General features: G+C 50.9%; 1 protein-coding gene across 1 annotated transcript; it reads left to right on the top strand.

The window, feature by feature from the left end:
* Positions 1–28,614: 28,614 nt before the first annotated feature.
* COTL1 (coactosin like F-actin binding protein 1) lies at positions 28,615–68,091 on the top strand. Its single transcript, XM_032324223.1, has 4 exons — positions 28,615–28,866; positions 29,122–29,204; positions 52,290–52,447; positions 66,805–68,091. Exons 1-4 carry the CDS (start codon positions 28,790–28,792, stop codon positions 66,913–66,915), a joined length of 429 nt encoding a protein of 142 aa, XP_032180114.1. The 5' UTR covers positions 28,615–28,789; the 3' UTR covers positions 66,916–68,091.
* Positions 68,092–69,283: the final 1,192 nt, after the last annotated feature.

Raw genomic sequence — 69,283 nt, 5'->3', positions numbered from 1 at the left:
ATGCCAGGGATAGAAAGAAGACATATTCAGGAATTTTAGGGAGGGAGGCAAGCAAGTAAATGAGCAATTATCATATCATGGTCAGTCTCTTGGGGATATATTTGGGGGCTGTGGGTGGCAAGTACTCTTTGTAATAGCATAGTGAAAGAGTCCCTCTCGCTATATATACATATTATATACAAAGTAAATAGAAGCATAGATATGACACAAGTAGTTACAATATCTGTATGTTTCTCCATGGAGTTACAATATCTGTATGTTTCTTCACATGTGTATGGATATTCATCTATCTGAGAGCTTTAACTGCAGTATGTTATCTGAGACCCTATCATTTGGCATTAGCGTCTGTCCACCAGCTGTTGGATCCTTTATGAATGAGAAGGTACACAATATGATGGGACGTCTGAAATAAGGGCCAGAGACAAGCTCCAGAATCCATTCCTGATCTTGGCCTGAAAAGCATGCAGAGGTGGCTAACCTGACTTCGTCCTGTTTTCCCCAGCACTTAGCACACCACCTTTTCACCTCTTTTTTCTTTAATATTTTCCTTCACGTTATGAAAGAAGTGCATGCTTACCTTGGGAAAGACAGAAACGTCCAAAAGGAAAAATAAACCACTCACTTCTGCACCATCCAAAATAATCATTGTTAATATTGTGGCATTTTCAGATTTTTCTCTTACGTAATTTCTTTATGAAAATAATCCCACTACATACAACTTACTATGTGCTGTGCATGGCTCTAAGCTCCCTGCCCTTATAACAGGTACTGTTACTTTCCCTGTTTATGGATGGGGAAGATGACGCTCAGAGATGTGAAATCCCTTGCCCAAGGTCACAGAACTTGTAGGGAGCAGAGCGGGGTTTGAACCCAGATAGTCGGGCCCCACATTCTGCAGGTTGAAACTAACCTTGCCCTCTGCACCATCATGCCTCTGGGCCACGGTAAAGGTGAGGTGCACTCCTTGCACGGAAGTTGGAAACACAGACACCCACGAAAGGGAAAAAAAGCGCCCACCCAAGGAGAACAGCTGTCAGTACTTAGGTGTAAATCAGCCCAGTATGTTCCCCAGGCATATATTCCCCACGCAGCTATGCAAATGAAGTCATATGGCACAGGCCCTTTGCTAACTGCCTTTTTTCCTCTTTTGCAAATATCATGAGTTTTTCTCATGCCAGTAAGTTCTCTCCTGCGATATGCTTCCGACAGTGGCATCGAGCCCTCCACCTTCATCGTGTGCGGGACCCTCCCTCACCGTGGGCATCTGGCCGCTTTCACTGTTAGAAACAACACGGGTGAACATTCTTACACACACGCCCATGTGCACGTCTCTAATGATAACACCGAGTTGCTGGGCCAGAGAAGTACGTACTAATAAGACTCTAATCTAATCAACAAAGCTGTCCTAGTGGCCACCCCCTGACATGTCTGAGATTCGTGCATTAGGTGGAACCGCGGCCAGTTACCTTGTTTGCAGAGTCCGGGGCAAAATGAAAATGCAGGGCCCTTTATCAGAAAGCAGGAAAAAGCTACTCCCTTTCTTTGCCATCTCTCTTGATCTGTCCTGGTGATTTTTATTAACTGTATTGTGCCGTGTGCCTTGCGGGGGGGCGGTGTACTTGTGGGGCACATACCGACCCCCACAGCACCTGGGGCCATGTAATTTGGTGGGCAGGGCCCAGAGACTTGGCTCTAAGTCTTCCTGCACCTGTGCCCAGGTCCCCACTGCGTGACAGGGACGGAAACCTCTGAACCAAGCCCACCAGCACATGCTCCATTGTCCCACTCAGCCTCACTTACACAATCCAAACCCCCAAAACAGAATTATTAAGAATTTCAAGACAACCATCTCAGAGCGTTAAACCCCAAGCATGGGGCCTGAGTGTGGAGCTGTGACACGGCTGGCCAGATGGAGCAGGTGAGACTGTCACCAAAGAGGGACAGGCAAGACTCATGTCACTCATGTCACTCTTCTCCATACTTCAAAACCACATCACAGCAGAGGGTCCCTGGTAAAGAACAGGTCATCTGGATTCACAGAAGGTCGAAAAAAGGGCAGGGGAGGGGCACAGGCAAGCGAGGCCCAGGTGAATGGCGGGTAACGCACAGACCCTGTGCCCCACTCCCTCAGTGGCCTGCATCGTCCTCGGGGTAGCCTTCAGGGTCCGTGCTCCTGTTCTCCCCACTTTACAGATGAGGAAGCAGAGGCCCTGAAGGACTGCATAGCACATCCAGTACCATGCAGATGGCAAGTGCAGGAAGCAGGACAAAGCCCCCGTGCCATTGTGGGTCCGTGCCCAGAGTTAACCAGAGTGTTAGAAGTTTTGCTGAAAGGGCTGCCAGCTGCTTTCTTTTCGGGCTCCTGAGTTGGCGCTGACCTTCTGGTTGCCAGGAGGTCACCACCCGTAAGAAGGGGAGGCAGGGAAAGGCATCAGTGAGCTGCCAGCTAGGCTCCCCAAGAGCAGCTGGGTTTGGCAGGGGCGGATGGAGAGAAGGCTCAGCTCAGCCAGCCCCGCACCCCTGCAGGGAGTTTGCAGGCTCCCCAGCCTCCTGGAGGAGGAGGGAGGGCAGAGGAGGTGGGTCTGTTCTCTCAACAGTCTGTTCTCACCAAGGGTTTGTCCTTGGCCCAGCTTCCCTCCCAAAGGCTGAGTAATCTAGAAAAATCGCAGCCCGGCATCAAGGAGCAGGCCCCGGGGCCAACCAGGATCCCGAAGTCAAGCAGAATTCTTGGCCCGCTTGCTCTCGGAAGTCTGTAACTGTTCAGACCTGAGGACAAGAAGCAACAGATGCTTCTGGAGGATGAGGCCAGCAAATGGGTAGAGCCCAGCAAGAGCCCGGCCCCAGCCTCTGGGTCCTCAAATCCTCATCTCAGATTAAAGAAAAAAATGCCCCCCTCCAAGGGGCACTTCCTCCTTCCCTCTCATCCCCAGCGTTTTTCTCTGCCGGCTCTCCCTGGGTCTGAGCCCTGGCCAGACCCCTGCTCCCCAGCTGCGAACTGGACCAGCTACTTAGCTTCAGCGTGCCTCAGTTTCCCCATCTCCAAATGGGGTCGCACGTGCTTCCCACACTCTGAGACGGAGTTAAATGACGTCGTGTATGACCAGCACTTCCCGCGGGGCCCACCGTCTATTTCTGCCTGCATCTGAGCCTTTGCTAAGGGAGGCTGACCCCCCTCTGGGGAGCTGCTCTTGGCCCAAGCCCCTGCTTCCTGTCAAAATAGAAATTGTCGGGAAGTGGACACATCCTATTCGTCAAAGACACCTTAGTAGTGTTCATCAGCTTTGAGCACTTTCTCCAGATCCTGCTGTGACTAGAGGGAAGGAAACATACCATCCCCCGGACAGAGGTAGGGACAAAGCGGCAGGGGAAGCAGGTGCCACAGATAAGATGTCCAGGAAGCTTCCTGCAGTCACAGTTTCACTCGGAGCCGACTATGTCTCGGCTTTTGCCACTTACCACAGAGGTCCCTAACTCAGCTAGCGCAGTCCAACTCCTCCGTGGCACACCAGATGCCCCACGTGCTTCCCCTTCTGCCATCGGTTAACATGAAATGCTCGGGATTTCAGGTTTGCTAACCTGGTTTGGGTCCAAGGCCAGCAGGTAGCCCTGATGGCACTGTATCCTCCTTCGGAATCTTTACACTTCCCCTGTGCAAAATTAGACAACACAGACAAAAGCCTTCCCAGAATTGTTGCAGCCGGAGGAGCACAAACGCAGCTGCTGGGATGTCCGCTCGTCGGTTACACCCCTGCCCTCCCTGGTGGAACCATCACTGGAAACGTCCCAGTGCATTCACGCGCATCTGCGGAGTTCCTGGGCCACGCTCTGAGTCCCGCACCGGGGATCCATCTGGGGAGGCAAGCCAGCCTTCCGGCTCTAGAACTGCGTTGTGCCCAGACGGCCACAGACAGCCCCACATGGCCGTTTCAATTACAATTAGCTAAGATCACATAAAATTAAAAATTCAGTTTCTTAGGAGCCACATTTCAAGTGTGCCACAGAGCCTCGCGCTAGTGGCTGTTGTAATGGACGGGGGAGGTTACAGGATATTTCCATTATCTCAGAAAGTTCCAAAAGAGATGCCGTCCTACCTGCACGACTTACTAGCTTACCAGCACTTGCTAGCTGTGTGACTTTGGGCGAGTTACTGGCTACTCTGGGCCTCTGTCTCCTCAGCTGTAAAACGAGTTAATCCACTCAACAGCAAATGCTTAATTGAGTGCCTGCTGGGTACTCTGCCAATGGCTGGGGATACAGCACTAAACAACCCAGATAAATAAAATCACCGCCCTCATGGAACTGACCTTTATTTTTTTTTTTAAGATTTTATTTATTTTGTTTTTTGTCAGAGAGAAAGAAAAAGAGAGAGCAATTTTAGGGGAGCGGCAGGTAGAGGAAGAAGCAGGCTCCTCACGGAGCGGGGAGCCCGACACAGGACTTGGTCCCAGACCCCCAAGATCATGACCTGAGCCTAAGGCAGATACTTCCCCAACTGAGCCACCCAGGCACCCCTGACCTTTTTTTTTTTTTTTTTTTTTTTTTTGAGAGAGAGAAAGAGAGAGAAAAAGAGAGAGTGGGGGAGGGGCAGAAGGAGAAAGAAATCTCAAGCAGTCTCCTCGCCCAGCAGCAGAGCCTGGTACAGATGTGGGACTCAATCTCATGACCCCAAGATCATGACCCGAGCAGAAACCCAGAGCTGGATGCGCAACAGACCCAGCCTCCCAGGTGCCCCATGGAACTGATCTTCTAAAGAAGGGGCAAAAACAGCACTTATCTCAGAGTTGGTTTGCAGATCAAATGAAAAGCACTTTACATCATTTCTGGCACATTCTAAGTGCTTAATAGATGGGTAGCTGCTATTATTGCCAGTAATCTGCCCAGCTCCCTTCTCCCACAGCCCTGCTAACTGGGACGATGAACACAGAGCATACAGGCTTCCACTTCTCATCCTATACCGATGGCAGACATCGCTAATCTATCACAGCACACTTTCCACTGGAACAGAGCATCTGGTAGCACTCTCAGACACAGTCTCTCAGAACTCACATCGTCCTGTTCAAAATCACCTCTTCACTCTTCTACAAGCTGTCTGGCTTCCCACAGTCCTGGATGCAGGGACCCCTTAGGTCCCGTGGAAGCTCGGACTCCAGGCCCAGGCCCAGGCCTGACCCTACTTGGGAGAAAGAGCAAGTGGCTGGTCATTACCTTGTCAGCTGAGCAGCTGGTCTTGCTCTGACCTCCTGCCAGCAACGGGCTTCTTGCTTTGCTGCCTCCTGGAGTGGGGTCTGGCCTTGTTCACACAGGGCTGCTGGGGTCTCGAATCCTCTTCCTCTTTTTTTCTTCGAGAAAAGTGGATTATTTCTAGTCAGAGCAGATCAGTCCTGGCCAAAAACGTCTGAGTGAAGCCCAGCCTGGATCCGAAGTGGGAGAGACAGACACGTGAGCATGCAGTTGCAGTATGGATGAGATAAGGGGAGGGCGGACGTGGCCCCATATTGTGGGGACCCAGGGGAGGGAGGAACGCTCAGTCCCTGGGAGTCTGCCTCATTGGGTGGGGGTGGGGCGGGGGGGGAAGCACATCATGGACTGCAGCCTCCAGCCCGACCCCCTGGGCATCCTGTCCCCATCGCTCTGTCCTCCACTGCACAGACTGACCCAGATGGCCCTGTGTGATGCAGCAGGGCTGTCCTCTCTCTGGATCTTACGTCGGTTTGGTCTTGCTGATCCATTCAATCATTTATTCAGCACAGCGTGTAGTAATGATACCAAGTGTAAACCTTGGAGTTCAAGTCTCGTGTCTACCATTTACCAGCTGTGTGACCTTGAGTGAATTACTAAGACTCTCTGTGCCTTGCTGTTCTCCTCTGAAAAATGGGATTTCCAACAGAGCCTGCCAAGAAGGGTCTGGGTCTCAGGGAGGATTTAACGAATTATTGCATGCCGAGAGCTTAGCACAGTGCCTGGGGCGCTGTAGTAAGTACGCGATTCAGGCTCACTGCTATTGTCAGTTACATGCACATCTCAGGGTCCAGAGATTTTCCTTTTTTACTCTGTTGGCATGGTATGTTTCATGAACTCATTTCTTTTTTTTTCAAGTACTAAACTGGTGTAAAGCTTACCTGCTCATGACCCCTACCGATTGGGGGCTGACATCTAAGCTATTTGCAAGGATAAGCAGGGGACCTGTAGGCAGGTGCAGAAGGAAGGGGAGCCCACGCAGAGGAAACAGCGGGTGTACAAAAGGCTGAGGGATGAGGCAGCGGTTGAGTCCAGGAAGAACTCCACATGGCTGGAACAATGGGCCCCTGAAGGGAACGGTAGGAAATGGGGTGTCCGTGAACACAGAAACCCGTTAGCACCGAGCTGGGTGTCTGGCAATGGGTGATTGAGGCAGCTTTATTTTAAATTCTACAAGTGCACCATAAACGTTGAGAAGGAAAAGCTCATGTATCGTATATACATATACGTGTGTGTGTGTGTGTGTGTGTGTAATTTTGTTTGAGTCGCACTTTGTATATATTTGTTGTCTGTGTCAAGTTTTAGCAGCTTTGAGGCTCCCTTTTCCTCCAAGCTGCAATCCCCAAGTAGAAGATGCTGCCTTCCCCCCACCCCACCCACAGATCCTGCCCCATGTGAGTACTGAGGCTCCTCCCCTTCACCTGAGTCCAGGTCCCAAGCTCTGCCTCTTAGACGCCTGACCTAAGACGCCGCAGAGGACAAGTCAATGAGGGAGCAGGGCTGTAGGTGACAACTGTTGTTTTGTCTCTCTTGCAAAGTGATAGCCTCGCCCCTACGCATCTTTCCCCCCTTAGCCTGGGTTTCCCAAGAGGCTGAGATTCAAGTTCAAGTAGCTGACTTGGAAAGTGCAGAAATAGTGATTGGGAGGAGGAAGCAAGACAGCGGAGGGAAGCGGTCCCGGCGGCACAAGCAAAGTCAGCCACTTTCGAGGGTGGCTGGAGCTTTATACACCGGGACTCTCCGAAATCGTGGCGAACACAGCCCGGAGAGCTTTCCTGCCCAAGGGGTGGGGCAGACCGGGGACTGACACCACATTCCTGGCGTGCATTGGCTGACAGCTGCTCACAGGGCGCATCAGCCCACACTTCCAGCCTGCTGGGCAGGAGGACAGAACATCCCCTGTCCATCTAAGGCAAAGCCCTCCGACCCAGGACTGCAGATACTGAGGCCTGAGCAACACGATTGGAACACCACTAGCATCGGCTGCACCTTCCTTTAAGGAAACTGTTCCTGCTCACAATCCTTTCCAGGCGCTTCTGTTGAAGTTGCCAGTCTGAGAGACCCACCCCCAGGCGTGGGCATATAACCCATATTTAGCCAATCAGAGTGCCGATTCCTTGACCCCCGTGATTGGCTGAAAGGGTGGGCGTGCCGTCCAAGCAGAGCCAATCAGAATTGTTCCCTAGTATTTTTATACAGTTGCCAGGAGCGAGGAGTCCTCTCTCTTCTTTGTTGCTAACTGCGGAGGATGTAAGCTCAGAGTTCTTTGCAGGAGATGGTTACGCTGTGCCAGTACATTCCTTTTCCTTTCTCTTCTCCAAGCTATTGGCTTAAAGTCAGTGTGATTTCTGGTTCTCTCACTTGCAACAATTGAGTCTTAGCTAGTATGGAGTCCATTCTTATTTTAATCCCTCAGACTCACAAGTGGCAGCATTTCGGGAATAAAGACATATTTGTTGACGGGGAATCTTGGATTATGAGTCTGTGTACTCAAGGCCAGGCCGTTCCCATGTGATTGGTTCCCGGAAGGCTGAGCTCAACTGGAAAGCGTTGTATTTTTCTCTTCCAAGTTATGTAATACATGTGATTCCAGGAAGTAAGAATGCAGGATGGGGTGTGGGACAGGGAATCAGAGGGATGTACCCTCAAGTTCACCAACGCAGGGGTGACTGCCATGGTTGATCCCATGGAACCTCTGAGGAGCCCTGTAATGTGTCTAAGAACTGTCCACCCAGGAAACAATAGGGGGACACGTTTGTGTGTGGGTTCCCGCACCCCACTGGTCAAGGACAGCCCAGGGGAATTAACCCCATCACCAGGTTCTGGGTGGAGCCTGTGCGAATCCCCTAAGGGCTCTGCAGTAGAATTCCACACGCTAGGGTGTCTGAGAAGTCTGGGGGCTGAAGGCAAAATGTAGGTGGCTTTGACTGGGTGTCCCCATCCTTTTGCTTTTGACAAAGGTGCTGACGCCTGTGCAGAACAGCCAGGGAAATGAGTGAGTGATAGGGGAGAGGATGGGAAGGGTGTGTCTAGCAGACTGAGGGGCACAGTCGCCTCTTGCTTCTTGGGATTTTCTTGAACGTGGGTGAGAGCTATGGAGTCATGTTTGTCCGCCAAACCTCATCTCTGCCTTCTTGACCTTCACTCTGGTGCAAAGTCCTTTTTCTGGTCACCTCCTGGGCGTCTAGAGATTTGGCTGGCCTGGTCTGGGTGTCGATTCCCTGTCCCCTGCACACTCCCTCTGACCCCATGGTGGGCTGACACCCACACCGTCCTCCTACCATGTCCTCTTCCCACCCCCGCCCCTTCCTCTTGCTTTCATCTCAGAGATTTCTCAACATCGTAAGGGGAAAAAAAGAATTCTGACCCCATCAACTATGCCACCCATGAGCAAGGAGGGTACTCCCCATTTGCTCACCCCCTACCTCTGTTCTCTAGGCTCTCCAGATCCCAGATGTTTGGCATTGGCAGACACCACCTGGGCTCCCTGTCCTAGGACTTCTTGCTGGCTGCAGCCAGTGGGAGGCGGGAGGGGACATGTTGGGTCATTTCTTCCTCCTACAAGGTCTGTGCTCTGGGCTGAGTGTCCGTCAGTGGCTGCTCCCTTCCAGGACCACAGCTCCTGCCAGGTCATCCTATTAAAAAGAAATCATTCTGACAGGATTGTTTTAAGACTATGACAATAGAAGGTGCACCTGGGTGGCTCAGTCCATTAGGCATCTGACTTGATTTCAGCTCAGGCTGTGATCTCAGGGTCATGAAATTGAACCCCGTGTCAGACTCCATGCTGGCCATGAGGGTCTGCTTAGGATTCTCTCTCTCTCTCTTTCTGCCCCTCCTCTGCCAATCTCTCTCTCTAAAAATCAATCAATAAGTAAATAAATTTTTTTTAAAAAAGCACAATTTTACCCAATGTTTAAAAAAAGGGGCGTTGGCAATAAAAGAGAGACTCTGAGCTAACCTCCGAATAGAGTAGAGACAGCGGAGGGTTTACAGCTGGATGGGGTGGTGGGTGGAAACCTGCCCAGAGGAGCCATCCAGGTAGAAGCTTCTTGCTGCAGATGTCAAGGTGGGGAATGGGGAATTTGATCAGACACCAAGGGTCGGGGGACTCTCCCTAAATGGACGTAGCAGGACTCTTTGCTAAAACTGGGCTTGGCAGGCCAAAGACAGGATGGAAACCGAGGTCAAGGAAGAGCCTGACTAATGTCCGGTCAAGGCTGAGGCTTTGTAATGGCCACGCTCCAGCGCCTCAGGCCTTGGGAATACTCCTTCCTGCCCTTGTGTCTCCAGGTTTGGTGGAGGGGGTGACATTCCATTCTCGCTATCTCCAGGTGCTTCGGTAGCCCTTGCTGGTTCTAACTTGGTTCCCTCTTAATGAAATTCTCTTTAGGAATCCGTCTGATGTGCCTTCCGTTTGCTGTCAGCACTCTGGTTCCCTACCCTGGGAAAATTTGCCTTTCTGTCCATTTTTCTGTCAATTTCCAAAGTGGCTTTTAGAGTTGTCTGCTTTCTGCCTCATCCTGTCAATGTGGAGGGTCTGAACTTCAGGTCGAAGGGGAAGATGAATCCCAACCCACGGTATTGCATAGCAGGAAGTACATGAGGACCTGGGTTGGAGGCCTGGCACCTTTTACTGGCCGCACGCATGACAGAGGACAAATGGTTGAGCCCCAGCCTCCCCACCGATAGCAAGGACATGGTGATACCGACCGCTGATCAGCTTGTGCTAAGCACTGTGTCTAGTATTATCAGATCAGAGAAGGAACATTCATTGAATGAAAAAAGAATGGATGACCAAACAGAATGAGCTAATGCATAAGTCACCCTTAATGGGACACTATGGCTCAGTCATTAAGCATCTGTCTTCGGCTCAGATCATGATCCCGGGGTGTTGGAATCGAGTCCCACATCAGGATCCCTGCTCCCTGGGAAGCCTGCTTCTCCTGCTCCCACTTCCTCTGCTTGTGTTCCCCCTGTCGCTGTGTCTCTCTCTGTCATATAAATAAATAAAATCTTAGGGGAAAATAAACTCACCCTTAACTTCGAATTTCTAACCAAATTTCAATTTTTTTAAAAGATTTTTATTTATTTATTTATTTGACAGAGAGAAATCATAAGCAGGCAGAGAGAGAGACGGGGGAAGCAGGTTCCCCGCTGAGCAGAGAGCCTGATGCAGGACTCAATCCCAGGACCCTGGGATCATGACCCAAGCCGAAGGCAGCAGCCCAACCTACTGAGCCACCCAGGAGCCCCCCAAATTTCAATTTTTAAACATGTATCTTTTAAGATACTCTCTGAGCCAGCTTCCATATCCTTGACTCATGAGCTTAGCAGATACATCCTGTCTTGAGTGTGGAACACGTGAGCACCCTCCACCCTGCCCCTATGCCCTCCTTCCCCTACGGACTGGCCTAGATGCTTATCCAGGGAAGGGACTTCTGCGTTTTTGCCCAGGCTTGGTCCTGGTGGTTGTGTTTATTATTGTCATTAATGGATTCAATTAAGTGTTATGTACACTGTGGAACGTGAGGGTAACAAGAAGGGATGAACATGGTCTTCATGAAGTCTGGGAAGTCTCGGAGTCCAAGGTCAGGTGATACTGAATTTAGCTATTGAACCCCGGAAGGCAAGGTGGGAAGGATTGTGAGCCCCGGGGGGGAAGGGGATGATTCTCCATCACGCTGCTCAGAAAACATCCTTAGTTTCTCCAGCTGCACCAAAGAACAGGAAATGGGGAACTGTCACGGATGTGTGGTAACGTGGTCTGTCGGGGAGAACAGGGAGATGACACAGTCCTGTGCCACCAGGCCGTGACCGAGGAAAGAATGTCCACTCATACATCTCAGGTCGTGTGAAACCCACATGGGAAGGATGCATTTCAGGGGACTCCCCGAGACAGCTGACTGGTTGGCCTCACAATTAGGTGATTGGCTGGAGTCCTGATTGCCAGGGTAAGAAAGCCTCCTTGCCTTTCTGAAGTTCCCCGTTGGTCTTCCCTTTTTCCTGTTTCCCTTTCTCTTTTCTCTGCTATTTTTTCCTGCCTTTTCCTCTGTTTATTAAATGTCCAAAAAGGGAACTGGTTTTTTTAAAATGTATATATTTGTAATTCTATTTAATATGCAATTTCTGATGCATTGTGCTTCTCGAATTAAATAGGATATTCACTGTTAATTAACTTACACAGTATTTCTCCGCTCACTGTGAGCTGCTGTTCTGGGCGGCTTCCCACGGAAGGGAGGCTCACTTTAACGGCATGCAGCAGAGAATTGTGGCTTTTTATTTGCATATTGTCCACATTAATTTCTTCCTCCCCGTGAGCCTCCTCCGTGTAATGGTTTCCCTTCTCCAGCCTGAAATAAATGGTTCAGAAAACAATCTTCGCCGAACCTGAAAGTATTCAAAGTTCCAGGGAAAATGACCACTTGAAAAACTTCTGCGGTAGATTTGTTTGCTTGTTTGTTTTTTGTTAAACCCAAAACCGAGAGTTTCATATATTACATTAACTTAAAGTCACGCGACTCTGTAAATATGTTCCTGCCTCTGAGGGATTGATATCCTGGGTCAGGGAGAGAAGACAGAAAGTGTAAAAATGTAACTGATGTGCTGTGTTACCGAAACCTCCGTGGCAAAAGCAGAAACCAGTCCAGATGGCAAAAATCACCAGTTGCAGTTGAGAATCCAGGCAGGCTGGTGAAGCACCCCAGAAATGATTCTTCTACTGTGATGGGGAGCTCACTGCTCGCAGAGAAGCCCTTTCCATGGCATCAGAAAGAACTTCTTTATACGGACTTCAACTCTGTCTTCCTGTAACTGACTTTGATTCGCTTTCAGGAGGTTCATAAAAGAAGACGATCATCCGGCAAATGGAGGGGTCGTTCTCACACCCTTCACGAGCCTGCTCTGCGGTAGGATAGAGCACGCCAGTGGCTCCGCATGCCCTCTGTCCTGAACACCAAGCACTGAGTACTGCTCTGTCAGCTGGTGTCCTCCTTTAAGCACGATCCCTAAATCAGAACACGAGTCTCAAAGTGTGCTGTGACCACCACGGTAAAGCCCATCTTTCTCTTCCCTGGGTCTGGCCATTGGTGCCGCTTCAGAACCGCAGTCTGCCCGTCTCCTATGCCCTGCTCTGCTCTGCATCGCTTTGGGGGTGGGAGGGCCTCCCCTGCAGGCTGTATTTCCCAGGCTCCCTTCCCAGTGGCTTCCCACTGGGTCTGGTCAATGGGGGACACTGGTAGAGAATGGAGGGTAGGAGGAAAGAAAAGAGTGGGTTCTTTCTACTTTTCTCTGGAGCAAATTTCCAGCCGGTATACCCCCTCCATGCTCCAGCTTTCCTGGGGCGGCGCCAGGCCCAGGACCCTAGCATCCTTCCATCCCTCTGAGTCCCTCTGGCCCAGGGTTGGGTGCCAGTCTCTGTGCTGTTTATTTTTATTTTTTAAAAAGATTTTATTTATTTATTTGACAGAGAGAGACACAGCAAGAGAAGGAACACAAGCAGGGGGAGTGGGAGAGGGAGAAGCAGGCTCCCTGCCCAGCAGAGAGCCTGATGCTGGGCTCAATCCCAGGATCCTGGGATCACGATCTGAGTTGAAGGCAGATGCTTAACGACTGAGCCACCCAGGCGCCCCTCTGTGCTGTGTTTCATTTCTGGGGTGCTTCACCAGCCTGCCTGGATTCTCAGCTCTCCCACCCCTGGGCCAGCCAATACCTTCCATTTCATTCTCTCTGCTTATACAGTTGATGATTCTATGGTGAGAGAGAGAGAGAACATAGGTACACTTGACCCTTGAACAATGAGGACAGCTGAACCCCTGCACCATTGAAAATCTGCATATTAATTTTTGACTCCCCCAAATCTTAACTATTAATAACCAACAGTTGCCTGGGTAATATTTACTGATAATATAAACAGTTAGTTAACACATATTTTGTATGTCTTATTTATGATACACTGTATTCCTACAATAAAGTGAGCTAGAGCAAAGAAAATGTTATTAAGAAATTCACAAGGAGGGGCCCCTGATTGTCTCGGTGGGTTAAGCCTCTGCTGTTGGCTGAGCTCCTGATTACAGGGTCCTGGGATCAAACCCTGCTTCAAGCTCCCTGCTCAACAGGGAGTCTGCTTCTCCGTCTCCCTCCCCCCTTCCTCCCTGCTCGTGCTTTCTCTCTCTCTCCAATAAATAAAATCTTTAAAAACAATCACAAGGAAGAGAAAATACATTTATAATGCTGTACTGTAAAAAACCAGTAGGAGGCTTTTCCTGCCTCCTACCTCCACCCTCCAGGTGGCCTTGCCTGCTTAAAACCCATATTCTTCAGGGTTCTACAGTGTGTGTGTGTGTGTGTGTGTGTGTGTGTGTGTGTGTGTTTCCTCATGGACTCGGATGAAGGACATTGCTTCCAGGAAAGCAGCTGAGGATTGTAAACACATGAAAAAGTGCCCAACATCACTCGGCATCAGGGAACTACAAATCAAAACCACAGTGAGATACCTCACACCAGTCAGAATGGCTAAAATTAACAAGTCAGGAAACGACAGGTGCTGGCGAGGATGCGGAGACAGGGGAACCCTCCTACACTGTTGGTGCAAATGCAAGCTGGTGCAGCCACTCTGGAAAACAGCATGGACAATCCTCAAGACGTTGACAATAGAGCTACCTTATGACCCAGCAATCACACTACTGCGTATTTAACTTAAAGATACAAATGTAGTGATCTGAAGGGGTACGTGCACCTGAATGTTCATAGCAGCAATGTCCACAATAGCCAAACTATGGAAAGAACCTAGATGTTCATCAACAGATGAACGGACAAAGAAGAGGTGGTATGTATATACAATGGAATACTATGCAGCCATCAAAAGAAATGAAATCTTGCCATTTGCGACGACATGGATGGTACTAGAGGGTATTATGCTGAGCAAAACAAGTCAATCAGAGAAAGACAATTATCATATGATCTCCCTGATATGAGGAATTTGAGAGGCAGGGCTGGGGGTCATTGGGGGTAGGGAGGGAATAAATGAAACAAGTTGGGATCAGGAGGGAGACAAAGCATAGGAGACTCTTAATCTCACAAGACAAACTGAGGGTTGCTCAGGGGGGTGAGAGGTAGGGAGAGGGTGGCTGGGTTATGGGCATTGGGGAGGGTATGTTCATGGTGAGTGCTGTGAAGTGTGTAAGCCTGATGATTCACAGACCTGTACCCCTGGGGCTAATAATACATTATATGTTAAAAAAACAAAAAAGATTGCAAACAGATGTGGGGGGTGGCACTTAAAATACCAGCTTCTGTAAATCTCCTTACATGTATTTTCCCTCCTGATCCCAACATGTGACGCTCAGATAATTCCTCTGTGGGAGGTACCCGTTGGGCAAGAGGAAACTGAGGCTGGGGAGGGCTATGGCAGAGCCCAGACTGTACAACAGCAGCTGTACAAACCCTTAACCATCAGACCACAGTCCTACTCACAGGCAGCTAAGACCCCAGGTTATGTGGACTTTCCAGCATTTTCCTGTCAGATTCCTGGGACCTGAGTGGAGTTCTCTCCGAGCGACTCCCAGTTCCTGAAAAAGACCACGCAAGTGTTCTGTTTTGCACTCCTCACTGGCTCAGCAACTTTATTTTTCTAACGTTCCTGGGAACCTCTTCTCAGAGATTTGACAATGGGTGAGCTCAGCACACGACTCTATAAATACCACTTTCTATAAATATTCATTCCATGAAGGCACCTGCTTCGGAATGACAACCACCTTGCTGAGAACAGCAAGTTTTGGGGTTATGTTTTATTCCCATCTCTAATTACAGCTGAGGTGAGACTTTCTTTCTTTCTTGCCTTTTGTATTTGTAGCCCCAAGGAAAATGCAGAAACCAGGACAATGCTGACCTCACCAAGACTGTAAGGTTTTTGCAGTGAAAGAAAGAAAACCTGTGCCAAAGTGATGGTCTTAAAAAGCCAGCACAGCCTTTCTGATGGTCTCAAGGCGTGCGTTGCTGGGCTACCCTGGGTCACTGTCAAGGTCTCCAAACTGCTTCCTGGTGGGCAGGCTCAGACCTTGAGTTCAGACTGCCTGCATCCAACTAGTATCTCGGCCATGTTCTAGCTGGGTAACTTTGGGGGAGGGCGGGGAATTCAGTTCCCTCGTCCATATTGGGGTGTTAGTGATAATGTCACTCTGGCTGAATGAGAATCAGCTGAGAAAATAGTTGTAAAGCACTTAGCATGGTGGTTGGTGCACAACCAAGAAGAAGACATCCCTCTTGCTGATACTGCATGATCCAGTTACTATATAAGCTATGTGCCATGTAACCACTGGTAATAATACTATGTGCTACTACATCCATATATGGTATAACCACCCCGTCAGGCATGGTGGGGGGGGATCCCAAAGAGGCAGTACTATGAAATAGCTAGGGAGCTCACACACCCTAGTTTCTATCCACTGCCCATTTCCAATAACAGATTTAAAAACTTACGTGTGAGTGGCACCTGGGTCGCTCAGTCGGTTGAGTGTCCGACTCTTGATTTTGGTTCAGATCATGATCTCAAGGTCGTGAGATCAACGTCTAATTGTGTGTGGAGCCCCATGTTGAGCCCCCATCAAGCCCGGGGTCAGGCTCTGTGCTGAGCATGGAGCCTGCTTGGGATTCTCTCTCTCCTTCTCCCTCTGCCTCTTTCCTCACCTGAGCTCGCTCTCTCTCTCTCTCTCTCTCTCTCTCAAAAAATACAATAAAGATAAAAATTATAAAATAAATTGGGTTACTTGTCTTTTCTTTCTTTCTTTTTTTTTTGGCTGTAAGAGTTCTTTATATATCCTAGAAAAGGATTCCAGATCCTTTCCAGATATGTGATTTCCATGTACTTTCTCCCATTCTGTGCATTGTCTTTTCAGTTTCTTGCTGGTGCCTCTGAATCATAATTTTTTTTTTAAATTGGCGAGTCCAATGTATCTAATTTTTTTCTTTTGTTGTTTCTGCTTTTTGCAACATAGCTAAGAAATAATTGCTTAATCCAAGGTCATGTTTCCTTCCAAGAGCAATTCTTAGAAAATCTATTTGGGTGGCTCAGATGGTTAAGAACCTACCTTCAGTTCAGGTCATGATCTCAGGATCCTGGGATCAAGCCTCATATCAGGCTTCTTGCTCAGTGGGGATCCTGTTTCTTCCTCTCCTTCTTCCTCTCTCCTCACTCATGGTCACTTTCTCTCAACCGAATAAATAAAATCTTTTAAAAAAAAGATCCATTTTGAGCCAATTTTTGTATATGGTGTGAGGTAGGGGTCTGGCTTCATTCTTCTGCATTTCCTATTCAGTGGTTCCAGCACCAGTTGTGAAAAGGGTCATTCTTTCTCTGTGGAATGATGTTGGCACTTGAATTGAAAATCAATTGAAAATCAATTGACCAGGGGCTCCTGGGTGGCTCAGTTGGTTAAGTGGCAGATTCCTGATTTCAGCTCAGATCTCAGGGTCCTGGGATTGAGCCCTGCATCTGCGCTCAACAGAGAGTCTGTTTGAGGATTCTCTTCCTCTCCCTCTGTGCCCCCCCCACTCTCTCTGTCCCTCTCAAATAAATAGATAACTCTTTAAAAAATTATTTTTATTAATATATCATGTATTATTTGTCCCAGGGGTACAGCCTGTGAATCATCAGGCCCACACATTTCACAGCACTCACCATAGCACATACCCTCACCAATGTCCATAACCTAACCACCCTGTCCCTACCCTCCTACCCCCCAGCAACCCTCAGTTTGTTTTGTGAGATTTAGAGTCTCTTATAGTTTGTCTCCCTCCCGACTCCATCTTGTTTCATTTGTTCCCTTCCTACCCCCCACACCCTCCCCACCCTGTCTCTCAAATTCCTCATATCTGGGAGATCATATGATAATTGTCTTTCCTCATATCTGGGAGATCATATGATAATTGTCTTTCTCTGATTGACTTATTTCGCTCAGCATAATACCCTCTAGTTCCAACCACGTCATTGCTAATGGCAAGATTTCATTTCTTTTGATGGCTGCATAGTATTCCATTGTATATATGTACCACTTCCTCTTTATCCATTCATCTGCTGATGGACATCTAGGTTCTTTCCATAGTTTGGCTATTGTGGACATTGCTGCTATGAATATTCAGGTGCACGTGCCCCTTCGGATCACTACATTTGTATCTTTAGGATAGATACCCAGTAGTGAGATTGTTGGGTCATAGGGGAGCTCTATTTTCAACTTTTTGAGGAATCTCCATGCTGTTTTCCAGAGCGGCTGTGCCAGCTTGCATTCCCACCAACAGTGCAGGAGGGTTCCCCTTTCTCCGCATCCTTGCCAACGTCTGTCATTCCTGACTTGTTAATTTTAGCCATTCTGACAGGTGTGAGGTGGTATATCACTGTGGTTTTGATTTGTATTTCCCTGATGCCGACTGATGTGGAGCAATTTTTCATGTGTCTGTTGGCCATCTGGATGTCTTTTTTGCAGAAATGCCTGTTCATGTCTTCTGCCCATTTCTTGATTGGATTATTTGTTCTTTGGGTGTTGACTTTGACAAAATTTTTTTATAGATTTTGGATACTAGCCCTATATCTAGTATGTCATACTAGTATGACATACACATATACATACATACATATCTAGTATGTCAAATGACATAGATATGTCATTTGCGAATATCTTCTCCTATTCTGTCAGTTGTCTTTTGGTTTTGTTGATTGTTTCCTCTGCTGTGCAAAAGATTTTGATCTTGATGAAGTCCTAATAGTTTATTTTTGCCCTTGCTTCTCTTGCCCTTGGTGATGTTTCTAAGAAGAGGTTGCTGCCTGTGTTCTCCTTGAGGATTTTGATGGATTCCTGTCTCACATTGAGGTCTTCCATCCATTTGAGTCTATTTTTGTGTGTGGTGAAAGGAAATGGTCCAGTTTCATACTTCTGCATGCGGCTGTCCAATTTTCCCAACGCCATTTGTTGAAGAGACTTTCCTTTTTCCATTGGGCATTCTTTCCTGCTTTGTCAAAGATTAGTTGACCATTGAGTTGAGGGTCTATTTCTGGGATCTCTATTCTGTCCCATTGATCCATGTGTCTGTTTTTGTACCAGTACCGTACTGTCTTGATGATGACAGATTTGTAATAGAGCTTGAAGTCTGGAATTGTGATGCCACCAGCTTTGGCTTTCTTTTTCAACATTCCTCTGGCTATTTGGGGTCTTTTCTGGTTCCATATAAATTTTAGGATTATTTGTTCCATTTTTTTGAAAAATAAATTGGATGGTATTTTGATAGGGGTTGCATTAAATGTGTAGATTGCTTTAGGTAGTATAGACATTTTCACAATATTTCTTCTTCCAATCCATGGGCATGGAATGTTTTCATTTCTTTGTGTCATCCTCAATTTCTTTCATGAGTACTTTATAGTTTTCTGAGTATAGGTTCTTTGCCTCTTTGGTTAGGTTTATTCCTAGGTATCTTATGATTTGGGGTGCAATTGTAAATGGGATTGACTCCTTAATTTCTCTTTCTTCTGTCTTGCTGTTGGTATATAGAAATGCAACTGATTTCTGAGCACTGATTTTATATCTTGACACTTTACTGAATTCCTGTATGAGTTCTAGCAGTTTTGGAGTGGAGTCTTTGGGTTTTCCACATAAAATATCTTATCATCTGCAAAGAGTGAGAGTTTGACTTCTTCTTTGCCAGTTTGGATGCCTTTTATTTCTTTTTGTTGTCTGACTGCTGAGGCTAGGACTTCTAGTACTGTGTTGAATAGCACTGGTGATAGTGGACATCCCTGCCATATTCTTGACCTTAGGGGAAAAGGTTTCAGTTTTTCCCCATTGAGAATGATACTCACTGTGGGTTTTTCATAGATGGCTTTGATGGTATTGAGGTGTGTACCCTCTATCCTACACTTTGAAGAGTTTTGATCAAGAAAGGATGTTGTACTTTGTCAAATGCTTTTTCACATCTATTGAGAATATCATATGGCTCTTGTTCTTTCTTTTATTAATGTATTGTATCACATTGATTGATATGCAGTTGTTGAACCATTCTTGGAGTCCAGGAATAAATCCCACTTGGTTGTGGTGAATAATCCTTTTAATGTACTTTTGGATCCTATTGGGTAGTGTTTTGGTGAGAATTTTTGCACCTGTTTTCATCAAGGATATTGGTCCATAATTCTGCTTTTTGATGGCGTCTTTGTCTGGTTTTGGGATCAAGGTAATGCTGGCCTCATGAAATGAGTTTGGAAGTTTTCCTTCCATTTCTGTTTTTTTGGAACAGTTTCAGGAGAATAGGTATTAATTCTTCTTTAAATGTTTGGTAGAATTCCCCCGGGAAGTCATCTGGCCCTGGGCTCTTGTTTTTTGGGAGCTTTTTGATGACTGCTTCAATCTCTTTACTGCTTATGGGTCTGTTCAGGTTTTCTATTTCTTTCTTGTTCAACATTGGTAGTTTATATGTCTCTAGGAATGCTTCCATTTCTTCCAGATTGTCAAATTTGCTGGCATATTTGCTCATAATATGTTCTTATAATTGTTTGTATTTCTTTGATGTTGGTTATGGCCTCTCCTCTTTCATTCATGATTTTATTAATTTGGGTCCTTTCTCTTTCCTTTTTGATAAGTCTGGCCAGGGGTTTATCAATCTTATTAATTCTTTCAAAGAACCAGCTCCTAGTTTCATTGATTTGTTCTGCTGTTCTTTTGAATTTAGTGCCATTGTATTGCCTGCAAGGTGACTGTTAGTATCTGTTGCCTCTGTTCCTTTCTGGTCTACTACTTTTAGGCTCTCTCTTTGCTTAGAGAATGCCTTTCAATATTTTCTGTAGGGTTGGCTTTGTGTTTCCACATCCTTTTAATTTTTGTTTGTCCTGGAAGCTTTTTATCTCTCCTTCTATTTTCAATGACAGCCTAGCTGGATATAGTATTCTTGGCTGAATATTTTTCTCATTTAGTGCTCTGAATATATCATGCCAGTCCTTTCTGGCCTCCCAGGTCTCTGTGGATAAGTCTGCTGTCAATCTAATATTTCTACCATTGTACGTTACAGACCTTTTTTCCCGAGCTGCTTATAGGATTTTTCTCTTTGTCACTAAGACTTGTAAGTTTTACTATTAGATGATGGGGTGTGGACCTATTTTTATTGGTTTTGAGGGAGATTCTCTATGCCTCCTGGATTTTGATGCTTGTTCCCTTTGCCATATTAGGGACATTCTCTATTATAATTTGCTCCAATATACGTTCTGGCCCCCTCTCTCTTTCTTCTTCTTGTGAGATCCCAATTATTCTAATATTGCTTCATCTCATGGTATCACTTATCTCTCAAATTCTCCCCTCATGATCCAGTCGTTGTTTGTCTCTCTTTTGCTCAGTTTCTTTATTCTCCATCATTTGGTCTTCTGTGTTACTATTTCTCTCTTCTACCTCATTTATCCTAGCAGTAAGAGCCTCCATTTTTTTTTTTAAAGATTTTATTTATTTATTTGACAGACAGAGATCACAAGTAGGCAGAGAGGCAGGCAGAGAGAGAGAGGAGGAAGCAGGCTCCCTGCTGAGCAGAGAGCCCGATGTGGGACTCGATCCCAGGACCCTGAGACCATGACCTGAGCCGAAGGCAGAGGCTTAACCCTCTGAGCCACCCAGGCGCCCAAGAGCCTCCATTTTTATTGCACCTCATTAATAGCTTTTTAAAATTTCAACTTGGTTAGATTTCAGTTCTTTTATTTCTCCAGAAAGAGATTTTATTTCTCTGGAAGGGGATTTTCTAATATCTTCATGACTTTTTCAAGCCCAGCTAGTGCCTTGATAATCATCATTCTGAAGTCTAGTTCTGACATATTACCAATGTCCACATTGATTAGGTCCCTAGCCATCATTACTGCCTCTTGCTTTTTTTTTTTTTTTTGATGAGTTTTTCTGCCTTGTCATTTTATCCAGATAAGAATACATGAATGAGAGAATAAAATACTAAAATGGTGGCAATGATCCCAGAGAAATATACATTAACCAAATCAGAAGAGACCCAAAATCAGGGAGAGAAGAAAGGCAGGGGGGATTATATATATAGGAATATATATGTATATGTATGTGTATGTGTATATATATAATATATTTAGACTGGTGAATAGAACAGAGCCACATACTCAATTTTGGGTGTATTCTGGTCTCTTAGAAGAAACTACCTCCCAAAATTTTAAAGAAAGAAAAACTTATATATATACACACAAAGATAAGGGTAAATGCAGTGAAGGGCTGGAATAGGACTGTAAAGATGAAAATTCTAAAAGATTCTAAAAAAGGAGTTGATAAGTTGGTTGGAAAAAGAAAAAAAAAGAGGAGAGAATGTGATAAGGCTGGAGCTGGATTTAGGGTATATTTTGATACTAGAAAAAATTATATCCCAAAATTACAAAGAAAAGAAACCTGTATATATACAAAAAATAAGGTTAAATACAATAAAGGAATAAAATATGACTATAACAATGAAGATTTTAAAAGATGTTTTTTAAAGGTAAGATAAAATAGTTAAAAAAATGTTAGAAGGGGCGCCTGGGTGGCTCAGTGGGTTAAAGCCTCTGCCTTCGGCTCAGGTCATGATCCCAGGTTCCAGGGATCAAGCCCCACATCAGGCTCTCTGCTCAGTAGATAGCCTGCTTCCCCTCTCTCTGCCTGCCTCTATGCCTATTTGTGATCTCTGTCTGTCAAATAAATAAATAAAATCTTTTAAAAAAAGCTAGAAGAGGAAAAGTTAAAAAAATAGAATAAGAAAAAAATAAAATAAAATAAAATAACTTTGCAAGACTAGAGGATCATGGGGGAAAAGCCATAAATTCTATGTGTTGCTTCTCCCTAACTCTGAAGTTCTACAGTTCTCGTTAATGGGTGAACTTGGTCTTGGCTGGACGTTCTTGCTGATCTTCTGGAGGAGGGGCCTGTTGTCCTGATTCTTTTTTTTTAATTTTTTTTTTAAATTTTATTTATTTGACAGAGAAATCACAAGTAGGCAGAGAGGCAGACAGAGAGAAGGGGAAGCAGGCGCGCCGCTGAGCAGAGAGCCCGATGCAGGGCTTGATCCCAGAAACCTGGGGTCATGACCTGAGCCCAAAGCAGAGGCTTTAACCCACTGAACCATCCAGGCGCCCCCATTGTCCTGATTCTTAAATGTCTTTGTCCCAGGCGGGATTGCGTGGCCCTTGCCAGGGCCCGGGCGGAGTCATCTGCTGGGTTCGCTCTCGGAGCTTTTGGTCCCCGCGGGCTTTCCGTAGAGCCCTGGAGGCGGAAATAAAGATGGCGGCCGCCCAGTCTCCGATGGAGGAACCCAGAGCTCGGGGCGGCTCCTCAGTGCGCCCGCGGAGAAAAGCCGTCTGTGTCTCCCGTCTCCCTGGTCTCCAGCCGCGCTCCGAGCTCACCTGGCTTGTGACCGAGCGTCTCTGTGTCTGTCTCCCCGTTTGGAGTCTCCAAACTCAGCAGATTCCTGCCTCCAAAGGAGGAAGGTGCGTGTCCCCGGATCTGCCTCTTGTGGGGTCCCTGCTCGGAGAGCAGTGGCCCGACTGTGCCTCCGATCACAGTTTAAGGTGACCCCGAGCTGAGAGCTCACTCCTCGGCTCCAGCTCTGCCGCCAGCTTCCCCGCTCCAATACCTGCGAGCTCTGCCGCACTCAGACACCCGTGGTCTTTCTGTGACCCCGCGGGACCCGAGACCACACTGTCCCCACGAGGGCTCCACCCCCACTTAGCCTCTAGAGTGATGTCCCTTCGTGGAGCGGACTTCTAGAGGTTCGGATTTTGTGCTCTGCTGCTCCACCACTTCCCAGGACCCGGCCCCTCCCCTCGCGGTCCATCTTCCCATTGCTTTGGACTCACTTCCACGCACGTCCTACTTTCCCGAAAGTGGTCGATTTTCTGGTCCTAGAGTTGTTGCTCTTCTACTCTGATCTCCTGGTGGGTTTGTAGGTGTTCACAATGGTTTGATGACTATCTAGCTGCACTCCTGGGCTCTGACGCTATTTCAGTTTTCTACTCCTCCGCCATCTTGCTTCCTCTCCAATAATTTTTTTTTTTTTTAAGATTCTCTTTATTTATTTGACAGAGAGAGATGGAGAGATAGCAAGAGCACGGAGAGTGGGAGAGTGGGAGAGGGAGAAGTCGGCTTCCCACCAATCAGGGAGCCCAATGTGGGGCTCAATCCCAGGACCCCGGGATCATGACCTGAGCAGAAGGCAGCTGCTTGGTGACTGAGCCACTCAGGCTCCCCTAAATAAATAAATTAATTAAAAAAAGTTCTTTTTCATTTATTTAACAGAGAGAGAGATCACAAGGAGGCAGAGAGGCAGGCAGAGAGAGAGAGGAGGAAGCAGGCTCCCCACCAAGCAGAGAGCCCGATGCAGGGCTCAATCCCAGGACCCTGAGACCACGACCTGAGCCAAAGGCAGAGGTCTAACCCCCTGAGCCACCCAGACACCCCAATAAATAAATAAATCTTTAAAAAAAGAAAAAGAAAAGCAGGTGGCCATCAATATAAGAGTTTATTACGGATTCTTAATGGTACTCCCTCCATCTGTATGTTTATCCTTTTGCAAGCATCCTCTTCTTTGGGCTTTCCCTCTCCTTCATCCTCCATCCGTCCAGTCAACGAGGGTAGACGCTGCGCCTGTCTGGGATCCGTGCTGTGTCTGGACATGGGCCTACAACAGTAAGCAGGACAGATACTCTCTCTGGCCTCACAGACCCAACATTCTTCTGGGGGCGGCTGCACAATAGGCAAGTAAAGAGATTAAGGAAAAAGATGATTTCAGACAGTGACCGGTGCCGCGGAAACCAAAAGGAGGTTATGTGATAGAGAGTGACCAGTGGACATTACAGAGGGGCTCTTTAAATTGGGGTGCAGGGGAAAGCCTCTCTGAGGGTATCACTGGAGGTCTGGGTCGGAGGTCAGCTCTGCAGTGCTTGGGGTGGGCTATGCCAGTCACAGGGGCAGCGTTTGCCTGAAGTGGAAACTGATGCACAAGGAAGGGCTAAACAGAAACACCGAGAAAGACAGAGGGGTAAACCCTGATCATGACGTGCCTGAAGCCCACTTAGTTCTGGGCTTTTCAGTCTCTGAGCCATTACTTGCCCTCCCTTGTGGAAGCCTATCTGAATAGAATTTTCTATTGTTGACAAGCAATAGTGTTCACACCAAAGGAACGGCTTGTTCCCCTACCAGACTGTAAGCCCCGTGAGAGCCACAGGAGTACTTGTCTAACTTGAATTTGCACACAGGGAGCTCTTGCATGTTAACATCTCTCTTGACAAAGTTTAAGAATCAAGAGCTTTCATAAAGAGGTCCAGATGCTTTTCTTTTCTTTTTTTAAAGATTTATTTATTTGAGAGGGAGCACCAGCAGGCAGGGTGGGGAGGGCAGAGGGAGAGAAAGTGTCTCAAGCAGACCCCACACTGACCACGGAACCCAACATGGGGCTGGATCCCATAACCCTGAGATCACAACCTGAGCTGAAGCCAAGAGTCCGACCCTCAGCGGACTGCACCACCCAGACATCCCTGTTTTGCTTTACTTAGACGACTGGAGGGCTTAGAGCCGCCAAGCCAAGATTCCTGCATTGCAAGGAGGGCAGAGCTGAGGGCCAGTTCTGAAGATGGAACTGGCAGCCGGGGAAGGGCCGAGTAGAGAGCATCACCTTCCCCAGAAACATTTTCCTTGCAGAAGGTGTCTTAGCTCATTTACATTGCGCGCCTGCCCCCTGCCGGCGAGGGAGTTAGCGATCCCCTTGGACACCTAACAGGCCCGGTTCCAGGAAGGAGTGGGTAAATGGGTGGATGAATGAATGAACAAATTCATAACTCCCTTAGCTCCTGACACAGTGCATTACACAAAGTGTCATATAGCTTTATCTGCTTTCTAAAGACCCATGAATTAGGTTGCTTTCCATGTTGTGCGGATTTCGACTTAAACCACGATTGACAGGCATTTAGTTCCGGTGTGAAGTTTCTTTTTCTGCCTTTACTGTGCAAGCGGACCTCCGGGCGCTCAGAATCCCCTTCCCCAGAAGCCCGGCCCTTTACACTTTCCGTCCAGCAGGGGGCGACCACAACAACGAGCCGAAGGAGAACAACCGCTTAAGGCGCAGCCCAGGCAAGGCGCCCCTTGGGGATGCTGAGCGGTGGAGGCTTAATGAGGATGGGAGCCACCGTTCGGAGGGAGTGGGGGCGGGGGCTTTACTTAATCTATTCTGAATAGATCATTCCTTCCCATGGCTCAGAAATAGAACGGAATACATCTTTCTATCCCCTTCCCCTTTCGCCTGATTTCCAACCTCACCTCCACGACAGGTGCGACTGTGACTTTTCTCTTGTGTGCACTTCGAAGGTTTCTATGCATGCATGAACAAATAGAAATATCCACTTACACGCCCAGCTTTACCCCAAAGCTAGCAACACCGAAGGGTGTGCTGAACGTATCGCTCTGTACCTCGCTTTGTGTGCTCATGATGGATCTGGTAGAATGTTCCACATCAGTCCACAGAGAAGGGCTCCCCTCCCCCACTCCAACCTCCCCTCCCCCGTCTCTCTTTCACAGCTGCCTCGGTTCTCCAGGGCAGACCCGTGTCCTCATCTATTTGTCCTGGCCCCCCACCCCCGCCCCGCCCCACATTGACGGGCACTCAGGTTGCTCGGAACCGCCTGCTACTGGGAATAAAGGTCCGTGAATAACCTTGAAAAGAATTACACACTTGTGAGCGTGAGCATAGTCGTGGCTGCAGCCCCCTGCTGTGCAAGAGAATCACTCTGGGGGCCTTTAAGTATCTCAACCCCCAGGCGGAACCTCAGATCGATTACATCAAAATCTCCGAGAGTGGGGCCAGGACATCCCTGGAACTCCAGAAAGCAGCCAGGCCTGGGGACCACTGACCTCCAGAGGAGCTTGGTGGGTCAAGAGCACAGAGATTTGCAAATTTGCACTGCTTAATCTTTTGTTTTTACACTTCACGTGAGACACTCTGGGTTTTATATAAGAAGACTTCTTATATATTTGAATGTATCCATCTTTTGTTCTAGCTTCTGGACTTGGCTGAAGGACCTTTCCCACCGCAGACTCGTGAAGACAGCTTCCCATGCTTTTCTTCTGCAACTTTTGCGGTTTCCTTTTCATATTTAAATCTTTTTTTTTTTTTTAAGATTTTATTTATTTATTTGACAGAGATCACAAGTAGGCAGAGAGGTAGGCAGAGAGAGGAAGGGAAGCAGGCTCCCTGCTGAGCAGAGAGCGGATGTGATGCGGGGCTTGATCCCAGGACCCTGAGATCATGACCTGAGCCGAAGGCAGAGCCTTAACCCATTGAGCCACCCAGGTGCCCCCCATATTTAAATCTTTGATGCTTCTGGATTTATCCTGATTATTGATGTGAAGTAGGATTCCATCCTTGTTTTCTTTCCAATGGCCAATTATATCCTTACCTTTATCAAGGAGTGAGTTAGGAAGTGCTTTGGGCTACTTCAAACCCCTATTTGTTTTGTCTTTTTTATTTATAGCAACACTGGCTCCTATTCTCAAAATGTGCTCCTGTCCACCTACCCATTTACCTGCGCACTGACTGACTGGTTCTTCTTGTTTGCCTCTGAGAATTTAAATTATTAATTGGACATCCTCCCTGACTTTTTTTGATTTCTATTTAGGATTTCTCTTAACTACTTAGTAACCAACAACAATGACCTTCCATTGAATTATCTAATATATTTGTTTATATGTATATTTCAGTTGAACCAATGATCCTAACTATTTTATGAATGAACCAACATTTTATACCTCTGATGGTGTTCCTTTCACCGCGGCTGATCCAGATTACCAAGAGAAATACCAAGAGTTACTTGAAAGAGAAGACTTTTTTCCAGATTATGAAGAAAATGGGACAGATTTATCAGGGGCTGGTGATCCATACTTGGATGATATTGATGATGAGATGGACCCAGAGATAGAAGAAGCTTATGAAAAGTTTTGTTTGGAATCAGAGCGTAAGCGAAAGCAGTAAAGATAAATTTCAACACATCAGTTTTATAAAGCAGTTTAGGTTATGGTGATTTAGCAGAACACAGGAAAATGTGTCACACTTATACCAAATTAAGGATGTTGAGTTATGTTACTAATGTATGCAACTTTAATTTTGTTTAACACTATCTGCCAAAATAAACTTTATTCCCTATAACTTAAAATGTGTATATATATATATAATAGTTTATTATGTACAGTTAATTCCACTGTTTTGGCTGCAATAAAATCCATTTTGAAATTAAAAAAAAAACTACTAAATACTAACCCATGAGGTTAGTATTATTTTATCCAATTTGAGGAACGTGGTCTCAGAGTTTTTGAGGCTTGCCCAAGGGCCCAGAGTTAGAAAGCAGCAGTGCTGGATGGATGCGATTCAGAAGCCTGGTTTCCGGGTCAGGCCTTTTACCTGCCTCCACACTGTAACCGGTCTTTGTGGAATGGGAGGATGAGGAATGAATGAGTGAGTCAGTGAGGGACCCAGGAAGACAGAATGAGTCAGCTCCGGCACTCAGAGGAACCCAAAGGGGGAGGTAAGACGTGAATGCAAATAACCAGAATACAAAGTAAACAGTGATCCCACCAGCGTTCTGGAAGCAATCCACTTTCTGTCCCCTCCTATTTGAAATGCTTAATGCTTTCCAGTGCCTCCCCACCTCGAAACTAGAGAGCCGGATACTGGGGTGGGGGCAGTGTCCTCCGGCTTGCAGCGTTCAGTCACCCACTTGGAGGCCCCCTTTGGAGGCACGGAGCTCTGCAGCCCCGAAGCCTGGGTGGTGGGGGCAGGGAGGAGGAGGAGGAGGGCAGAAGGAAGAAGGGGGGGAGGGAGCAGCGGAGGAACAGAGCTCGAGGAGGACGGAACCAGGAGGAAGGAGAAGGGGTTGGTGTTGGGGATAATGCGGAGAGGAAGAAAAGGAAGAAGAGGAAGAAAGGGAGGGAGGGGAGGTGGAAGAGGAGAAGGGGTTAGGGAAGTGGGAGGAGCAAGGAGGGGGAGGGGAAGGGAGGTCCAGGGAAGGAATAAAGAGGGGGAGACACAAGGAAGGGGAGGGGGAGGGGAAGAGCGAGTAGGGAGGGGTGAGGAAAAGGAGAAAAACGAGTTGGGGAGGAGGAAATAGGGGGAGTTAGAGCTGAGAGTGGGTGACCGAGAAGGGGGTTGGGAGAAGAGAGGGGGCGGGAGGAGCGGAAAGCCCCTCCTCCAGCCCCCGCCGTGGAGTTGCGCAACCCTCCCGGACTGGGATTGGTCGTAGGCGAGTCAAGACGCCCCGCCCCCGAGGTCAGGCAGCCAATGGCCAGAGGGGGGCGTGGTGGAGCCGCCTGGGTCCCGGCGCGCGCTCCGTGCGCCCTCGGAGCCGCCGCCGCCGCGCTTGCAGGTCGCCGCTCGCTGCCCGCGTCGCTGTCGCTGTCGCCGCTGCCGCCCGCCCTCCGCGTGTCCCCGCCGCGCTCCAATCCCTGCGGCCGGCCCGGGGCGCGCTCGGTCGCTCGGGGCAGAGTGTCCCCGCTGCGGGCCTGCGGCGATGGCCACCAAGATCGACAAGGAGGCTTGCCGGGCGGCGTACAACCTGGTGCGCGACGACGGCTCGGCCGTCATCTGGTGAGGAACTTTCCATTGCTCTCCCGGCCGCGCTCCCCAGCTCGCCGGGGGCTGGGGCACGGAGCCGGCTTCCGCACGGGACGGATTAAGGGTCATCCCGAGCTGTCTCCCGCAGCCTTAACGCCGGAGCGTGGAAAGCCAGCGTGGCTTGTCCCCGGCAGAGCATCTCTTAGATGGTCCTGCTGGAAGCTCGGCACCGTGCAGCTACTGCCGTCGCTGACGTGCGTGTGTGTTTTTTCTTCTCCCAATCCAAAGGGTGACTTTTAAGTATGACGGCTCCACCATCGTCCCCGGCGAGCAGGGAGCGGAGTACCAGGACTTCATCCGGGAGTGCACAGGTAGGGAAACGCGCCTTCGGGGGCAATTCCTGATCTTTCGGGCGGTTGTCCACGCGGGAGGGGGAGGAGCTGCGGAGGCCACACTGGGAGGAGCCTGGCCACCCCGGGTGCCTCTGGCGCTGGAGGAACCCGATTTTGAGGTTTTTAAAAGCGTGCTCCTCTCTGGACATCCAGAGCAACAGGGCTGGCCGCCTGCTCGCTCGTTGCTCCCTGCAGGACCGTCTCCAGAAGACACAGCTCCTTTGCTCCCTGCGGGTCACTGGTTTTTTTCAAGGGTCCACTCTCTGTGGTTCCAACCTGGCGTTCAGCTTTCCCCACCATCCCCTGTCTTCAGCCAGTGAGCCGAAATAAAAACACAATCCTGAAGCTTATTGCAGGAGAAAGAAACTGTCAGCTGTCCCCTCCCTTGTCGAACCAAGCTCATTGTGAGCGTGCTGGTCACACATGCATGTTTTTTATTGGTAGAATACAGAACCACCAACGAAAAGGCAGAGCGAATCTGTGGTGTGACAAGTAGAATGGTGGTCCATTTTGAAGTAGATAGCCACTGACTGGGAGGGGCGCATGGGAGGCTCAGGGGCACCGGAGATGGCTCATATTTCCGTCTGGGAGGTGGGTACACAGGTGTGTACATATGTAAGAAGTCATCAAGGAAAATGCTTACGATTTGTAAACTTCTTTCATTTCCCTGGGGTGTGCTAAGCCTTTGAAAGAAAGGAACACATGGTGTATGGAATCACAGACCTTTCAGTAGCAGCAAAAGGCTCAACCTCCTTGGTAATAGGACCCGTGGGAGCCCAGAGTAGAGAATGAACTCTCTCCAGGTCTCTGGTCCCTAGTGTTGAAGCAGATGTGCAGACAAAGGCAGTGTAGCTTGGAGGTTAGGCAGGAGCCCTGAGCTGGCAAGTTGGGTTTGAATCGCTGAGTGGCCACTTCCTAGCTGTGTGGTTTGGGGTAAGTTACTTAACCTCTCCGGGTCTTGGTTTCCTTACCTGTAATCTTGGAAGGCTGTTCTGAGGTTTAGCGAGTCCTTGTGTGTGGAAAATGCTCTAGCACAGTGCTTATAGAAAACTAACACGGTAATTTTTGTGAAACAAAGAAAAAGTTCAAAATTGTGCCACAGAACACGTGGCGTCTCCTTTCTGTGACTGTTTCCTTAACCAAGTGATAGTTTGCCTTTAGTCTAATTGGAAAGAATATTTAGGAAGTGTCTGCCCCTGGGCTGGGGGTACAAAGGTTTTGTTTTGTAATGTTCTCCCAATTAAAATGTCTTCCTGAGAGCTGCCTCTATATGTCACTCCTTGCTTTTGTAAAGGGTCGGTTTAAAATATCAGATGTGCAACTATGGCAACAATTCACTTTCAGTAATGCATGGAGGGCCTCTCATGGAGAGCCCATGGGTTAGGATTTGAACTCAGGCCCCTGACCCAGGAACCCTTTCTCTCTACCACTTCTACTCTTCCTCCCCCATGGCAAATGCTTTTGCAAGTAGAGTAAGTGCCCACTCTTGGCTTTCCCCCAGTTTGGTGCCCATCTAAGAGCTTCAGCAGTATTTTTTGCCTTGTCGGATCGGAGGCTTTGTCTCCCTGGCCAGCTTCCCCCCTTCACTGAACTCACAAACAGAAAACTAGCAGTTTTTTTCCTCCCGCTGACCATCCATCACCCCCTCCCACCTCCCCCATCAGACTGGGTTTTGCTCCTGAAGCTATTGTTCTCCCCACCCAGTAGGAGAAGGTGACCCAAGGATGAAAGCGCACGGATTCTGAACAGATGCTCCAGGCCAGTTGGGTGAAGCTGGAAGGGCTTGGTGCCTTCAGAGAACACTTCCTTCCTCCCTTGGGCTTTGCAGGGGGTGGGGGGTGGGGTGTTACTCTGACCCTTCCCCCAGTCAGCAGGGAAGCAGGGATGGGAGTGCCTGGCAGAGGGGGCGGGGGCACTAAAAATGCTTTCCCTGCTGCTTGTTGATCTTATGAATGGGCTGTGGGATCTGAAGGCTCCGTCTGCTTTGGCTGGAAATCTGCCTGCCTTCCCCGGCCATCTGTTGGACAAATGTATAGGCGAGTTATGGTTTCTGTGTCTGCTCTGGTTCCTCTTGGAGACACGTGTTCCTTCCCCCCAGCCTTCCCCCCCAGCCGTGTCCTCATAACCTAGTGACGGAGGACTCAGAGCTCCAACTATTAGCTTTACATATTCAAGTCGCTGCACCTGATGTGCCTTGTCTCCAAGACTGAGATCGGTCCCTTTCCACAGATGGGTACAGCAAGACCTGAGGAACTTAAGTGACTTGCCTGCGATTACATAGGATGTGGTAGACCTGGGACTCGAACCCAGGCAGGCTGGCTGAAATGTCTGTAGTCTTGGCCTCATCTCTAAGGAAGTGGGTTAAGATTTTTTTTTTTTTTAAGTTTTATGTATTGAGTAATCTCTATACCCCATGTGGGGCTCAAACTCACGACCCTGAGATCAAGAGTTGCTTGCACTTCCGGCCGAACCAGTCAGGCATCCTGGAAGTGGTTTATGTTCTCACCTCCCAGCCTGGAGGCTTCTTCGGGTTCGTAGGTTCTAGTTAGGCCCCATGAAACTGTTTGCCGGTTGCAGGAGACAGACTTGCCCACTTATGAGGCAGGGAGGGCTCTTTGAGCCCCTAATTCCCAGGCAGGTGTCCTGACAAGCCAGAGGGGCCCATGCTGAGAACAGGCTCCCCTTCTGGCCCAGCCTTCCTGTTTCCAATCATCTAACAAGGTGGTCGGAAGGCTTGGAAGCCAGAACCAGCACCTGGTCTCTCCCTCCATCGGCGATGGGGTGTGGGGGGAGAGCGGGGCAGTTTCCTTCTGGGCTTTCTCCCCTCCCCGACAGCCCCTCTTCTGGCACTCTCTCTTCTTTCCCACGCCTGTGCTCTGCTTCTCCCTCTCGCCTCTCCTTGCTCCTGGGCCTGGCCCCTCCTTGTCCGCTGCAGCTGTTTTCTGGAAGGTCTCTCGGCTTGCTTTTGCTAGGAGAATTTGGAGCTCCCTGTGCTGTGTCCTGGCTCTTCTGGTGCTGGACGCATGTGGCCCCCTCGGTCGGCACTCCTCACTCCACCAGTGGCCTCACTCTTGACACCTCACCACCCCGCCCAGCACCTCAGTCCCCTGAGACCTTGCAGGTGCAGAGGGAGAAATCTCATGCAGATTAGCTTGAGCAAAATGTCAGTCTGTCGCCTCCATGGTTAGGAAGGCCCAGGGGATTACTAGCTGCAGGTGGGGCTGCCCAGACTCAGAAGCCCCTCCCTGCTCCCTCCGCTTGCTCTGCCTTTCTCCTTTCTTAACTCTTCTTGGGGACAGGAGGCCATCATCTCCCTGAGTGGTGATACAGATGGCCGCAAGCCAGGCTGGCTTCCAGGCCTTGGGCAGAGCCATCCCTATGGGGAGAGGGAGACCCTTGGCCAATGACTCCAGTGGAAGTTTCCAGATTGACACACAGTCCTTGCCCTGGCTGGGTTCTTGTGCCCGTCCTGGACCAGTCAGGGGGACTCTGGCTGGCTAGGCCCGAGTCAGTGCCCACCCCAGGAGCTGGGGAGGGGGCAGCCCCACCCAAACCAGGAAACTGAGTTGGGAGGGTGGCTTTTTTTTTTTTTTTTTTAAGATTCTATTTATTTATTTGACAGAGATCACAAGTAGGCAGAGAGGTAGGCAGAGAGGAGGAAGCAGGCTCCCTGCTGAGCAGAGAGTCTGATGCGGGGCTCCATCCCAGGACCCTGAGATCATGACCTCAGCAGAAGGCAGAGGCTTTAACCCACTGAGCCACCCAGACACCCCAGGGAGGGTAGGGTGGCTGCTTCTTCTTTTTTTTTTTTTTAAAGATTTTATTTATTTGTCAGAGAGAGAGAGGGAGAGAGAGTGAGCACAGGCAGACAGAATGGCAGGCAGAGGCAGAGGGAGAAGCAGGCTCCCTGCCGAGCAAGGAGCCCGATGTGGGACTCGATCCCAGGACGCTGGGATCATGACCTGAGTCGAAGGCAGCTGCTTAACCAACTGAGCCACCCAGGCGTCCCGGGAGGGTGGCTTCTTAAGGGAAGAGTGGCAGTGTGTATGTTGGGAGGCAGGCTGTTTCCAAAAGAGAGGCAAACCAATCGCAACAATCTCTTAGCCCTTGATGTTTTTTGTCTTATATCCATTTTAGTCCCATTGCTAGAGTAATTCTTCCTAAAGCCCATCTCTGACCAAGTCACTCTGCTGCTCCTTAACCTTCCGTGGCTCCCTTTTGTCCATGGAATTTGGCCCTGGCTGTCTGCCTGCGCTCTGTCAGTTTGTCCCCACCCGCATGTCCTGCCCACACCCTTCTTTGTGCACCTGCAGCCTGATGATACCTTCCAACCTTTGATTTTGGAGGTTCCCTCCAGGCAGAATTCCTCTTCCCCATCTCTGCCCCCCGGCCAGCCCAGAGTGATATCTTCTTTATTTCAACAACCCAGAGTTAGAAAAGCTCTTGGGTCACATCCCAGCTGTGTCTCTTGCTTACTCTGTGACCTTGGGCAAGGACCTCCCTTTCTCTATGCCTCAGTTACCTAGTCTGCAAAACGGGGATCCTGTCAGTGCCTACCTGTAACAGTGTTAACTGAAATAACACATTCAAAATGAGAGCATGGGTCCCTGATGCACCAGGCTGTGCTTACTGTTCTTTTTACTGTTTTTGCTCTCCTAGCTCTTTCGATGGCATTGTGCTTTCTGCGCACACCCTTGCTCAGTGCTCAGTAGGCACATAGCTCCTGATTAGCCCCGGTAGGCGCTCAACCCCAGGCTGGCAAGCAGTGGGCGTTCAGACCCGTGTGGATGTGTGTTAGACCTTTGGCCTCGGTCTACATGCAGAAGGTGCTTGGTACGTAAGCATCTACTGCCCGGTGGTTAAAGGTGTAGGCTGTGTTGAATGGCCTGGGTTCCAGGTCTCGTCAGTTATGTGACCTGGGGCAGGTCACCTTTGCTATAACGTGGTCATTAGGAGGATCAAGGAAGCAATTCCACAGCAGCAAGGATGTCCTAAGTGGTCCTAAAGTGTTAGTTACAGTGATTGTCACCTTGTTGGTGGAATTTAATTGATGTGGAAGCAGAGTGTGTTGTCTGAGAGCACCAGAAAGGTGGAAGAGGGTAACGAAACCAGGGGGAAGAAGTGGGTACAGGACTGCCTCAGGGGACCAGAGGTACCCCTGAATTACGGCAGAAAGGGCTCACAGATCTTGTATATGTGACCAGCAGCGGCTCACACGGTCTCTGAAATCATGTTTTGTTTTGGCACCTTACAAATAATACATGTTTCTAGTAGAATAGTGAAAAAGCAAGACTAAGTGAAAAGAAAGGAATAAAAACTAGATATAGTTCAAAGTTTTACCACTCAGAAACTGGTTCATTAATTCATTTGCTCTGTTTTTCATTCAGCCTCCCTCCCCCTCCCTCCCCCTCCCTCCCCCCCTCCTGTCATGTATAGGAGTGGCTGCTTTGCAGTGTACTTTTCTAAGCACTGAGGGTAAATAGAGAAACAGAAAGTACCTGTCCTCGGGGAGCTGATGTTTTATTGTCATTGCCAGGCCTTTCCAATGGCTACATAATATTCTCTCATATAAATGTCACATTGTTTAGTGAATTCTTTGTTGATAGACCCCAGAATTCTCTGTTGCAAGCAGTTTTATTTTGAAACGAATCCAAGCACCTGGGAATGGATCCAGTTTCGTGATGGTGTATATCTGAGAGTCAGTGGCTTCCGAGCACCCGTTCTGGAGCCAGGCTGTCTTGCCTTGATCCGGAGCCCTGATGGGCGGTGTGACCTTGGGCAAGTCTCCCAGTCTCCCAGATTTTGTTTCCTCCTCCGAAGGATGGGGATAATGATGGCATGTCCCGCACGGCGTTGTTGTGGGGATAAGTAGACATGGTATGCCGAAAGCTCGTGGGGCAGCTCCCGGCTCAGAGTCATTGCTCAGAACCGTGGTTATTGTTAATGCAGCGCCTTCTTGAGAGGTGTCGCACATTAGCGAATAGGTTGAAATGAACGTGGAGTATGAGCCGGTCACCAAAAATGGGCATTCGTGGAGGGCCGTGTCGGCGTGAAGCTTGATGGGGTCAGATGTCCCGTGATGTTGGCTAGAGGATGCTCTGGGAGCAGAGGATATTCCCATGATGCTTTGCCGAGCCTGGGGTCTTCCGCTCAAATCATCACTCACAGAGAAAAGTGGGGTTTGATATTTTTGTCTGTCCAGCATCTCATCCTTCGGGCGGGGTTGGGGGCGTGGGGGGCTTTTCCTATTTTATTATGATCCTGCTCAGCTGAAGCAGTTTCAAAGAAGCCGACTTGACCCTGCAGGGAAGGCACGTGACCCAGCCGGCCAATCAGAGTAAGCCCTACCCTCCGTTGACTGATTGGGTCAGGGTTGGGCCCATGTGACTCGAGACAAGCCAATCAGCTCCATCCCTGATACTTGGGACAGAGTTCCCGCGAGATCCCTTTTCCTCTGGGATCCAGACCCGAGGCAGAAGGAAGGCCCGGGATTTGCGAGACCCGCGTACGGTGCGGAGCGAGGACCCGTGTGAGGACTGAGGCGCGGCGCCAGGGATGGGCCGTGGGGCCCGGATGGCGTGGTCTGGACTGCTGGGGCCAGCCATGCCTGGAGCTCTCTCCGGGGGACGTTTGCTGTTGAAACGTCTTTTCTCAGGCCGGTGGGGGAGGCTCTTCATCGTGTCGCTCCGAAAGGGCCCCGGCCTGTGGACCCGCGAGGCAGGTGACCCGGACCGGCGGAGGGAGGGACGGAGGGAGTCCAGGCCGGGCAAAGGATGCCAGAGCGCTCCGAGGAGGGCCGGCTCGGGAGCCCGGGCGGATCTCCCCTGGAGAGGGGCCGCCGCCCGACCGTGTCCCACGCGCACCGCACCCCACGGGGCAGAGGAAGACCAGGCGGCGGACAGGTCAGGGATGGGTTTGGGCTCCCTTGAAGAGCTGTCCTCAAGCAGAATGAGCCGTGGGTGCAGGTAGCGGGGCCCTCCTCGGGGCTGTCAGGAGAGGCTGCCCGACCGCGTGGCGTAGATGTGGAAGAAGAGGCTTGGAAAAGGGCCATCGTTGACCGCCTCACCTCCTCTCTCGCAGCCTCCTTCTCTGTCTGCTGGACGCCCTGGAAGAGAAGCAGAATGCGTCAGTGTAGGCCTGGGCGGGGCCGCTGTGGGATGAGGTCGGCCCTACCAGGGACCGAGAGGGGCGACAGGATGGTATGGAAAATGGAGGTGTGTTTACTGTTGAAGAAAGTATGATCTGGGGCCTGGGTGGCTCGGTCGGGTGAGCGGCTGACTCCTGATTTCGGCTCAGGTCGTGATCTCAGCGTCCTGGGATTGAGTCCCTGCTCAGCAGGGAGTCTCCGGAGGAGTCTCCCTTGCCCTCCCTCTGCCCCTCACACTCCTCTTGTGCCCACAGGAGATCTCTCTCCTCCAAATAAATAAATACATCTTAAAGGGGAAAGAAAGAAAGAAAGAAAATCAGATTTATTCTAACACTTGCTCCAAAATAGTAAGGCAGACTTCATTGAGGGGCGGGCGCTGTGTGACTGGCGTAGGGACCAATACAGTGGAGGTTTGAGGCAGGGGAGAGAGACCAGTCTCAATTCTACACTTGATCTTAGCCAAAAGGCCGAGAGGCGATAGAGACCAGTCTCAATTCTGAATACATACGAAGAAAAGGACAAATTTATCATCAAGGAGCCAGGGAGCAAGGTGAAGGTCAGTGGGTAGGGAATTACCAAGAGGAAAGGTCAGGGCTGAGGTGGGATTCTGGCTGAAGTGACCTGACAGGATCCCTGCTGCAGGCGGGCCTGGCGATCCGACATCACCAGGCAGGTGATGGAGGATAAGGAACCTGATTAGATATAAGGGATGATCAGACTTGGAGCATGGGGGATCTGGTTGAACTGACTTAGCAGGATTCTTGCTGAAATTGGGTAACACACAGACGAATGCAGAAGCCCAAAAGTTGAGACCTAGTTGAAAAGAGCTCAGAAGACCAGGTTCAAATTTGGTCAAGGACAGACTCTTGGCTGTTGCCAAAGGAACAGGGGTGGGATGCAAATGGAGAAGTCCACTTGTCCGTGGCTTCCGCATGTGTGATGGTACAACACGCGTGTAATCGGTGGGCAGGTTCTCCTGCTGTTCTGCCCTTGGATTTTTTTTTTCATCCTAGCGGCCCCCACACGTACAGATTTCAGAAATTTGAGAGAAGAGGTCAGGAGAGATATTGTCTTGTAGGGTCAAAGGGAATGTGAGGTCAAAAGGAAGTTTGAAATCCATGACTGTGGTTTGAACTTTGTAAAGTACTGTCAGTCTGTGCATTCAACACACTTTGATTGAGTACCTCCTTTATTCCAAGGACAATGCTGGGTTATGATTTTTAAGTGTCACCTTAGGGCTACTGAGCCATCACCTTCATAATTTTCTGCAATATACAATGTCTCCTTGCCTTCTTTTTCTACACGTCTGTCGCTGGGCAGTTTCGAGCTGCATTGCATTTGCTTCTTTGTGTCATCAGATGCGTGGGCTTTGTGATGGTACATTTGGATTTGCCTCCGGGGAGATATTGGTGCTTGCTTTTGAGTTTGTGGCCTTTCCCTTCCCTGGGGAAGGCTGCTACATGTCCATTTCCTGGTCAGTAAGGTGTCCTTTGTTCAGGAAGAGTGTTCACTTCACTGAGTTGAGTTTTTGCTCCTTGCAAATCCTTGGGAGTTAATGCAGACTTGTTGGAAGTATGGCTTGGGGACTGAATCCAGGTGTTCCCTGCACCCCCTTGTCTCCCCTCATTTCTTCACCTCATTAAATTCTGATGCCCCCCCACACCCAGAGCATGGAACCCCCTCCCACAGGTCTTTGATAATCTGATTACCAAAATTAGTGGCCATTTCTTTGTCTCTATTCCACTTTATGTCCCTCTAGCATTTGCCAGTGAGCATGACTTACTGAAAACACCCTCTCCCCTCCCTCTGGTTCCCCTGCAGACTCACGTACTTCTCCTTTTACACCCTTGTCTCTCTTGTTCTCACTTCCTGCTGCTGCTTCTCTTTTCCTTTCCTGCCCCAGAAGTGTGGGTATTTCCCACAGCTTTGCCCTTGATCATGGCTTTTCCTTCTCCAGGAAATGTGCCGAGTGCCTACAGTGTGCCCAGCCCCTTGCTGAGTGCGGAGTGAGCCTGCCACCCAGGCCAGGGGCAGCTTTCTAAACCTCACATTAGGTAACATCAACTCCTCTCCCTTTGGAACCTTTGGTGGGTTTTGCACATAAGGTCCAAATGCTTAGAGATGACACGGAGTGCCCCTTATGAGCCCTCCAGTGCACGTCCCCAGCACCCGGGGTTCCGACCTTGTGGGCGCTCAGAGGCCCAGTAGATACCTTGCATATATCAGCACATCTAACTTTTCTTATCTATGACAGATGTGTATGAAAGGAGTAAGCAGGAGTTATCCCATTTTACTGATGAAGAATCTGACCATTTCCTTGGAGAGTCCAAAGTTGCTTGCTCAAGATGGCATAGTAAATGGACAAACTGGACTTTGAGCCCAGATCTGTGTCTGGCCCCCCAACTTTGTTCCTGCACTGTCCTGATCTGCTTTGCCTTCCTGGAGGCCTTCTATACATCCGTCAGGGCCCGGGGCGAGTGTCCCCTCCGTTCAGATGCCCTCCTTGCCTTTGCGATGCTCACCGCATTCAACTTCATGGTGAGGCCCTGGAGAGAAGGACCGTGGCTGTGGTGGTGGCCTCCTTGGTGGTGAACCCCCACCCATCGTGGTTAGCCAGCCTCAGTCTCTTTCTCCCCAAGGTTGTGTCGCTCCCTGATGTGGGCCCATTATGGACTACCGTGCTTAGCACTTTCTCGAGTCATGTCTGTCGTCTGACTCTCCTGCTGAAGTCTGAGCTCCTCGGCTGCAATCCTGGTCTGTCTTGTTCTCGGCTGGACCTTCAGCACCTGGAACAGCATCTGACATTCTCCCCAGATGCTGGTTGAATATAGATGAATGAATGACCATCCCCTGCAAGGTTTGAGAGCTGAGCTCGTCCCTGGAAGGCCCGCCATCCCCCTGCCAACGGAGCTTCTCTGGTGGCCCATAGGGAAGTCTCCCTGGTGGTTGCCTCTGCCAGTGCTGGCTTCTGGCCAGGGTTTCCTGCCTCAGGGCTCCCACAGGGCTATGTTCCCCACCCACCTAATTTTATGTGTTTGACTTTTCAAATTCAGCTCTATGGCCTGAGCAGGGGCAGGTCCCCAGAAGCCCATGTCTGACCTGATGGCAGGGCCGTTCGCTCAGCATTTCATACATCATTTCAACAGTGCATTTTTTTTTTAAGATTTTATTTTATTTTTTTGAAAGACAGAGATCACAAGCAGGCAGAGAGGCAGGCAGAGAGAGAGGGAGGAAGCAGGCTCCCCGTTGAGCAGAGAGCCTGATGCGGGGCTCGATTCCAGCACCCTGGGATCATGACCTGAGCTGAAGGCAGAAGCTTTAACCTACTGAGCCACCCAGGTACCCCATCATCAGTGCATTTTGAAATCAACTTGCTCTCCATCCCGATTTGCTTCTGGACTTCATTTATGGTCACCTGTCTCATTTTCCTGTGCCTTCAAATTCCCATAAACATAGCGGCTTGCAATGATGTCATTTTATCGTCTCGCAGTCCTGTGGGTCAGAAGTCCAAAATCTGCCTCACAGGGCTAAAGTCAAGGTGTCAGTGGGGCCGTGTTCTTTCTGGAGGCTCCAGGGGGAGAATCTGTTTCCTGGCCTACTCCAGCTTCTAGAGACACCCGTGGCCCTTGGCTCACGGCCCCTCCTCCAGCTTCAAGGCCACCAAGAGTGGGTCGAGTCCTTCTCATGATGCTGTCTCTCTGGTTCTCATTCGCCTGCCTCCCTCTTCCCCCATGTGAGGACGCTTCTGATTATGGCAGGCCCACCTGGATCCCCCAGGGTGATCTGCCCACATCCAGATCCTTAACAATCTCATCAGCAAAGGCCCTTTGGTCCTGTCAGCTCACACCATCATAGGTTCTTGAGATAAGGATGCAGACATCTTTGGGGCCATGTTTTGCCAGCCACCATGATCTAATGATTTCATATAATCTACACTCTGGCCCAATTTGGTAGGAAAATGGAGGCTCAGAGATGTGCAGACGCTGGCCCAAGGTTGCACAGAGGCCCAGTTCTTCTCCTCTCCTAGTGTCTGCCTCCCTGACCACCACTCTAGACACCGGGCTGCTTCCCTACACCTGAAACTGAAAAATTTGTTTTTTAAAGAGAGGGAAGGGGCGCCTGGGTGTCTCAGTCAGCTAAGCGTCCACCTCTTGATTTCAGCTCAGGTCATGATCTTGGGGTCCTGGAATGGAGCCCGGCACTGGGGTCCCAGCTCAGCAGGGAGTTGACTTCTCCCTTTCCCTCTGCCCCAACCCCTTCTAAAATAAATACATAAATCTTAAAAAAAAAAGGTGGGGGGGGGAGGGAAGACCACAGGCAAGCTCTTTTCTTCCCGCACCCCAGCCTTATCGAGAAATAACTGATGCGTCACTCTCAGGGTGAGGCATACGGCGGGAAGGTTTGATTTACTCGCACTGTGACTAGATTGCCACCGACGCTTCCCCCACATCTGTCACCTGGTATGGATACCATAATGCCATAATGAGAAAGAAAAGAAATTTCTCCTTGTGATGAGAACTCTTAGGATCCACGCTCACAATTGCTTTCTACGAGCTCTTTTCTCGAAGGCTAACAGACAGACCCTAAGGCCCGCATCTCTGGCTGGAGGCCCATTTGTGGGATTACGCAGCTCGGAGGCCATTTTTCTGCCTTTCTTGAAGTGGCCAACCTGGGGTGGCCTCTGACAAGCAGCTCGTGATTCCGGTGCCCGGGTTGGAATTCTGACTTTACGACTTTGGTCTAACCTGATGTGCCTGAGAGGTCATCTGAAGTGACTATAGTCCAGAAAGGGATGAAAACTACTTTTGGAACCCTCGTGTGCTGCTGGTGGGGAAGGAAAACGGTGGTGCCGTTGTGAAGGACAGTTCGACTGTTCCTAAAAAGTTTAAACCTCTCAAGTCAACCTCTTAGTATTTACCCAAGAGGAAACCCCAAACCCAAACTTGGAAACACCTGTCTGCACAAAGCCCTGTGTATGAACATTGCCAGCAGCGTTATTCCCAATAGACAAAAAGTGGAAACCACCCCAGTAACCCTCTTCTCAGGAAGGACAGACAAGGTGCCTCTCTCCACATCGTGGACTATTACTTAAGCACAGAAGGAAGAAAATACTGATCCATGCTATACGCAGGACAAACCTTGGAGACATTATGCCAAGGGACAGAAGCCAGGCACCAAAGGCCATGTATTGTATGACCCCATGTGTTCAAAGTTTCCAGAACAAGTAAGTCCATAGAACTAGAAGGCAGATGAGTGGTTGGTGGGGTGTGGACAGGGGAGGAAGAGTGACTGCTAGTGGGTATGAGGTCTCCTTTGGAGCATGATGACGTGTTTTGGGATTGGACCTGGTGATCATACTGAAAACCAATGAACTGTACACTTCAAAGGGGGTGTGCCTTTTTATGGTATGTAATTGATCTGTCAGTCTTTTTTAAAAAAATATTTTATTTATTCATTCGACAGAGAGAGACACAGTGAGAGAGACAACACAGCAGAAGGAGAGGGAGAGGGAGAAACAGGCTCCACGCAGGGCAGGGAGCCCAGTGCGAGGCTCAATCCCAGGACCCTGGGATCGTGCCTGAGCTAAAGGCAGAGGCTCAATGACTGAGCCACTCAGGCGCCCCAATCTCTCAGTCTTTACAATGTGTAGGAGAAACGGGGGTGAGCAGGAGGACAGAAATCCAGCAGGGCTGCTGGGAAGCCTGTATGGAGGGTGGGGTTCAGGGCTGGCAGGGCCCAGAGTGTGGCAGGCCTTGTGGGTCACGGTGACAGCTCTGGGTTTTACTTGAGCATTTTATTCCTGTGCCTTCTGTTCTAGAACTTTCTAGCATTTCGCCTTGGTCCTTTTTGTGGTGAATCCCCCGGTCAGCATGTTTTGTTCTGCCATTGTTCCCTCGGTTTCAGAGCTGCCCATCCCCATGGCGATCCTCCATCCCCACGGGCCCCGCAGATGCATCAGCGCCCTGGGCCCTCCACCTTTCGTGAGCATCTGACCTCCTGAGTTGCCAAACTCCTTGCCACTTCCATTCGCTCCATGATAGTTGACCTTTTGTCTCATGGTCTAGCATTTTTTACCACCAGTTCTGTGCCGGGCCCCATTCCGAGGGCTTTAGCTATCAGCTCTGATGAGGGTTGATATCCAGAGACCCAGTGCCCAGGGCTGGACCCTCCTCTCCTCTGATCTAGTGCCCGGCACGGGGCTGGTGTTGGCGATCTGTTTGTCTCATTGCCTGAAACCCTGGCATTGGAAATGAGCATGTAAAGAAAAATTAAATGGCGGAGCTTCTGTCTTATATATTCTCATGAGCTAACAAATAAGTGAATGGCTAAAAGTAAAACATGCCAGCTGTAAGTGTGCTGGCAGACTTGAAAGCCGGGCTGTTAACAGCTACAGGGATAAAAGCCACTCGTGAGCTCTGTCCCCGTCACTTAGGGGCTCCAAGGCAGAGGTGGGAAAGCCACGCCCCAATCCAGAGAACCGGGGATGGGGGGACTGGAGGCCACTGGGACCGCGGTCACTCCATGGAAGGAGGTGGGTACGGGACACCCGCCTGGGTCTCCTGGCTCCCCCAGGCTGCTGAGGTTGGGAGCATGCTTTGTTCCCCTGGGGACAGTGTACTTGGGGACATGAACACAAAAGGTAGCTAGGACCCCACATTACATATCTCTCGATAATTCTAGCAACGTTGTGTCAGTCTGCTTTTCCCACGTGCTTTTATTTAAGGGGCACATTTGTCTAGACCAGCCATTCAGCTGCTCTCTGTCTGCCCACATCTGATCATTTCTGCCTGTCTGTCCACTCCTGCTCTCTGGGGGCCAGAAGCCACACTTTTAAAATCCAGGAAGGGGATTGGTTTTATTTTTCTAAGATGGCATCTCCAGTGAACTGAATGCAGCCGACAGGGGGGACTAGAAAGCTTTCCAGCGGCCATAGCAGAGGGGACCAGGGTTCTTCGTGTGTTCAGGGATCTGCACTGAGCACATGCAGCGTGACCGGCATTGTCGTGGGTATTTGATAGAGTAGGGGACAAGACTGCTGCCCTCCTGCAGGGTAGGGAGGAACCAACCATAGGAGCCCTCAGGAGAGCCATTCTGAGCCTCTAAATGCTTATTTTATACGCAGTAATAGTAAGTCAGTTATATGCTACTCTAGCCCGTGACTCATCAGACAGAGAGAATGGCTGGTAAAGAAAGGCATCTGGACTTGCCCCAAGAGGCTGTTGCTTTCACCTGTGGAGTTCTGTCAGAATCCCTCCCCTGAGTTGTTACCATGAGCCCATTTGTCCCTATCTTGTTAGCTGGGCAAACTCTAGGTTGTCCTTCAAGATCCAGATCACACGTCACCTCCTCCGTGAAGCCTGCCTTGATTACCACTGCCCAGGCTGAATGAGTTTCCTTCTTTCTTTGATGTTCCCATTCGCCCTGTGACACCTTGTTGCTAGAGCACTGACGACATTGTGTAATTACACTTTGTTTTTGTCTGCCAGGCTAGACGGGGTATCTTTGGAGGGTAGGGACTGTGTCTTATTCAGCAAAGTCCCCCGCGTCACAGACTGTCAGTGTTTGTGAGATGACAGACTGACCGCGGTGGAGGACGTAGCAACATGAGTGCAGAGCCGAGCACTACAGGGAGTTTTGTGCTGGGACAGTCACACGCTTCCGCATCCCCACGGTGTCCTGCTGCAGGTGCGGGAGACACAGGCTCCTCCTTGGGGGAACTGGTTATGGCCTCTGTTCCCTAAGCCAGAAGGTAGAGTTGGGTGTTGCAGGCTGACTTCCATTTAAGGAAGTAAAAGGAACCATCAAAAAAAGAAAAAAAAATCTTGGTGTCTTGTCACTGGGGGAGAGCCTTCCGCTACCCGGGTAATCTGGGTATCCGGATCAGTCCAGTCCCGGAGGGTCCTAGCCAAGTAATCATCTTGCTTTTCCTCTGGCTATCTTGTACTCCATTTTCTCGTGTTCTCCATCAAAGTAGGAAGCTGGGTCATTTGCGTTTAATGAAAATGCAGCGAGTAAGGAATCACTGGAGAAGTCTCCCGCTTCGGGGAACGAGGTCACAGACATCCACCTGCACGCGCACCGAGGCCTCAAGTGCGGGGACCGTGTGCGCACGCGCGGCTTCAAGCTCAGCAGCCAGAGCTCCATTCATGCTCTCCGAGCAACCAATAGCGCGGGGTTGTATTCCTAGGATAATGGGCTTGCTTTATTAGTTTTTTTTCTTCTTGTGTTTCTTGTTTTCTAAACATTTTTTGAGTGGGACCAGAGGTTTTCGTCGTGCTCGTCGTGGTCATTGTTGTTTTGTTCATGAGGGCAAACAATAAAAATCACCTTGAAAAAGAGAGTGGGTAATATGGGACTTTTCAGGAATGATAGGTCTCTTCTCTTCAAGGGAGGAACTGGCTGCTGTCAGCCTCAGGCCTCACCCCCTCCACGGGGCACCCAACAAGCCCTCTGTCTTCGGAGTCCCAGGGAGAACGTTTTTTCCACATCTCACGTCCTGGTCTGTGAGTGCCTGGGCCCCCCGCACTGAGCCGCCGGCTGGAAGGGAGGCCTGTCCACAGCCCACACGGGACTCGCCCTGGGCAGCAGGACGCACGACCTCTTCCCCATTTCCTCTCGTCCTCACTCCAGGGAGCTGGGAGCTCACTTGGCGGAAGCTGACAACTCAGCTTTTTCGGTGTGTGGGTTGGTTTCTTCCTTACCGAACCTTGTTTGCATAACTTCTTAGGGAGTCTATATAAGGTAAGGTCAGCTTTAGAGCGAGCTGCAATCCTGTCTTGCTCTGGGGCAATTTCCTCCCTGTGTCTCCTTCCCCTTTCTTTTGTCTTGCTCTGAAGTTCACTCTTGGGCGGAAATTATGAAATGAGGTGCCTCTCTGCCTCTCTGTTGCCCAGCAGGTGTGCAGTGGTGCCTACTGTGTGCCTGGTGCTGTGGGATGTCACAGCGACCGGACAGATAGAAAAGTAGCCCAGTAGATCCACAGGACATGCACAGAGTGGCTACTCAGGTGGTTAGACCCTGATTTTTGCTTATTTGTACTGATGTGCTGATTCTTCTCTACTTCGTGTTCTGTGTGAAATGGGGGGGGGGGGGAGTGTTCAGAGCATTTGCAAACAAATGTATTTGTAAAACAATTGTAAACAAAACCCAGAGGGTTTTGTCCCTTTCTATCCAGGGCTGGCTTCAAGGAGAGGCAGAGGGGAGAAGGTTTGGGAGAAGGTGGGGGTCCTCAGTCAGTGCAGCCTTGCATGGGGTCCCCCCAGGTGCGAATGCTGGATGGCGTGGTCAGAATGTGCCTCTTGGTGGTTACCTGAGCGGAGCGGGATTTCAAGTTGGGGTGGGAGGGGCGGGGGAGTCCTTGAGAGCTAGGTGGACATTCTGTGCCATTTACAGTTTTTGGGAAAATACGGGGCTGCTTGTTCTGGTGGCTGCAGTGGTCCCAGCGAGGTCTGAGCCCTCCTCCTTTCCTTCCTCCGCTCCCGTGCCCTGTGTGGTCATCTCCCCTCCGCCTGCCTCCGCCTGCACCCACCTTGTCCTGCGCACTTAGCCTCACCCCCAGTCCTCCTTCCGCCCCGTCTCTGCTTCTGGATCCCTCTTGCTCGTTCGGCCCCAGACAGCTCAGGAGGAGACGGTGAGGAGGGAAGATTGTCAACGGGAGAGAAAGGACAGAAATGCAGGGTGGAGAAGGGGCTGAAGGCAGGAGGCGTTGTGGAGGAGAGAATGAAAAGGAACCACAGTGACTTTCTGGGCACCTACTTGGTGCCAGGCCGCGCCAGTGAACTTGGTGGTGAGGGCCTCATGTTGTGTATTAACTTGCTCAGTAAATGAAGGAAGGTAAGGACCTTGCAGGGAGAAACAGGACACGGAACCAAGTAGGCCCTGCCTGGTGTCTTTCCATCCTGAGCTGACGGGGCTGTAGGGCCACGGGAGCTCTTTCACACCATGAGGCCTCCAAGACCTCCTAGAAGGTCAGGTTCTTTTGAGAGTGAGGTTTATTCATGCCGTGTGAATGACTAAGACGTTGGCTGGGTGGGAAGGGGCGGGTGTCCACAGCCTGGATTCGGGGACAGGGCCTGTTGTGCAATCAGCCTGGGTTCTGAGCTTACAGTGCTGTCCAGAGGACAACTGGTGATGGCACGGACAGTCCTCAAGGATGGCGCACTCCCGGTCTTGGTTTGTCGCGGGCTGATGTCTCCTCCAAGACGGGGCTCTGTGTGATCTCATGATGCGTTTGTGATTCCTTGTCAGTGATGTCTCATGTCTTTTTTTTTTTTTTTTTTTTTTTTTTTTTTTTTTTTTTGACAGAGATCACAAGTAGGCAGAGAGACAGGTGGGGGGTGGAGCAGGCTCCCCACTGAGCAGGGAGCCTGATGCGGGGCTCGATCCCAGGACCCTGAGATCATGACCTGAGCTGAAGGCAGAGGCTTTAACCCACTGAGCCACCCAGGCGCCCCCATGATGTCTCATGTCTAATGGATGATCCAGAGGTGACAGAAAGGACCCCTGCTACCCTGTGTCACGGCTCCGTAGCTCTGTAGCTCTGTTCTCTGTTGAGAAGAAGAGCGCGTCTCTTCCTTGGGCTGTGGGATTTGAGCGAGGGAGAGTCTTGGGGGGACCATCCTGATGGTCTTCGGTGATGAGATACTCAGGAGTCCCGCCTAGATGCCTCTAAGTCTGTAAATTCTGATGTGGAGAAGCCAGGCCATACAGGAAGCTCCTTTTCAGGATCACTTCCTCAAACTAAAAGAAGTGTGGGTGGGAAGGAAAGGGGTGGGCTGAACTCAGGGCGCTTCAGCTTCTCTGCCCCTGAGAACTTCCGTTTCACCCCTCCCCTGCCAGGGCTGGGTGGGCTCTCTTTTCCCCGCTTTCTCTAGATCAGTGCTTCTCAGGCTTTGGAGGCCCCAGAATCCCCCGGGGCGCGTCCTCCCAGAGCTGGTGAATCGGCAAGTCTGGGCTGGACCCCAGCAGCCACGGTCCCATGGTTTCCTGGGGGCTGCTGGTGCTGCTGGTTCCGGGGGGCTCTCCTCTGGGAACAGTGCTCCAATGAGCAGGGAATGTGGGTTCTGGCTGCTGACTGCATCAGCATTCTGAGCCTCAGTGTTTTTAGCTGGGAAGTGGGCCTGGGAGCAGTGTCAACCATACAGAGATGGTCTTGGGATAAAGAAATGTGCCAACAAGTGTATGGGCTTAGAACGGTGCCCGGCATGTTGTCCGTGCTCAGTAAATGGCTTCTGTTATCCTCAGGACCCTCGTTTGTCGAATCTGCCCGCCCCAGTGCTTAGCACTGTGCTTGGCACCTAGTAGGTCCTTGAGCAGTGCTCGCAGAGCAGTGCTCACGAACAGTGGCCAATGCCTGTGTGCCTGGGGACGCCCCTGCTTTTAAATGCAGAGGAGTGAGCATAAGTATGGTGGGTGCAGAAAGCCCAGTAGAGGGAGAAGCAGGGAGGCCACGGTTGGGGCTGGCAGGGCTTGGAGGCACTGAGGCCCCGGCCTGGGGCAGTTTCAGGGGAGAGGTGAGGACCCGGGAGCCATGCCCGGCACAGATCCCCTTTCCTGTAACCCTTACCGCTGCCTCTGGACTGTGCAGATGGGGACGCGGAGGTTTAGAGCTCTGCGTGCATCTGGTCCAGGTCACAGAGCTGGCGTGAAGGTGGGGGTGCTTCTAATGGATTCCAGAACTTGGCCTGTCAGCCTGGGTGCTGGGGAGCAGAAGGCGGAGGGGGACTAGCTGAGGCAGCAGCTGGTGTAGACGGCTGTGCAGAGGCCTGGGCCTGGCTCCCCCCACCGGGGTTACCCGGAGCTGCAACCCCAGCTCCTGAGCCGCGGGCTGGAAAGATTGTGCCGTGGGCCCTCTGGGGACTGAGCAGCACCATGAGGGTGATGGGCGTCGCCAGTCCCCACGCCCTCCAGACCAGCTGCCATCATAGTGCGCACACACACAGGGACGTGCACACACGTCCATGCACACACGCGTGCAAGTGTACACACACGCGTTCTCTCCGTATACGATGTGGCTTCGCTCTGCCTTTCTGGTGGTACACCCACGTTTTCCCGTGTGTGAGCGGGGTGCCCGCAGGAGGAAAGGGAGGGGAGGGCTGTTCTCCACTCAGATGCTGCACGCGTGTGTTTTGTGAGCCCCGTTTGTCCAGAAGCAGGAAGGTGGCCCAACTCATGACTAAGAACTAAAACTTCCCCGTGCTCTAGCCAGCTGGAGGTCAGAGCAGGCTCGAGCCTCCTTCAGGGTGAGTGGGGGAGAGAGGCTCCGGGTCATATGGGCAGCTCCAACAATGTCGCTCCGACAAACCCGCTTTCCTCTGCGGACTCAGCTGACTTTTCAGCGTCTGGGGCTGTACACGTTTGTGAGCATAACGTGACTCTTGGTCACGTTAGCGATCATGTCGGCCACAGCATTGTCAGATAAGCGCCCAGCAGCCACCTAGGAAAACCCGTCCCTCCTGTCAGTAGAATGTAAATGACATTGAGGCAGGTCCGCTGCCGCCAGGTTCCCTGTGCCCTTGGTTGGGAGGGTGGGGGTGGCGGGACTCACTTCTTGGGCGTCTATCTCATGCCTGGTCCTGGGCTGGTACGTGGGACACACAGCTTGGAACTTCCCCACGTGGAGGCTTTGGCCAGTGATGGGGCACTGGGGATCCAGCTGCCGACACAGGCACCCAAGCCTCCAGGCTTCCAGCATGGGGATGGGAGACAGAGTGGTTCCCATGGAAACAGGCTGCTTTGGCACGAGCAAGTCGGGAGGCTCCCAATGTGCGGCCCTGCCTCCCTCTCTGATCAAGGCAGCAGTTTCATTAAACACCCTGCCACGGTGTCTGGGTTTCCTCCACCACGGCCGTGCAGCTGCTCAGAGGAGGGTGCTGGCTTCCCGCGTGCAGCTCCAGAACCGGGGGAGGGGGGGCCTTCCCCCCCAAGGCTGCACCAGCCACGCGTGGCTGCATACGTTCAGTTCCCCCGTCCTGCCACCCCGTTTCCTGTGCTCACTGCCCACCTGGCCGCGCCGTCCCGTGGCCGCAGCCTCACGGAGGCGTTCCCACCGTGGCCAGGCCGGTTGGGTGCACAGTGTTCCTATTTAATCCTTGCGACCGGCTGATGAGGGAGGTGCAGAATCACGCCAACCTGGAAACCTCCCAGACGTGCCTCAGCAGGTGAACGGATGAGCAGAAGGGGCGCACCCATACCCGAGAGTATTATTCAGCCGTAAAGGGGGACCGATGGCGCCAGTGTTCTGAGTGAAAGAAGGCCACGGATCGTGGGCGTCTGTCTACATGAGATGTCCCGAGTAGGCAGATCCAGAGGCAAAAGGCAGATTTGTGTTGCTTCGGGCTGGGCGGAGGGGCAGGGGAAGGACCGTCATGGGTAGTGGTTGGGTCGCAAAGCATCGTGAGTGCACTCGATGCTGCAGAATTGTACCCCGTAAAGTAGTTACAGGGTGAGCCTTCTGGTCTGTGACTTTAACCTTTTACTGTGACTTCTTTTTCAAGAAAAGGAAAGGATGAACCAAAAAGATCACCCCATTTTACAGGCGAGGCAGCTGAGGCTCAGTGCTTGGGGATTAAGTCCGAGTCCTTGAGGATAAGAGCTGGAGCCCTCACCCTGTTTGGGAGTCTCCGGACTTCTGCTTCCTTCCCTCCCGTGGCCAGACTGCCACCAAGCCCTGTTGATTTGGCCTGTGAAACATCCCTGCGACTGTCCTCTGTCCCCACTGACCCCCATGGTCCAATCCCACAGTGGGTATCCGCCAGACTCCTGTGGCCGGACAGACACACGCAGGCCACCCAGGCTTACCGTGACGAGTCACTTGGCCCGTCCCGTGACTTCTGAGCCCCACCCGTCGCACAGTGAAGTGCCTGTTGATGAAGACGACAGTGGTGTCCCCTCCCCTGTGGCCCACCTCACAGCATCATTATAAAGCCAACCTGAGACCGTGAAATATCAGTGTGTTTTATAAACTGTGACTGGTGATTGTGATCTGTTCCCTTTAAGACATCAGTGCCGTGGAGCTGTGTAGCCTGGACCGCGGGGTCCAAATCAGGAGCCTGGGGCTGGCCGAGAGCTGTGTTCCTTGGCTCCCTTGGGTGCGCATGAGACAGCATGGCTCATGGGCCAGGATGTGCTCAGGCTCTGCTGTTCCCAGCCAGGCAGCGACCTTAACCAGCTTTAGATGGTCTTCTTTACACTCAGAAGGTGTGGGGCCTTGGGTCTTGCTGTAAACCTATATGCTGTGTGGGGTTCAGCAGGGAGGCACCTGGGAAGGCTAGGAGGAAGATGCCTTGATTTTAAAAAAGAAAATACACAGAGAAGCCCCCATGTGGTCCTTGGACCCACAGATCAGTGTCACCTAGGAGCCCATCCGAGATCTGTGAGCTCTGAATGTGCATTTTGGGGAGATCCCCAAGCGATTCAGAGACACACACACATGCTTGCACAGCACAGCTCTCCACTCTCTTTGGGGACTTGAGAAAGCCTAAAGGCAGTAGCTAGAAGCCCTTTGAGAACAGAAGAGCTGAGCCGAGCAGCTAGCCAGAGGTGAACAGCCCGAAGCTGGTACTGGGCAGCCGTCTCCCACTAGGGACAATGATGAGCTCTCTCCAATAAAGGCAATTAAAATACGGACTATTTAGGAACTAAGCTGAGCACAAAATGTTGGTGGAAAACGCAGAGGGTCTTGATTCGATGGGGACACAAACTGCCCAGAAGTTCATTCTCAGCTGGGGGCCGTTCCCCCTCCGAGAGGACGCGGGGCAATGTCTGGCCACGTTTTTGGTTGATGTAACTGGGGTGGGGGCCTGATACTAGCCTCCACTGGGCGGGGGGCCAGGGATGCCGTTCAGAAACCGTGCCTTGAACGGGCTAGTCCCAACCACTAAGAGTGATCCAGCCCCAAGAATCAGGAGTGCCGAGGCGAAGAAACCCTAGACCATCCTGTGGGAAACGCACACTCTGCAGGGTCACTCTAAAATCTCAAGACTGGGGCGCCTGGGTGGCTCAGTGGGTTAGGCCGCTGCCTTCGGCTCAGGTCATGATCTCAGGGTCCTGGGATCGAGTCCCGCATCGGGCTCTCTGCTGAGTGGAGAGCCTGCTTTCCTCTCTCTCTCTCTGCCTGTCTCTCTGTCTACTTGTGCTCTCTCTCTGTCAAATAAGTAAATTAAAAAAAAAAAAATCTTTAAAAAATAAAAAATAAAAAAAAAAATAAAATCTCAAGACTGTCGCCAATATTTTTATAATGCGTAACAGTGGCGGGCCATTGGAAGGGACAATAATGGAAAAAAGCGTGGTAATGAGACAAAAGATGGGTAGATGTGGATGAGTGGGACAACCCCCCCCCCCAAGACCTTTTAGTAGCAGCAGATCTGTAACATGTAACCAGCAGGACACACCCAACAGAACCATACTCCGCATTCTTCCTTGCGCTAACCATCCAGCCATGAGCTAGACATGCCCAGTGGTCCTAGAGACCTATCCCACGCCAAGATCAGGGCCACCCTGTCCCCCCACCATCCACCCCCCATCTCGGTTCCCATTCCGAGCAGCGCCTCGGGGGATAAGAAGACCCGAGAAAGGTCTTGATAAATCAGACGCAGAATCTGAGCCTTCCTTGACCACGTGAGGGATTGGGGGTGGGGAGCTCAGGGTTAATGGCCAGTGAGGCCTGTGTTCCCAAACCACCATGGCCTGAAATGCCCACATGGCCTCGGGAATGTCCCGGGCCCCTCTGCTCCCAGCTGTGAAATGGGCCTCGGAGACCTGTGGCGCCGTCGCCGGATTGCACGAGTTGGCCAAGGTCAGTGTTGGGCTCCTGCCGCGCCGCTCTGGGAGCATTCTGGCTCATGGCTCCTCCTTGGGAGCAAAGTCTGGGAATGTTCTCACCGAGCACGGTGCCCTGTTCTTGCTGTTGACGACAGATGACGTCCGGTTGTTTGCCTTTGTGCGCTTCACCACCGGGGATGCCATGAGCAAGAGGTCCAAGTTCGCCCTCATCACGTGGATCGGCGAGAGCGTCAGCGGGCTGCAGCGAGCCAAAACCGGCACGGACAAGACCCTGGTGAAGGAGGTCGTGCAGGTCAGTGGTCTTGGGTCCTTTCTGGGTCTGGGCGGGTCGCGTCTCACCGAGATCACCATCCCCAGGGACGGGGTGGGCTGGGTTGAGCTCCTAGGATGGAAAGCAAGCCACGCCACATCTCTGGATCCCCAGAGCCACTGAGGACGTGTTCCCAGGGCTGTGGGTGGGGTGCGGGCAGGGGGCTGTAGCTGGGTTTGTGGTCTTGACCACCACATAATGGAAACGTGGCCGCTGAGGGCCTACCTCTGGGATGGGGGAGGTGATTCGTGAAGAAGGGGGCAGGAAGGATGACCAAAGTGGTGGCCACTGCCTACATGGATCATGGGTGACGGTGGCTGACTTCCAGGGGTGGCTGTGAGGGCACAGCGGGAGACTTTGTGCATGTCCTCTAACCGGGGTCTGGCACACAATGGGTGCCAGTAAAAACACCTGTACTCCCCAGCCCTTGCTAGGTTAGTAGGAAGAGGGGTTTTGCCCCTGAGATTCCTAAGTTTTACGTAGAGGGCTCTCTTGCCAGGTGTTTCTCTGGTCTGGATGTAACCAAAATTGACACCATCAGAAACGTCCGAGATGGTTCGTGTGGGACGAGGGTTGGGTCCCACTGAAAAGAGAATGTCTGATTTCCAGAAAGATAAACCGGGGTGGAAGGGAGGTGAGGAAGAGTTCTCTCCTTCAAAGGGTTCTCCCTTTTGCAAAAGGGTTTCTCAAAGCCCACGATCAGAACGTGGTATGGGCTTGCTTTCTGAGCCGATAGAAATATTCTTCAGTTGACTGTGGTGATGGTTGAACAGATCTGAGACTATGTGAAAAGCCATTGAATTGTAAGAACCAAAAACAGAACAAACACAAGCATAGGCTGTGTGGTTCGTGGTATCGTGGATTGGATCCTGGAACAGAAAAACTGGTGAAATCGGAACCAGGTCTGGAGTTTAGTTAATGGTAACATTTCTGGGTCGGATTCTCCATTGTGCCAACTTAGCGCAGGAACGTACGATGTTAGCCAACACGCACATGGAGTGTGGGGTGTGTGGGAACTCCCCTATGTCCCTCCTGCCGCTTTTCCGTAGGTCTAAAATTATCCCACAAATAAAACTTGGGCTTAAAAAATCATGTTAGGAAAGAAAAAAGAATTCCCATCCTTGCATTATGGTGGCCTGTCTTCCGTTCTTCCTGCCAGCTCTGGAGGCCAGCTCCCCCCGCCCCTGTGCATCTCAGCCCGAAAATCACACTAGGTGGGCACCCCCCCCCCCGCCCCCACCGAAGTAATTTCATAAGTGATACGGCTGCAGTCTCTGTCACGAGCGTTTTTCTGGCGGCTGAGTGTGCGGTTCAGTGTACTGGTGCACAGTAATGTACTCCGTGTTCCCCTGCTGTTGGCCTTTTGGGCTGCTTCCAGTTTTTATTTTTGTAAGTAATGTTCTAACCAACATTTTAATAAATGCAGCTCCTTTGGCTTTCCCACTGAATTATTTCTTTAGGATACGTTTTCAGGAGGCGGGGTTCCCAGAGTCCAGAGGTATGAAAATCATTTTTAGAAAGGTCTGAGTTATCAGCTGGTCTTCTCTGAGCGGGTTAGCACCAGATCTGGGAGACAGTCAGTGTTTATTTCATAAATGTCATGGAGTTCCTGTCCTCCCCAGCATCACTGGCTAACACCCCGGTTCTGGAGAGCCCCCTACTCAGCCCCACGGGCTGTTTTTCTCCGGCTCCGTTTGGGGTTTAATGGTTACCCAGCTTACAGGGCTCTCCTTTGTGGGAGCAGAATGAGAAATACCTGAGTGCCTGTTTCGAGGCCAAAGGTCTCCTGCTGAATGCCACCTTCCACGCGCATTCCTTTTCCCGCTGGCCAACCTGGACCTGCGCCTTCGTGGCCAGCAGAGAAGGGAGGGCGTGTGGGGAGAGAGCGCTCGCCAGTGGGACGGTCTTTTGAATCTTGCCGGTCTCCTTTTGTCTTTCCATTTAAAAAATTATGGTAAAATACAGTGACATAAAATTGCTCATTTTCCCCATTTTCAAGCGTATGACTCAGTGGTGTTAAAGCACAGTCACAGTGTTGGGCAACCACTATCCCTGTCTAGTTCCAGAACATTTCCGTTCATCTCCAAAGGAAACCCCATCGCACGAGCAGGCTGCAGAGTTCCTTTCAGGTCTGGAACTCGGCTCAGTTTAGTTGAGTGAGCCGGGGACCAAGGCTGATCTCGGGAAATAGAATTCTGCGGTGTGAAGTTTCACTGGGGACTGTTGGTTGTTATCCATTTGTCCGAATGCTCAAAGACCTTGAAGCAAAAAAGGGGAATTGCGTGGCTTTCTAAACTGGGAAGCGCACAATTTCCGGACTTTAGGTGTGGCTGGATCCAGGGTTCCAGCAGTAGCTTTCTCTCATCTCTCTTTTCTCTGGGTCTGGCTTCAGTGGCCTCCATACAGCAGCAACAGTCCAGGCTATGGTGGTTCTTCTGGGTATTGATCCGGGGGAAGAGGGAGCCCTTACTGTCTGTCATTCCCTTAAAAGGACCCTGATTGGCTCAACTTAGGTCACATGCACATCCCATGGGCAGGGAGGCGGGTCTTCATGATTGGCAGCTCAGGCATGTTCCCAGGTGTGAGAGGGATGCTGGTAGATGGAAAGGGAAAGTCACCCATGTCCACTAGGGTGGGGGAACTTGGATGCCCTCTCGAACTGCAGGTGCAGTGAGACATTTTTGACCTTTACCTTTTGCCTTTGTCATTTCTGCATTTAAAAGGGTTTATTTATTGGGGCAGCTGGGTGACTCAGTGAGTTAAGCCTCTGCCTTCAGCTCAGGTCATGATCTTAGGGTCCTGGGATCGAGCCCCGAATCGGGCTCTCTGCTCAGCAGGGAGCCTGCTTCCTCCTCTCTCTCTCTGCCTGCCTCTCTGCCTACTTTTGATCTCTGTCAAATAAAATCTTTTTAATAAATAAATAAATAAAAGGTTTTAATATCCAAAGCTATCACAATAGCTCATGTGTATGCTACAGTTGCAAATGTACCCATTTGTTACAAAGGGTCAATTACGCGGCCCACTGGTGTCTTTCCACAGTCATTAAAATAGTGCTGAGCCTGGTGTACCTGCCAGTTTCCCCTCTGTTTCCCCTCTATTTCATAGGGACTCAGAGCAGATGTTCTCTAAGGGACCTTCCAGATGGGCCAGTCTGGATTCTGTGGACTGTGGCCCACAGCACTTCTCCACCTGCCTCTTACCATGATTTCCACGTGAAGAAGAAGTGGGTTGACTGTCAGATTGCCAATAACCCCCCGGGTTTTATTGTAATGAAGCAATAGGCCCACACCCTGGTACCTTGCATGAAATGTAGTCGATAGAAATGGACGTAAGAGATACTGGAATCCGAAAAGGCCAGTCTTCATGCCCCCACTGCCTGGCCATGGCCAAGTCACTCTTCCTTCCTGGGCTGTCATTTCCTTATCTATGAAATGAAGAGTTGAGTGGGTTGACTTGCTTTGTCATGTTCCGTTTTGACACACTCGGAAACGTTTTCATTTAAAAAATGTGGTGCTTTTGTCTAGGATGATGTTCCTTTAAAGGAGCCTTAGCTTACTTTGTCAGTGGGGGGGGGGTTGCAGTGCTGTGGGTGGGAGGGCAGCTCTTTGAGCCGCTGGTGTGGGCTCACCTTCCGGCGGCAGCACCTGCTGGCCACCTTGGGTGTGTTCTTCCCTTCTCTGGGCCTCAGTCCTCTGAAGTCCAAAACGGGGGTAATGCAGTGTCTGCCTCTCACAGTTGAGCAAAAAGGGGGAGGTGCTTAGAACCACATCGGGTAAGGACCTGGATGTGGTAGCTACTATTATTCCCAGCTTCCCCTTTTTCTTTTTTTGCTTTTTTAAGTTTTATTTATTTGACAGAGAGCGAGAACACAAGCAGGGGGTGCAGCAGAGCTGGGGGAAACAGACTCCCCGCTGAGCAGGGAGCCCGATGCGGGGCTCGATCCTAGGACCCTGAGATCATGACCTGAGCTGAAGGCAGATGCTTAACCATCTGAGCCACCCAAGAGCCCCCTGGCTTCCCCTTTTCGACAAGACCTTGAGGCCTGGCTCTCCATCTTCATTGTGCATTATTTCCTTAGGAGATGATAAGTCTGTGGTCGAGCCACGTGGCCTCACTGGCCTGCACATGGCTTGGACTGGAGTCCCCACTGTCAGCACCACCAGAGGTCCCGGCCTTGCTCACCCTGGTCGCTGCCGATGTCAGCCGGTTCATCCCTCCCCAGGGCCTGCTGTCAGGTGCATTAGCAGATGGGGAAAGTGAGGCCTGGGGCACTGCTAGGACTTGCCCCAAAGCCCGGGCTCACAGCAGATCCAGCCCAGTGTCCAGAGGAATTCAAAGTCAGAAGCTTTGACTGTGGCTGTCTAGGCTGTGCTCTGTGCCAGGCTGAGAAACTGAGATGGGTCCATGTCCAGGGGAAAGCAAGACAATCAAGATGGGCTTCTGGGCAAGGCGGGCTGGACAGTGGTGACACCCGGACCGGGGTCTGTTGCAGAGGGAGGGGGGCTCGGCCGGATGGACAGCATGCCGGGCTGCCCCACCCTGCCTGTCGCCTGCCGCACAGAAGGGCCCGGCTGGTGCTGGGGACAGAACACACGGGCCATTGTTCCGGCGCCTATGCGGGATTACGGGGACAATGCAGGCCCCACTGCTAGGGCCCTGCTGTCCGGACTGGCCCAGGCTGTCTTGATTTAGAGCAGACTCCATCCGTGATGCATCGTGCTGGCCTTGCAGAATGGCTTTATTCATGTGGTCCTTCTATTTATTTTTTAACACCCTGTGAAGGCTCACGGGGTGGGGAGACCATAGGGTCCGTCTCTGCTTTCGGCCTTGGGGAAGGAGAGCAGCCATGCTGCCCCCAACAAGCAGCGGGGACAGCGAGGACGGACGTTTCAGCGACAGTGTGGGACTAATGGCTGGACGTTCAGCGACAGTGTGGAGCTAATGGCTTAATGGGAATTCCCACGGCTTCTAAACCCCAGGACTGGGGTCGGCGTAAATGCTAGACCTCTCACCCCACAGGGCTGAGACCAGACGGAGCTAACAGTCCAGCCAGAAGGCCACGTCTGTGTACCACTGTGCTAATAATGCACATAACAGTAGTTTTATTGTGCCCCCGCCATGTGCTTGGCACTTAGGACGTTCCCCTATTAAAATCATTAATTTTTTTGCGACAAGGCCGGTTCTATCCTTATCCCCATTTTATAGATGAGGGGCCTGGGTCCCAGGGAAGCCAGGTCACTTGCTCAGGGTCCCAGTGCTTGGACATGGCGGAGCCCTGCTTGGCGCCCAGACCACCTAGTCCCAGAGCCCCAACATGGTCACCTGTCCCTGCGGCCCATTTCCAGAGTCCTCAGCACCAAGAAAATGTTCTGAGGTCACATGCGGTTTGGAAACCCTACCTCTGTCGATTCACATGGCCCATTAAAGGCTCTGGAGAAGTTGTGTGGGAAATAAACCTCTTAGATTTATTTTTAAACTTACTCCATCTTTTTGATGGAAGGGCCTTTAAAATAAAAACTGGAGATGGCATATCACTGCTCAGCACTTGATTTAAAGAAGAAAAAGATGCTGCTGTGTCAAATGGAAAAGATCATGCATGGGCTTAAGGGGGCGTGAGGCCCAAGTTGATCTCCTGGCCCTTTCAGCCCTTCGCTTCGGGACCTCAGGCAAGTAGCTTTATCTTTTGAATCTGTGAAAGAGCTGTCCTGAAAAGGAGAGTGTTAATTCCCATGGCCCCGTTGGAAGGATTAAAGAAATACAAGGGGTGGAGAAAGGGTTTCTCTGTTTGGGTGACTGGTGAACTTCTGTTCATCCTTCAGAACCTTCCCTCTTGGTGAAGGTTTCCATTCTCCTACCAGCCCCCTTCAGAATCGGCCGCTCCTTCTGTGTTTCTCCTATGATCCCATGAATGATAGATTTCCATGAATTATAAGTAAATGACCCTAGAAGATAATCTCGAGGGCAGGGACCATGGCTGCTTCCAGAGCCCCCTTGTGTCTAGAGGAGTACGAAAACAGGTGCTAAAAAGTGGAGAAACGAATCTGTTCACAGAGGCCTCAGACTGTCTTTCTTTTTGCATATTCCTAGGACAGAAGAAGAACATTCCTAAATGTTCAACAGCCCGTCTTGGGATTATATTAAATTGTGGAAACTGGTTACACACAGGGAGGGATTTGGGGGTGGACTGGAATTTCCAAACACTGTGCTTCTGTTCCTGTAGCAAGCCGAGGTGCGAGCCGCCTGGGTTGGCCGGGAGAATGCACACTCGTCCGCGTCATGAGATTTCTGGGGCTACTGCCCTCCCTTCAAAGTGCTCGCTGCTGCCCAGCACTCTGGGGACCTGGTACTCTGGGGACTGGCTGTGGCTGCTTCGAGGCTCTCCAGAGGGTGTGAGCTGTTTGTTTTCACCAGGAATGTGGGTGCTTCTTCAAGCTCGTGGTTTATGGAAAGGCCCTTTATTCTCCAAACCAGAAAGACCTTCTGTGCTCATGCATTTCACCTGCGCCTGGGCTCAGGCAAGGGGGCTTTTTGTGGCTTGTGTCCTGTGTTTAAGACACAGAGGACCTGATCAGAAATACAAAGCCCCAGGCAGCCTGCGAAGGGCTGTGTGGGTATCGGGGTGGGGTGGGGGGTGCTGTCATTACACCCACTACTCAGATGTGAAGGCTGAGGCTTGGATGCGTGTGTCCTTGAGCCAAGGCAGAAGCAGCTGGTGGAGGATCAGAGCCCACTTTCCTTGTGGGGAGCCATGGGACCCAGTCTGTGCTCCTGTTCCCAGGAAGTTACGGTTCTTAGGGGAGAGAGGAGGATGGCTCATGCTCTGAGCCTGGAACAGAAATGGCAGCCACTTGCACAAGCCAAGAGCACTACCCAGTGGGCTGGGGCCTGGGTACCCCCTCGCTAATCTCCAGATGGGTCCCAGCCCTCGGCCAGCCAGTGGTGGCAGGGCCCCGCCTGGTCACCCGCCAGCAGCTGGCCTCCTGACACGGTCACCGGCATACGGTTTGGTTTCCCTGCCGCAGGGACCTAGCTAGAGCGCAGTCAGGTCTTCCCCAAAGGAGCCCCGAGCACTGAGTCCAGTCCCCTCCTCTTCGTGGGGGACACGCGTGTACCCCACGATCTTGCTGGGCTAGAGCTGCCTGTGCTCTTTGCAGCTTGTGTCCTTCAGATTTGTCCTGTTTCTCGTCCCTTCCATGGGCCACTCCTCACTTTCGTACTTCTCTTGCCAGTATCTGTCCCTGGGTACGCTGCCTTGGAGAGTCCCTTCTGGAACCAGCCCCAGGCCGCCTGTTTTCTCCCCCAGGGCGCTGTGTTTTTTTTAAAAATGGTTCAGACGAAATGAAGAAATGAAATGGTGACGAGCCACAGTCCCCCACCTCTCATAGCGATTTCATGAATGTGTTTTTGGTTTTCATAATTTTAATGTCTGAATACTGTTCTGTTCAGGGAGTGTGGTAGGTGGGTGTGCCCGCTCCTAGTAATGACCTTGGCACGGGCCTCATGGTGGGGGCCACACCCAGCCCACCACTCAGCAGGCGTGACCTCTTGTCGGCCACTTCACTTCCCTGAACTTGAGCTCCCTCTGAAAATTTGGGATGATAATATCTAACTCACGGGATTGTAGAAGTTCAATAAAATATGGCATTAAATTCCTGCTGTATATGAAGTGTTCGATGCGGATACTATCTACTTACTCAGGTTTTGTTGAAATGGGAAGACAATCTGGTGTTTGCTGACAATGAACATCTGTGAGTATATATTATAATAATCTGTTGAATTATTTCCCGGAAAAATTCCCCAAAGTGGGTGTGGCCGAGAAGAAAGGCTAGCATAGTTTTGACCAGGCGGAAATGGAAAACATAAGCCTGGGTTTAATTGTGCTTGTCCGTTGATCAATAGCGGGGGCTGTGGGTTAAGAAGGCTTCTGATGCTGAGTGTGGACTCGTGCGAAAAGCGCCATCATTGATGATGATGTCCGCTGTGGGTGCGGGAGGACCACAGCATGTTTCCCACATTCCTGCCATTTCCGATCTCGATGTGGCCATACTCAGACATCAGCAGATGGGCATCGGGGCTTCTGACTGGTCCAGATGCAACCAAAATTCCCAGTGCCCCCGTGAAATGTGACCGAATGCCTCCCCCTTGTCCTCTGTTTTCTCCCTAGCGAAGTAGGGTCATGTCATTCGTGAACTGCACCGGTGACGCAGGGGCCTTTGTTCCCGAATCTGCCAAACGCGAGGCCGTGCCATGTTGCTGTTTGTTTATTCCCCTTCTCTAGGATGACTCATGCCTGTTACAAGAACCTGTTCTTTTTGAGTAAATTATACCTTGCTGGAAGGATTTTAAAAACCTGGGCCTTTGAAGTGCCTTAGAATGGTCGTAGGAGGGCAGATGTGGGGGGCGCAGGAGGGGTTGGCAGCTGAACGCCTGGCGGGTTTGATCCTGTGCATTTTCATCTGGTCCTTGTTCCTTGGAAGTTTCCTTTCTCCCCCCACGATGCAGGCAGGGGGCACTGACAGCTTTCCTTCAGCACACTGAGCTCTTTGGCCTATAATTAATCTTCACCCACTTGGGGAAAAGATACATTGTTGAGGTCAGCATGTCTCTCGTCTACCCCCTGCCCCAGCACACATGCGGGGGAGGAGAGATTGTGTTCCCCGCATTTCAGTGCAGGGGATAGGGATGGACCTGAAGCTAGCACGCATCTCCCTGTTGAAAGCCAGTCTCCGATCCCACAGTTGACTTTCCTGTGCCAGTTTTCCCCCCTGCCCCTCAGACTCTGGCATCCACTGTAGAATTTGGTCCCATGTTGCCTGGTGGCTTAGAGTCAAAGTCCTGGATGGCTGGTGGGAAAGTGCCAGGACCGCCTGTTGTCTTGCCCACTTCTTTCATGGAGCAAGAGACCAGGGCCCAGAACCATTAACTGCTTCCCGTGGGACGTTTCTAGAGGCCCATCTGGTTCTCTTCTTCTGCTCTCAGACTCTCAGAGAGCCCTCAGCACCATTGTATCTCTTTGGATACAATGATACCAAAAAAACTTCCCTCACCCAAGTTTGTAGAAGTGTGCATTGCCGCCATCATAAACTTACGTGTCCCAAACTCCACATCGGTTTGTCTTCCCGGACCTTTCTCTACACTCACATTCTCTGCATAGGTTAGTCATAGTGTTCCGGGGAGCAGACCCGACACTTCTACCGCAGTGGCTGGAGGTGCCCAGCTTTTGGGTTGCAGCGGGATTTGCTGTCTTCTCTCTGCAAGGGCGAGGAGGTGTCCGTGTCTCTGCTTTGGTTATTTTGAGGAATGGCCTGGACTTTCCTTCATTAAAATGAGTGGTGGGGGTGAAGAAAGCATTGTGGGTGAGAGAAGAGGAACCGGCCGCTCCCTGTCCCTCACTCTTGGGCATTTCAGGAAACTTTCCATGTCAGATTCCCCTGATAGGCTTGGGAACAAAGGGGAACCTCGGATCACTTAAAATATCACCTCGTCCTTCTTGGGAACCCTCCTCGAGTGTTCAGGCCTTATGCACAGTCCTCAGATCCTCCCGACAGCCTCAGGATGTAGGTCTTGTCCTCATTTGCACACGGGGAGACTGGGGCGGGGGTGGGGGTAGAGTATGGGGGTGGCGGAGTGTGTTGGAGGGAAGGGTGGGAAGTCCCAGGGAGGTGGGGGGAGGGAGGTTCTTGGGGAGGGCCAACTGCTGGAGGTGCAAGTGGACAACTGTTCCTGTTTGTGTTTGCACCAAACCCCAAGCCCACGCCCAGCACATTTCGGGACTAAAGCTGGGGTTTAAACCCAGGCCACTGGGAGCCATTTCAAAGGGACATGGTTTAGGGGCTCCTGAGTGACTCAGTTGGTTCAGTGCCCAACTCTTGATCTTAGCTCAGATATTGATCTCAGGGTTGTGAGTTCAAGCCCCACATCGGGCTCCACACTGGGTGTGGAGCCTACTTTAAAAAAAAAAAAGTTAGAAAAAAAGTGAAATGGTTTAAAACCAAGGTTAGGCAAGTATTTAAGCACTTTTTATTTTTTTATTTTTTTTACAGATTTTATTTATTTATTTGACAGACAGAGATCACACATAGGCAGAGAGCCAGGCAGAGAGAGAGGAAGGGAAGCAGGCTCCCCGCTGAGCAGAGAGCCCAATGTGGGGCTCGATTCCAAGACCCTGGGATCACGACCTGAGCCGAAAGCAGAAGCATTAACCCACTGAGCCACCCAGGCACCCCTTTAAGCACTTTTTAAACCGGCCTTGCAGATAGATGCTAGACTATGTACAGAGCCTGGTTCTAACCTGTCCTTGTCTGGAGTCACCTTCCTGGGAACAGAGCACCAGAAGCATCCACCAGAAGCAGTGTCTGTTAGACCTTTGAAATATGAACATTATGCACTTGAGAAACATCACAGGGACAAATGTGTCCTGAACTGGGTTATTGCATGTCTCGAGGCCATCCTGGAGTCAGGTTTAGATGGGTGGGCCTCACAAACAAGAGGGAAGGACTCTTTCTGGAAGCTATGAGCCAGGGACAAAGTGTTTCTAGATATGACAGAGAAGATCATTCTGGAACCACAGGTGACTGTGCCTCCAGACAGTCCCCTCTTTCTTTGAAGCCTTTGACATGTGGCTTTAGTGGCCTTGAGGATATGACAGGCTGTGGTGGGAGGTACGGGCAGTCTGGAGCAGAGGGAGAGAGAGGACAGGGCAGACCAGGCTGGAACCTGCCCCCCGACCCCCTGCACCGGGGCCCCTGCCATGAGGCCACTGTGTGCCCCAGGAGGAATTGCTTCCCCTCTCGGCTTTTTAATCAAATGAGGGGGTGAATGTCAGAGTTTAAGGTTTGTTTTTTTTAAATTCTGGATCAAGACAGTGAACATTTCCCGGCCTCCCAAGAAATCCCCCTCCTCCACTCCTATCAGCTGAGCTGTTTTATGACTCTTGATTCTCCTTGACGGAGCACATTATTCTTTCAGACTCTTTCCTGTTCACTCTAGACCCGCCCGTGATCAGCCACACGTGGCCGCTGAGCACTGGGGTCTGGCCTGCTTGCCTTGCTCTGTGCCATGTGTATAAAATGTGCACAGGGTTTCGAAAAGTTCCTGCATAGAAAAGAGCATGGAAGGTCCCATTAATGATTTAGTCTATTGGTTCCATGTTAAAATGGCAGGATTTTGGATCTGTAAAGTTTAGATAAGAATCCTATGAAAATTGGTATCGCCTGGCTCTTTTTTCCCTTTTCTGCTAGAAAATGAAACATTCCCTGTTTGTTAGCACTGCTTCAGAGTCAGGACTCCTGCGGCTGTCGGCATCACCTCTGTCTGCCCTGTAGGCGTTTGGTGACACGGGGAGGGGTGCTAGGGACAGTGGCTGAGGGTAAAGGTGTGAGCAAAGGGGACGGTGGCTGTGCTTTGCTCAGATGCGCTTTCTGTGGTCCTCTGCTACAGGCTAGCCTTATGTAGGCTCCTTCCCATCCAGTGTGTTGTTCCCAGATTGAGGGTCTAGCTGCCTACAGGGCTGGTTTTGCTGTTTCTGCCTCTTTTTGAAAGGTCACAGTGAAGCTCACTCCCTGGGGGCACTGGTGTCCACTGTGACCCTTCTGAGGACTGCTGGAAGGAACTGCGGTGGGGAAGGGAGGGGCCGATGTGAGTTGGGTTTTAGGCTGACTCAGACCTTCTGGGGAATTTCTGTAGCGTCCACACCCTGAGGGGAAGTGTCAGTGCACCTTTGAAGCCTCTGGGGGTATTGAGCATCCTGTGGGGGGTGGGCTGTGAGGCTTGGTGGGGCCCCCTCTACATGGCTCCACCCCCTCCCATTCCTGTGGCCCCCTGGAAGGCAGTTGCTTCTCCCATCCAGAGAGCAGGTGAAGTTGCCTCTCTGTGTTTTTGGGGGGTTTTTTGTTTGTTTGTTTTTGGGGTTTTTTGCTATAGTCATTTTTGCCTCACCTTCTGGTTTTTAAATCATGTCTGCGGTATGTAGTATAGAGTTTGGGGGGTGGTGTTTTTTGGTAGTCTGATACATAGCTATTTTGCAGGGGTAATTTTGCTCATTTATGTTTATTGTTATGTTACATTTTTACTAGACTCTCTCATTCCAGATTGCTCCTTATTTTGGCTGTGATTTATTTTCCATATGCTTCTGGATTTAAGTTGGACTCTGCATAGCTCCATGTACAATTTCCCTGTAGATTTCTTAGTGCCTTATCAAACCTCTTCTTAATCTCAATCTTGTTAATCTCAATCTCCTAATGGCTAACAGGCGTGAACAGGAGTGCTCAGTTTTCTTTAGTCGCCATATATAGATAGCACACAGCAGGGGAACTTTGCACTTCCTGCTAGAGGCATCTTGAGCTGTCGGCTTCCTCCTCCTCTTCTCTCTGCCTCCCCGCCACCCCGCCCCCGCTCCCTGGCACTGGGGCTCAGGTTGAGAAACATGTCAGTTCTCGGTTCCCCTTCCTGGCCCACATGTCCAGCTTGTGTGCAGTCCCTGTGCTGAAGACAGACACCGATGCTTGGCCGCACAGGATGGTGGGATGGGTAGAGAGGGTCAGAGGGTTGTTTGGTCATCCTGGGCTAGTTACACAATCTCTTCAAGCCCAACCCCTTGGGTCTTATCTTAGAAAGAAAGAAAGCAAGCTAATACACCGAGGGAGGATTAAGTGAGAAGATGTGTGAGGCTGCACCTGGCACATACAGGTTGCTTGATAAATACTAACCTTCCCCTCCCCCTCCCTGTTAGTATCTTAATGGCTTGGCGTGGCAGACAGTTTGTCTTTATACTGTGAAACTTGACCTTGAGTGTTCTCTTGGTTTACTCATTCTTCTTGGAGGTTTGGTGACCTTTTTTTTTTTTGGGTGGTCTTTTTTTTTTAAATTGAAGTGACATTCAGAGAACATAAAATTAACCATTTAAAATTCTACAATTCACTGGCATTTAGTACACTCACAGTGTTGTGCAACCACCATCCCTCTCTAGTTCCCAAACATTTTCATCCCCCCAGAAGAAACCCCATCCCGATTAGCACTCACCGCCCCCCATTTCCCCTCAAACCACAAATCTACTTCCTGTCTCCGTGGATTTGCCTTTTCTGGACATTTCTTATAAATAGAATCGTACAGTATCCGTGGTCTTTCGTGTCTGGCTCAATGGTTTTGATCATCCAGGATATTGTGTATCAGTACCTCATTCCTTTTTATGGCAGAATAATACTCCATCACCCGAACAGACTATATAGCTTTTCTGTCCACAGACATCTGGGTGGTTTCCACATTTTGGCTGTTAGGAATAATGCTGCTGCGAATATTCGTGGACGAGTGTCTGTGGGGATGTGTGCTTTCTTTCCTTTGTGTAGTTCTCTAGGGATCGAGTTCCTGGATCATATTAAAGGGTTTTAAGAATTAAGTTTGCTGGGGCGCCTGGGTGGCTCAGATGGTTGAGTGGCTGCCTTTGGCTCGGGTCACTATCCTGGGATCCTGGGATCGAGCCTTGCATCGGGCTCCCTGCTCGGCGGGAAGTCTGCTTCTCCCCCTCTCTCCCCCAACTGTCCCCCCTGCTTGTGCTCTGTCACTCTCTCTCTCTGTCAAATAAATAAATAAATAAAATATTTTTTAAAAATAAAATAAAAAAAAAAAGAATTAAGTTTGCCAATGTGTGACCATGCCTGGTACCCATCGGCACTTAAGGAGTGGTGGTCATTGTTTATGCTATTTTCTTGTGGATTTGTTTTTTTGCGGGGGGGATGATATTCTGACCTTCTGATTTGTTACTCATATTTTGGCAAATTTCTTTGTATTCTCCTCTTTCACCGTCCTGAAATTTCCCATGTTTGCTGAAGTCTTGGGGATCCATGTAGCAAAATAACTGTTGATTCTTCGTGGCTCGGTGTTCTCAGATGAGCCACATCACCTGCCACACGTCTTCATGCCACAGAGATTTACATCACGTGGGCCAGGCTCACGGGGTTTGTGGCTGAAGTCTGTGCACTCCAACTCCAAGGGCGGACAGTGGCTGGTCCAGTTCAGCTCATCAGTGGCTGATGTGACTGCAGCCCACCATGGTGCGCATGTTCACACCATGGAAATGGGCACAAGTTACCGTTCAGGACCCGCCCCTGGCCCCCCCACCCCCGGCCCCCATACCGTCTCTCTACACTGTGTCCCGGCTTCAGCCACTTCCTGATCTCCGGTCACGACTTCTTCCTCTCTTGCCGAACCATGCTGCCGCCAAATTTTTATTTTGATCATTTCTTAGTAGTCTAGGCTCCAGGACTTTGTGGTGTGTTCTCTGAGCAACACTTTCATCCTGTCCCTTCTTCACGGGAACTCTGTGTTTTATTTTGTTCTTACAGAATTTTGCTAAAGAGTTTGTGATCAGCGATCGGAAGGAGCTGGAGGAAGACTTCATTAAGAGCGAGCTCAAGAAGGCGGGGGGCGCCAATTACGACGCGCAGACGGAGTAACCCCCGCCCTCGCCCTGCCCCTTGCAATGTCACCTGCCTGCTCCCCGGGGGAGGGGACCGCGGCCTCGGCCACCAGCCCGCCAGCCCACCAGGGACAGGAGACGCCGTGAGAGGCAACACGCGCCCCCCTGTCTGCAGCCCACCGCCCCTTCCCCGCTCCCCTCCTGAGCGCCCCCCCCACGCCTTATCTCCCGAAGCTCATGGAACATCTTTCTTTCATCTCCCTTTCCTTTTCCCCCGCTTTTGCTTGTTCTAAGGAAAAAATCATTTTGATGCCGAGGCCACGCACCTCAGCAGAGCGGAAGCTTCTCCTGCGGTGAACCCTTTTCCTGGCCTCTCCCGCCGCCACCAGCCTGCATCGCCTGGGGTGGGGGGCCAGGCCGCCATCTGGTGTCCCTCTGCACCCACCTGCTCTGGGGAGGAGGCCACCGTGCCCGTCGGGGGGGTCACCTTGATCCACACACACGTCTATCCCATGTATCAGGCTCAGGCCACCCCCTCCACCCCTGAGCGTGCTCCGGGGCCCCTCACCCACCCCCCCATTCAGGGTTGCCTAAGCTGGGGATCCGTCCGACGGGGACGGTGCTCGGCAGTGAGACGCTCAGGCCCGACTTCGACCGAACAGAAGCGAGAAAATTTGCCTTAACAGTTGCCCGGCCATGGCATGGGCCTGCAGTCTACAGCGGCTCCTTCCTACCCTTAGGGTTGAAGTCTCATCGTGGCACAGAGTGGGGACACGGGGACAAGGAGTCCTTCTGGTTTCCCTTCAGGGGCTCCCCCAGGGACGAGGATGCCTGGGAGGGAGGCCGGGGTGCGCGGCCGGAGTTCGGGTAGAACTGGGGGCCGATGCCTCACTTTCGGGGAGGCTCTCTGTGCTGGAGGGGTGGGCGGCTGCCACCGAGCCGCCGGTGGAGCAGGTCCCCACCCTCGTGGCACCAGAAGGTCTGCGGCGTTCATCCCGGGTGGGCAGCGCACATTCAAAAGGATTTTTTTTTTTTCCCAAGGAAGAGGAGATTGGCTTGGTCCTTCGTGCGCGCGGTTCATGGGTTCATGTTGTTCCTTTTCTTCTTTTCCTCGCTCGTTTCATTTGGGGGTGGGAAATCTGTGCTGCACTGGGCTCGGGAAGAGCATCTGTCCTCAAACAGTTGACAGAAATAAATGGTTTTTTTTGTTTTTCAAAAAACAGGCTTGTCTGGTTTGTCTGGGAAAGCGGAGTTTTTGACGGGACAGAGGGAGGCCGTCATCGTATTCCGATCTAACAGGCGTTGGTGGAGCCACTGGGGGCAAGTTCCATCCATATTCAGTCCCTTATTTCATTTTTAGCAACAGCCTGAAGAAACGGGGGCCATTTGTGTCCCTGTTTTATGGAAACTGAGGCTCAGGGAGACGGAGCATGTGCGCCACCTGAGGCCGCCTGGCTAGCAGGTGCAGAGCCGGGATTCGAACCCAGGTCTCCCTTGTCCTCTGGCAGGGTCAGGGCAGAGCCCAAAATCAGAGTGGGAAGGAGCCCTCCAGCCCACCCCCAGCCATGACTGGGTGCTAGTATCTGCCCCCTCTGCTTGTAGCTGTGTGGCTTTAGGCAAGTTAGTTAACCTCTCTGGGCCTCGGGTTCCCCGTCTGCAAATTTAGCAGAAATGTTGACAGCTGGGATGGGTCGCAAGGCAGAAGGGGCAGCCGTGATCAGGAAGGTGTCCCGTAGGGGCTCAGCTCTCCTTACGTCAGGCCCACCATTGGGTCTTGTCAGCTCTGCATGCCCCAGATTTTTCTGACACTTGGAACAGAAGGAGCCAAACTAGGTCTCCGGCTTTGCAGCTCGTGGTGTTAGTTAGCTCTGGTCAGAGAACTCGGGACAATTACAGGTAAGGATAAGCCCCTTCTGGAAGCAAAGTCGGGCTCTAGGAGGGAAAATTCTGAAGGTACTGGGCTTGGTCAGAGGCATCAAGGAGGGCTTCCCTGAGGAGGTGACACCACCTGGGAACTGAGGGAGAGGAGCAGTGACGCGGGCAATGGGAGTGAGGTTGCGGGGGCGGTCCAGGGGTCTGCGGACAGAGGCTCCATGGGGATGTTTGCTCCCGGCAACCGCAAAGAGGATGAAGCTGGGTTTGTGTGTCAAGGAGCTTGGTTTGAATGTCAAGTGGCAGCTCAGGCCTTCGTGGGGATTTCAGAGGCACCTGCTGACATTGGGAGGTCTCTGAGGGCAGAGAGAGGCCCTGCCGGTCCACGTCTCCATCCCTGTAACCAGCGCCCAGTTAGGTATGGGGCACCATCGCCTAGAATTCCCTCCCCCAGCTCCTGTCCCCGCCCAAAGCCTGGGCCGGCCCTGAGCCCTGACCGCTGGTGGAGGAGTTGGGGATGGAGCTCTGGGGAC

The sequence above is a fragment of the Mustela erminea genome, chromosome 19 (genome assembly GCF_009829155.1).
Source record: "Mustela erminea isolate mMusErm1 chromosome 19, mMusErm1.Pri, whole genome shotgun sequence".
In the NCBI taxonomy this organism is placed as follows: Eukaryota; Metazoa; Chordata; class Mammalia; order Carnivora; family Mustelidae; genus Mustela; species Mustela erminea.
This window is presented reverse-complemented; position numbering and strand designations above follow the sequence as displayed.

Excerpts from the sequence above, each read along its gene's own strand:
- COTL1 (XM_032324223.1), top strand. The coding sequence starts at position 28,790 with ATGGCCACCAAGATCGACAAGGAGGCTTGCCGGGCGGCGTACAACCTG. Across the intron at positions 28,867-29,121 it reads GACGGCTCGGCCGTCATCTG|GGTGACTTTTAAGTATGACG; the intron begins GTGAGGAACTTT and ends CCCAATCCAAAG. Across the intron at positions 52,448-66,804 it reads TGGTGAAGGAGGTCGTGCAG|AATTTTGCTAAAGAGTTTGT; the intron begins GTCAGTGGTCTT and ends TTGTTCTTACAG.